The sequence below is a fragment of the Tachypleus tridentatus genome, chromosome 5 (assembly GCF_004210375.1).
Source record: "Tachypleus tridentatus isolate NWPU-2018 chromosome 5, ASM421037v1, whole genome shotgun sequence".
In the NCBI taxonomy this organism is placed as follows: Eukaryota; Metazoa; Arthropoda; class Merostomata; order Xiphosura; family Limulidae; genus Tachypleus; species Tachypleus tridentatus.
Window position 1 is genome coordinate 1359833 of NC_134829.1, and position 60230 is coordinate 1420062.

The 60230-nt window shown below is 29.0% G+C and overlaps 1 protein-coding gene across 1 annotated transcript; it reads right to left on the bottom strand.

Annotated features, from left to right (window-relative positions):
* Window positions 1-38647: 38647 nt before the first annotated feature.
* Window positions 38648-54244, bottom strand: LOC143250395 (glutamate receptor ionotropic, kainate 3-like). Its single transcript, XM_076500847.1, has 3 exons — window positions 52959-54244; window positions 50773-51039; window positions 38648-40451 (listed from the first exon to the last, which is right to left on the bottom strand). Exons 1-3 carry the CDS (start codon window positions 53152-53154, stop codon window positions 40366-40368), a joined length of 549 nt encoding a protein of 182 aa, XP_076356962.1. The 5' UTR covers window positions 53155-54244; the 3' UTR covers window positions 38648-40365.
* Between the last annotated feature and the right edge of the window lie 5986 nt (window positions 54245-60230).

The window sequence follows — 60230 nt, forward strand, 5'->3', positions numbered from 1 at the left end:
TTTATATTCCCAAAACAACCAATAATTTAATATCAAACTTTGTATTCGTAGAAGCAACAAAAAAATAAGAGAAGAAAAAACTTTATATTCGTAAAAACAATTAATAACGTGATGACAAACTTTATATTAATAGAAACAACAAATAATAAAAGAAAAAACTTTATATTCGTAAAAACAATCAATAATATGATAACAAACTTTATATTCCTAAAAACATACAATAATGTGATAACAAACTTTATATTCCTCAAAACAACCAAGAATGTTATATCAAACTTTATATTCCTAACAAAAACCAATAATGTGATATCAAACTTTATATTCCTGAAAACAACTAATAACGTGGTAACAAACTTTACATTTCTAAACACAACCAATAATTTGATAACAAACTTTATATTCCTAAACACAAACATAAATGTAATAACAAACTTTATATTCCTAAACACAAACATAAATGTAATAACAAACTTTATATTCGTAGAAATACCAATAATGTCATAACAATCTTTATATTCCTAAAAACAACCAATAAAGTGATAACAAGCTTTATATTCCTAGAAACAACCAATAATGTGATAACGAAGTTTGTATTCGTAGAAACTACAAATAATAAGAGAAGAAAAACTTTATATTCGTAAAAACAACCAATTATGTGATATCAAACTTTATATTCCTAAAAACAACCAATAATGTGATATCAAACTTTATATTCCTGAAAACAACCAATAATGTGATATCAAACTTTATATTCCTAGAAACAACCAATAATTTAATATCAAACTTTGTATTCGTAGAAACTACAAAATAATAAGAGGAGAGAAACATTATATTCGTAAAAACAAATAATAACGTGATAACGAACATTATATTCATAGAAACAACAAATAATAAGAGAAAACTTTATATTCGTAAAAACAATCAATAAGATGATAACAAACTTTATATTCCTAAAAACATCCAATAATGTGATAACAAACTTTATATTCTTCAAAACAACCAAGAATGTGATATCAAACTTTATATTCCTAAAAACAACCAATAATGTGATGTCAAACTTTATATTCTTAAAAACAACCAGTAATATGATAACAAACTTTATATTCCTAAAAACAATCAATAATGTGATAACAATCTTTATATTACTAAAAACAACCAATAATGTGATAACAAACTTTATATTCCTAAAAACATTCAATAATGTGATAACAAACTTTATATACCTAAAAAAATCAATAATGTGATAACAAACTTTATATTCGTAAAAACAACCATTAATGTGGAAGCACACTTTATATTCTTAAAATCAACCAGTAATGTGATAACAAACTTTATATTGCTAAAACAATCAATAATGTGATAACAAACTTTATATTCCTAAAAAGAACCAGTAATGTGATAACAAAATTTATATTCTTAAAACAACCAATAATGTGATGTCAAACTTTATATTCTTAAAATCAACCAGTAATGTGATAACAAACTTTATATTGCTAAAAACAATCAATAATGTGATAACAAACTTTATATTCTTAAAAACAACCAATAATGTGATATCAAACTTTATATTCCTAAAAACAACCAATGATGTGATAACATACTTTTTATTCCTAAAAACAACCAATAATGTGATGTCAAACTTTATATTCCTAAAAACAACCAGTAATGTGATAACAAACTTTATATTCCTAAAAACAATCAATAATATGATAACAATCTTTATATTACTAAAAACAACCAATAATGTGATAACAAACTTTATATTCGTAGAAACAACAAATAATAAGAGAAGAAAAACTTTATATTCGTAAAAACAATTAATAATGTGATAACAAACTTTATATTCCTAAAAACAACCAGTAATGTGATAACAAACTTTATATTCCTAAAACAACCAATAATGTGATAACAAACTTTATATTCATAGAAAAACAACCAATAATGTAAAATCAAACTTTATATTCCTAAAACAAACAATAATGTGATAACAAATTTTATATTCCTAAAACAACCAATAATGTGATAACAAACTTTATATTCGTAAAAACAACAAATAATGTGATAAAAAACTTTATATTCATAGAAACAACAAATAATAAGAGAAGAAAAACTTTATATTCGTAAAACAATCAATAATATGATAAGAAACTTTATATTCCTAAAACATCCAATAATGTGATAAAAACTTTATATTCCTAAAACAACCAATAATGTGATATCAAACTATGTATTCATAGAAACATCAAATAATAAGAGAAAAAACTTTACATTCGTTAAAATAATCAATAAGATGACAAACAAACTTTAAATTCCTAAAACATCCAATAATGTGATAACAAACTTTATATTTCTAAAACAACCAATAATGTGATATCAAACTTTATATTCCCAAAACAACCAATAATTTAATATCAAACTTTGTATTCGTAGAAGCAACAAAAAATAAGAGAGAAAAACTTTATATTCGTAAAACAATTAATAACGTGATGACAAACTTTATATTAATAGAAACAACAAATAATAAAAGAAAAACTTTATATTCGTAAAACAATCAATAATGTGATAACAAACTTTATATTCCTCAAAACAACCAAGAATGTTATATCAAACTTTATATTCCTAACAAAAACCAATAATGTGATATCAAACTTTATATTCCTAACAAAAACCAATAATGTGATATCAAACTTTATATTCCTGAAAACAACTAATAACGTGGTAACAAACTTTACATTTCTAAACACAACCAATAATTTGATAACAAACTTTATATTCCTAAACACAAACATAAATGTAATAACAAACTTTATATTCCTAAACACAAACATAAATGTAATAACAAACTTTATATTCGTAGAAATATCAATAATGTCATAACAATCTTTATATTCCTAAAAACAACCAATAAAGTGATAACAAGCTTTATATTCCTAGAAACAACCAATAATGTGATAGCGAAGTTTGTATTCGTAGAAACTACAAATAATAAGAGAAGAAAAACTTTATATTCGTAAAAACAACCAATTAATTGATATCAAACTTTATATTCCTAAAAACAACCAATAATGTGATATCAAACTTTATATTCCTGAAAACAACCAATAATGTGATATCAAACTTTATATTCCTAGAAACAACCAATAATTTAATATCAAACTTTGTATTCGTAAAAACTACAAAATAATAAGAGGAGAGAAACATTATATTCGTAAAAACAAATAATAACGTGATAACGAACATTATATTCATAGAAACAACAAATAATAAGAGAAAACTTTATATTCGTAAAAACAATCAATAAGATGATAACAAACTTTATATTCCTAAAAACATCCAATAATGTGATAACAAACTTTATATTCTTCAAAACAACCAAGAATGTGATATCAAACTTTATATTCCTAAAAACAACCAATAATGTGATGTCAAACTTTATATTCTTAAAAACAACCAGTAATATGATAACAAACTTTATATTCCTAAAAACAATCAATAATGTGATAACAATCTTTATATTACTAAAAACAACCAATAATGTGATAACAAACTTTATATTCCTAAAAACATTCAATAATGTAATAACAAACTTTATATACCTAAAAAAATCAATAATGTGATAACAAACTTTATATTCGTAAAAACAACCATTAATGTGGAAGCACACTTTATATTCCTAAAGGCAACCAATAATGTGATAAGAAACTCCATGTTACTAAAAACAACCAATAATGTGATAACGAACTTTATATTCCTAAAAAGAACCAGTAATGTGATAACAAAATTTATATTCTTAAAACAACCAATAATGTGATGTCAAACTTTATATTCTTAAAATCAACCAGTAATGTGATAACAAACTTTATATTGCTAAAAACAATCAATAATGTGATAACATACTTTTTATTCCTAAAAAAACCAGTAATGTGAAAACAAACTTTATATTCTTCAAAACAACCAAAAATGTGATATCAAACTTTATATTCCTAAAAACAACCAATAATGTGATGTCAAACTTTATATTCCTAAAAACAACCAGTAATGTGATAACAAACTTTATATTCCTAAAGACAATCGATAATGTGATAACAAACTTTATATTTGTAAGAACAACCAATAATGTGATATCAAACTTTGTATTCGTAGAAACAACAAATAATAAGAGAAGAAAAACTTTATATTCGTAAAAACAATTAATAATGTGATAACAAACTTTATATTCCTAAAAACAACCAGTAATGTGATAACAAACTTTATATTCCTAAAAACAACCAGTAATGTGATAACAAACTTTATATTCGTAAAAACAACCAATAATGTAAAATCAAACTTTATATTCCTAAAAACAAACAATTATGTGGTATCAAATTTTATATTCCTAAAAACAACCAATCATATGATAACAAACTTTGAATTCGTAGAAACAACAAATAATAAGAGAAGAAAAACTTTGTATTCGTAGAAACAACAAATAATAAGAGAAGAAAAACTTTATATTCGTAAAAACAATTAATAACGTGATGAGAAACTTTATATTGATAGACACAACAAATAATAAGAGAAAAAACTTTATATTCGTAAAAACCATCAATAATATGATAACAAACTTTATATTCCTAAACAAAAACATAAATTTAATAACAAACTTTATATTCGTAGAAACAACCAATAATGTGATAACGAAGTTTGTATTCGTAGAAACTACAAATAATAAGAGAAGAGAAACTTTATATTCGTAAAAACAACAAATAATGTGATATCAAACCATGTATTCATAGAAACATCAAATAATAAGAGAAGAAACACTTTATATTCGTAAAAACAATTAATAACGTGATAACAATCTTTATATTCATAGAAACAACAAATAATAAGAGAAAAAACTTTATATTCGTAAAAACAATCAATAATATGATAAGAAACTTTATATTCCTAAAAACATCCAATAATGTGATAAAAAACTTTATATTCCTAAAAACAATCAATAATGTGATATCAAACTATGTATTCATAGAAACATCAAATAATAAGAGAAAAAACTTTACATTCGTTAAAATAATCAATAAGATGACAAACAAACTTTAAATTCCTAAAAACATCCAATAATGTGATAACCAACTTTATATTTCTGAAAACAACCAATTATGTGATATCAAACTTTATATTCCTGAAAACAACCAATAATGTGATATCAAACTTTACATTCCTGAAAACAACTAATAACGTGGTAACAAACTTTACATTTCTAAACACAACCAATAATTTGATAACAAACTTTATATTCCTAAACACAAACATAAATGTAATAACAAACTTTATATTCCTAAACACAAACATAAATGTAATAACAAACTTTATATTCGTAGAAATACCAATAATGTCATAACAATCTTTATATTCCTAGAAACAACCAATAAAGTGATAACAAGCTTTATATTCCTAGACACAACCAATAATGTGATAACGAAGTTTGTATTCGTAGAAACTACAAATAATAAGAGAAGAAAAACTTTATATTCGTAAAAACAACCAATTATGTGATATCAAACTTTATATTCCTAAAAACAACCAATAATGTGATATCAAACTTTATATTCCTGAAAACAACCAATAATGTGATATCAAACTTTATATTCCTAAAAACAACCAATAATGTAAAATCAAACTTTATATTCCTAAAAACAAACAATTATGTGGTATCAAATTTTATATTCCTCAAAACAACCAATAATATGATAACAAACTTTGAATTCGTAGAAACAACAAATAATAAAAGAAGAAAAACTTTGTATTCGTAGAAACAACAAATAATAAGAGAAGAAATACTTTATATTCGTAAAAACAATTAATAACGTGATGAGAAACTTTATATTGATAGAAACAACAAATAATAAGAGAAAAAACTTTATATTCGTAAAAACCATCAATAATATGATAACAAACTTTATATTCCTAAACAAAAACATAAATTTAATAACAAACTTTATATTCGTAGAAACAACCAATAATGTGATAACGAAGTTTGTATTCGTAGAAACTACAAATAATAAGAGAAGAGAAACTTTATATTCGTAAAAACAACAAATAATGTGATATCAAACCATGTATTCATAGAAACATCAAATAATAAGAGAAGAAACACTTTATATTCGTAAAAACAATTAATAACGTGATAACAATCTTTATATTCATAGAAACAACAAATAATAAGAGAAAAAACTTTATATTCGTAAAAACAATCAATAATATGATAAGAAACTTTATATTCCTAAAACATCCAATAATGTGATAAAAAACTTTATATTCCTAAAAACAACCAATAATGTGATATCAAACTATGTATTCATAGAAACATCAAATAATAAGAGAAAAAACTTTATATTCGTTAAAATAATCAATAAGATGACAAACAAACTTTAAATTCCTAAAAACATCCAATAATGTGATAACCAACTTTATATTTCTAAAACCAACCAATTATGTGATATCAAACTTTATATTCCTAAAAACAACCAATAATGTGATATCAAACTTTATATTCCTGAAAACAACCAATAATGTGATATCAAACTTTATATTCCCAAAAACAACCAATAATTTAATATCAAAATTTGTATTCGTAAACACAAACATAAATGTAATAACAAACTTTATATTCCTAAACACAAACATAAATGTAATAACAAACTTTATATTCGTAGAAATACCAATAATGTCATAACAATCTTTATATTCCTAGAAACAACCAATAAAGTGATAACAAGCTTTATATTCCTAGACACAACCAATAATGTGATAACGAAGTTTGTATTCGTAGAAACTACAAATAATAAGAGAAGAAAAACTTTATATTCGTAAAAACAACCAATTATCTGATATCAAACTTTATATTCCTGAAAACAACCAATAATGTGATATCAAACTTTATATTCCCAAAAACAACCAATAATTTAATATCAAAATTTGTATTCGTAAAAACAATTAATAACGTGATGACAAACTTTATATTAATAGAAACAACAAATAATAAAAGAAAAAACTTTATATTCGTAAAAACAATCAGTAATATGATAACAAACTTTATATTCCTAAAAACATACAATAATGTGATAACAAACTTTATATTCCTCAAAACAACCAATAATGTTATATCAAACTTTATATTCCTAACAAGAACCAATAATGTGATATCAAACTTTATATTCCTGAAAACAATCAATAATGTGATATCAAACTATGTATTCATAGAAACATCAAATAATAAGAGAAAAAACTTTACATTCGTTAAAATAATCAATAAGATGACAAACAAACTTTAAATTCCTAAAAACATCCAATAATGTGATAACCAACTTTATATTTCTAAAAACAACCAATTATGTGATATCAAACTTTATATTCCTCAAAACAACCAAGAATGTGATATCAAACTTTATATTCCTGAAAACAACTAATAACGTGGTAACAAACTTTACATTTCTAAACACAACCAATAATTTGATAACAAACTTTATATTCCTAAACACAAACATAAATGTAATAACAAACTTTATATTCCTAAACACAAACATAAATGTAATAACAAACTTTATATTCGTAGAAATATCAATAATGTCATAACAATCTTTATATTCCTAAAAACAACCAATAAAGTGATAACAAACTTTATATTCCTAGAAACAACCAATAATGTGATAACGAAGTTTGTATTCGTAGAAACTACAAATAATAAGAGAAGAAAAACTTTATATTCGTAAAACAACCAATTATGTGATATCAAACTTTATATTCCTAAAACAACCAATAATGTGATATCAAACTTTATATTCCTGAAAACAACCAATAATGTGATATCAAACTTTATATTCCTAAAACAACCAATAATGTAAAATCAAACTTTATATTCCTAAAACAAACAATTATGTGGTATCAAATTTTATATTCCTCAAAACAACCAATAATATGATAACAAACTTTATATTCGTAGAAACAACAAATAATAAGAGAAGAAAAACTTTATATTCGTAGAAACAACAAATAATAAGAGATAAAAAACTTTATATTCGTAAAAAACAATTAATAATGTGATGACAAACTTTATATTGATAGAAACAACAAATAATAAGAGAAAAAACTTTATATTCGTAAAACCATCAATAATGTGATAACAAACTTTATATTCCTAAAAAAAAACATAAATTTAATAACAAACTTTATATTCGTAGAAACAACCAATAATGTGATAACAAAGTTTGTATTCGTAGAAACTACAAATAATAAGATAAAAAACTTTATATTCGTAAAACAATCAATAATATGATAACAAACTTTATATTCCTAAAAAACATCCAATAATGTGATAAAAAACTTTATATTCCTAAAACAACCAATAATGTGATATCAAACTTTATATTCATAGAAACATCAAATAATAAGAGAAAAACTTTATATTCGTTAAAACAATCAATAAGATGACAAACAAACTTTATATTCCTAAAACATCCAATAATGTGATATCAAACTTTATATTCCTAAAACAACCAATAATGTGATATCAAACTTTGTATTCGTAGAAACAAAAAAATAAGAGAAGAAACAAACTTTATATTCGTAAAACAAACAATAATGTGATAACAAACTTTATATTCATAAAACAACAAATAATAAGAGAAAAACTTTATATTCGTAAAACAATCAATAATATGATAAGAAAAACTTTATATTCGTAAAAACAACAATAATGTGATAACAAACTTTATATTCCTAAAACAACCAATAATGTGATATCAAACTTTATATTCCTAACAAAACCAATAATGTGATATCAAACTTTATATTCCTAAAAAACAACTAATAATGTGATAACAAACTTTATATTTCTAAAACAACCAATAATTTGATAAAAAACTTTATATTCCTAAAACAATTAATAATGTGATAACAAACTTTATATTCCTAGAAACAAACATAAATGAATAAAAACTTTATATTCGTAAAACAATCAATAATGTGATAACAAACTTTATATTCCTAAAACATCCAATAATGTGATAAAAAACTTTATATTCCTAAAACAACCAATAATGTGATATCAAACTATGTATTCATAGAAACATCAAATAATAAGAGAAAAAACTTTACATTCGTTAAAATAATCAATAAGATGACAAACAAACTTTAAATTCCTAAAAACATCCAATAATGTGATAACCAACTTTATATTTCTAAAAACAACCAATAATGTGATATCAAACTTTATATTCCCAAAAACAACCAATAATTTAATATCAAACTTTGTATTCGTAGAAGCAACAAAAAATAAGAGAAGAAAAACTTTATATTCGTAAAAACAATTAATAACGTGATGACAAACTTTATATTAATAGAAACAACAAATAATAAAAGAAAAAACTTTATATTCGTAAAAACAATCAATAATATGATAACAAACTTTATATTCCTAAAACAACAATAATGTGATAACAAACTTTATATTCCTAAAACAACCAATAATGTGATATCAAACTTTATATTCCTAACAAAAACCAATAATGTGATATCAAACTTTATATTCCTGAAAACAACTAATAACGTGGTAACAAACTTTACATTTCTAAACACAACCAATAATTTGATAACAAACTTTATATTCCTAAACACAAACATAAATGTAATAACAAACTTTATATTCCTAAACACAAACATAAATGTAATAACAAACTTTATATTCGTAGAAATATCAATAATGTCATAACAATCTTTATATTCCTAAAAACAACCAATAAAGTGATAACAAGCTTTATATTCCTAGAAACAACCAATAATGTGATAGCGAAGTTTGTATTCGTAGAAACTACAAATAATAAGAGAAGAAAAACTTTATATTCGTAAAAACAACCAATTAATTGATATCAAACTTTATATTCCTAAAAACAACCAATAATGTGATATCAAACTTTATATTCCTGAAAACAACCAATAATGTGATATCAAACTTTATATTCCTAGAAACAACCAATAATTTAATATCAAACTTTGTATTCGTAGAAACTACAAAATAATAAGAAAAGAGAAACATTATATTCGTAAAAACAAATAATAACGTGATAACGAACATTATATTCATAGAAACAACAAATAATAAGAGAAAACTTTATATTCGTAAAAACAATCAATAAGATGATAACAAACTTTATATTCCTAAAAACATCCAATAATGTGATAACAAACTTTATATTCTTCAAAACAACCAAGAATGTGATATCAAACTTTATATTCCTAAAAACAACCAATAATGTGATGTCAAACTTTATATTCTTAAAAACAACCAGTAATATGATAACAAACTTTATATTCCTAAAAACAATCAATAATGTGATAACAATCTTTATATTACTAAAAACAACCAATAATGTGATAACAAACTTTATATTCCTAAAAACATTCAATAATGTAATAACAAACTTTATATACCTAAAAAAATCAATAATGTGATAACAAACTTTATATTCGTAAAAACAACCATTAATGTGGAAGCACACTTTATATTCCTAAAGGCAACCAATAATGTGATAAGAAACTCCATGTTACTAAAACAACCAATAATGTGATAACGAACTTTATATTCCTAAAAAGAACCAGTAATGTGATAACAAAATTTATATTCTTAAAACAACCAATAATGTGATGTCAAACTTTATATTCTTAAAATCAACCAGTAATGTGATAACAAACTTTATATTGCTAAAAACAATCAATAATGTGATAACATACTTTTTATTCCTAAAAAAAACCAGTAATGTGAAAACAAACTTTATATTCTTCAAAACAACCAAAAATGTGATATCAAACTTTATATTCCTAAAAACAACCAATAATGTGATGTCAAACTTTATATTCCTAAAAACAACCAGTAATGTGATAACAAACTTTATATTCCTAAAGACAATCGATAATGTGATAACAAACTTTATATTTGTAAGAACAACCAATAATGTGATATCAAACTTTGTATTCGTAGAAACAACAAATAATAAGAGAAGAAAAACTTTATATTCGTAAAAACAATTAATAATGTGATAACAAACTTTATATTCCTAAAAACAACCAGTAATGTGATAACAAACTTTATATTCCTAAAAACAACCAGTAATGTGATAACAAACTTTATATTCGTAAAAACAACCAATAATGTAAAATCAAACTTTATATTCCTAAAAACAAACAATTATGTGGTATCAAATTTTATATTCCTAAAACAACCAATCATATGATAACAAACTTTGAATTCGTAGAAACAACAAATAATAAGAGAAGAAAAACTTTGTATTCGTAGAAACAACAAATAATAAGAGAAGAAAAACTTTATATTCGTAAAACAATTAATAACGTGATGAGAAACTTTATATTGATAGACACAACAAATAATAAGAGAAAAAACTTTATATTCGTAAAACCATCAATAATATGATAACAAACTTTATATTCCTAAACAAAACATAAATTTAATAACAAACTTTATATTCGTAGAAACAACCAATAATGTGATAACGAAGTTTGTATTCGTAGAAACTACAAATAATAAGAGAAGAGAAACTTTATATTCGTAAAACAACAAATAATGTGATATCAAACCATGTATTCATAGAAACATCAAATAATAAGAGAAGAAACACTTTATATTCGTAAAAACAATTAATAACGTGATAACAATCTTTATATTCATAGAAACAACAAATAATAAGAGAAAAAACTTTATATTCGTAAAAACAATCAATAATATGATAAGAAACTTTATATTCCTAAATAACATCCAATAATGTGATAAAAAACTTTATATTCCTAAAAACAATCAATAATGTGATATCAAACTATGTATTCATAGAAACATCAAATAATAAGAGAAAAAACTTTACATTCGTTAAAATAATCAATAAGATGACAAACAAACTTTAAATTCCTAAAAACATCCAATAATGTGATAACCAACTTTATATTTCTGAAAACAACCAATTATGTGATATCAAACTTTATATTCCTGAAAACAACCAATAATGTGATATCAAACTTTACATTCCTGAAAACAACTAATAACGTGGTAACAAACTTTACATTTCTAAACACAACCAATAATTTGATAACAAACTTTATATTCCTAAACACAAACATAAATGTAATAACAAACTTTATATTCCTAAACACAAACATAAATGTAATAACAAACTTTATATTCGTAGAAATACCAATAATGTCATAACAATCTTTATATTCCTAGAAACAACCAATAAAGTGATAACAAGCTTTATATTCCTAGACACAACCAATAATGTGATAACGAAGTTTGTATTCGTAGAAACTACAAATAATAAGAGAAGAAAAACTTTATATTCGTAAAAACAACCAATTATGTGATATCAAACTTTATATTCCTAAAAACAACCAATAATGTGATATCAAACTTTATATTCCTGAAAACAACCAATAATGTGATATCAAACTTTATATTCCTAAAAACAACCAATAATGTAAAATCAAACTTTATATTCCTAAAAACAAACAATTATGTGGTATCAAATTTTATATTCCTCAAAACAACCAATAATATGATAACAAACTTTGAATTCGTAGAAACAACAAATAATAAAAGAAGAAAAACTTTGTATTCGTAGAAACAACAAATAATAAGAGAAGAAAAACTTTATATTCGTAAAAACAATTAATAACGTGATGAGAAACTTTATATTGATAGAAACAACAAATAATAAGAGAAAAACTTTATATTCGTAAAAACCATCAATAATATGATAACAAACTTTATATTCCTAAACAAAAACATAAATTTAATAACAAACTTTATATTCGTAGAAACAACCAATAATGTGATAACGAAGTTTGTATTCGTAGAAACTACAAATAATAAGAGAAGAGAAACTTTATATTCGTAAAAACAACAAATAATGTGATATCAAACCATGTATTCATAGAAACATCAAATAATAAGAGAAGAAACACTTTATATTCGTAAAACAATTAATAACGTGATAACAATCTTTATATTCATAGAAACAACAAATAATAAGAGAAAAACTTTATATTCGTAAAACAATCAATAATATGATAAGAAACTTTATATTCCTAAAAACATCCAATAATGTGATAAAAAACTTTATATTCCTAAAAACAACCAATAATGTGATATCAAACTATGTATTCATAGAAACATCAAATAATAAGAGAAAAAACTTTACATTCGTTAAAATAATCAATAAGATGACAAACAAACTTTAAATTCCTAAAAACATCCAATAATGTGATAACCAACTTTATATTTCTAAAACCAACCAATTATGTGATATCAAACTTTATATTCCTAAAAACAACCAATAATGTGATATCAAACTTTATATTCCTGAAAACAACCAATAATGTGATATCAAACTTTATATTCCCAAAAACAACCAATAATTTAATATCAAAATTTGTATTCCTAAACACAAACATAAATGTAATAACAAACTTTATATTCCTAAACACAAACATAAATGTAATAACAAACTTTATATTCGTAGAAATACCAATAATGTCATAACAATCTTTATATTCCTAGAAACAACCAATAAAGTGATAACAAGCTTTATATTCCTAGACACAACCAATAATGTGATAACGAAGTTTGTATTCGTAGAAACTACAAATAATAAGAGAAGAAAAACTTTATATTCGTAAAAACAACCAATTATCTGATATCAAACTTTATATTCCTGAAAACAACCAATAATGTGATATCAAACTTTATATTCCCAAAAACAACCAATAATTTAATATCAAAATTTGTATTCGTAAAAACAATTAATAACGTGATGACAAACTTTATATTAATAGAAACAACAAATAATAAAAGAAAAAACTTTATATTCGTAAAAACAATCAGTAATATGATAACAAACTTTATATTCCTAAAACATACAATAATGTGATAACAAACTTTATATTCCTCAAAACAACCAATAATGTTATATCAAACTTTATATTCCTAACAAGAACCAATAATGTGATATCAAACTTTATATTCCTGAAAACAATCAATAATGTGATATCAAACTATGTATTCATAGAAACATCAAATAATAAGAGAAAAAACTTTACATTCGTTAAAATAATCAATAAGATGACAAACAAACTTTAAATTCCTAAAAACATCCAATAATGTGATAACCAACTTTATATTTCTAAAAACAACCAATTATGTGATATCAAACTTTATATTCCTGAAAACAACCAATAATGTGATATCAAACTTTACATTCCTGAAAACAACTAATAACGTGGTAACAAACTTTACATTTCTAAACACAACCAATAATTTGATAACAAACTTTATATTCCTAAACACAAACATAAATGTAATAACAAACTTTATATTCCTAAACACAAACATAAATGTAATAACAAACTTTATATTCGTAGAAATACCAATAATGTCATAACAATCTTTATATTCCTAGAAACAACCAATAAAGTGATAACAAGCTTTATATTCCTAGACACAACCAATAATGTGATAACGAAGTTTGTATTCGTAGAAACTACAAATAATAAGAGAAGAAAAACTTTATATTCGTAAAAACAACCAATTATGTGATATCAAACTTTATATTCCTAAAAACAACCAATAATGTGATATCAAACTTTATATTCCTGAAAACAACCAATAATGTGATATCAAACTTTATATTCCTAAAAACAACCAATAATGTAAAATCAAACTTTATATTCCTAAAAACAAACAATTATGTGGTATCAAATTTTATATTCCTCAAAACAACCAATAATATGATAACAAACTTTGAATTCGTAGAAACAACAAATAATAAGAGAAGAAAAACTTTGTATTCGTAGAAACAACAAATAATAAGAGAAGAAAAACTTTATATTCGTAAAAACAATTAATAACGTGATGAGAAACTTTATATTGATAGAAACAACAAATAATAAGAGAAAAAACTTTATATTCGTAAAAACCATCAATAATATGATAACAAACTTTATATTCCTAAACAAAAACATAAATTTAATAACAAACTTTATATTCGTAGAAACAACCAATAATGTGATAACGAAGTTTGTATTCGTAGAAACTACAAATAATAAGAGAAAAAACTTTATATTCGTAAAAACAATCAATAATATGATAAGAAACTTTATATTCCTAAAAACATCCAATAATGTGATAAAAAACTTTATATTCCTAAAAACAACCAATAATGTGATATCAAACTATGTATTCATAGAAACATCAAATAATAAGAGAAAAAACTTTACATTCGTTAAAATAATCAATAAGATGACAAACAAACTTTAAATTCCTAAAAACATCCAATAATGTGATATCAAACTTTATATTCCCAAAAACAACCAATAATTTAATATCAAAATTTGTATTCGTAGAAACAACAAAAAATAAGAGAAGAAACACTTTATATTCGTAAAAACAATTAATAACGTGATAACAATCTTTATATTCATAGAAACAACAAATAATAAAAGAAAAAACTTTATATTCGTAAAAACAATCAGTAATATGATAACAAACTTTATATTCCTAAAAACATACAATAATGTGATAACAAACTTTATATTCCTAAAAACATTCAATAATGTATAACAAACTTTATATACCTAAAAAAATCAATAATGTGATAACAAACTTTATATTCGTAAAAACAACCATTAATGTGGAAGCACACTTTATATTCCTAAAGGCAACCAATAATGTGATAAGAAACTCCATGTTACTAAAAACAACCAATAATGTGATAACGAACTTTATATTCCTAAAAAGAACCAATAATGTGATAACAAAATTTATATTCTTAAAACAACCAATAATGTGATGTCAAACTTTATATTCTTAAAATCAACCAGTAATGTGATAACAAACTTTATATTGCTAAAAACAATCAATAATGTGATAACATACTTTTTATTCCTAAAAAAAACCAGTAATGTGAAAACAAACTTTATATTCTTCAAAACAACCAAAAATGTGATATCAAACTTTATATTCCTAAAAACAACCAATAATGTGATGTCAAACTTTATATTCCTAAAAACAACCAGTAATGTGATAACAAACTTTATATTCCTAAAGACAATCGATAATGTGATAACAAACTTTATATTTGTAAGAACAACCAATAATGTGATATCAAACTTTGTATTCGTAGAAACAACAAATAATAAGAGAAGAAAAACTTTATATTCGTAAAAACAATTAATAATGTGATAACAAACTTTATATTCCTAAAAACAACCAGTAATGTGATAACAAACTTTATATTCCTAAAAACAACCAGTAATGTGATAACAAACTTTATATTCGTAAAAACAACCAATAATGTAAAATCAAACTTTATATTCCTAAAAACAAACAATTATGTGGTATCAAATTTTATATTCCTAGAAACAACCAATCATATGATAACAAACTTTGAATTCGTAGAAACAACAAATAATAAGAGAAGAAAAACTTTGTATTCGTAGAAACAACAAATAATAAGAGAAGAAAAACTTTATATTCGTAAAAACAATGAATAATATGATAACAAACTTTATATTCCTAAACAAAAACATAAATTTAATAACAAACTTTATATTCGTAGAAACAACCAATAATGTGATAACGAAGTTTGTATTCGTAGAAACTACAAATAATAAGAGAAGAGAAACTTTATATTCGTAAAAACAACAAATAATGTGATATCAAACCATGTATTCATAGAAACATCAAATAATAAGAGAAGAAACACTTTATATTCGTAAAAACAATTAATAACGTGATAACAATCTTTATATTCATAGAAACAACAAATAATAAGAGAAAAAACTTTATATTCGTAAAAACAATCAATAATATGATAAGAAACTTTATATTCCTAAAAACATCCAATAATGTGATAAAAACTTTATATTCCTAAAAACAATCAATAATGTGATATCAAACTATGTATTCATAGAAACATCAAATAATAAGAGAAAAAACTTTACATTCGTTAAAATAATCAATAAGATGACAAACAAACTTTAAATTCCTAAAAACATCCAATAATGTGATAACCAACTTTATATTTCTAAAAACAACCAATTATGTGATATCAAACTTTATATTCCTGAAAACAACCAATAATGTGATATCAAACTTTATATTCCTGAAAACAACTAATAACGTGGTAACAAACTTTACATTTCTAAACACAACCAATAATTTGATAACAAACTTTATATTCCTAAACACAAACATAAATGTAATAACAAACTTTATATTCCTAAACACAAACATAAATGTAATAACAAACTTTATATTCGTAGAAATACCAATAATGTCATAACAATCTTTATATTCCTAGAAACAACCAATAAAGTGATAACAAGCTTTATATTCCTAGACACAACCAATAATGTGATAACGAAGTTTGTATTCGTAGAAACTACAAATAATAAGAGAAGAAAAACTTTATATTCGTAAAAACAACCAATTATGTGATATCAAACTTTATATTCCTAAAAACAACCAATAATGTGATATCAAACTTTATATTCCTGAAAACAACCAATAATGTGATATCAAACTTTATATTCCTAAAAACAACCAATAATGTAAAATCAAACTTTATATTCCTAAAAACAAACAATTATGTGGTATCAAATTTTATATTCCTCAAAACAACCAATAATATGATAACAAACTTTGAATTCGTAGAAACAACAAATAATAAGAGAAGAAAAACTTTGTATTCGTAGAAACAACAAATAATAAGAGAAGAAAAACTTTATATTCGTAAAAACAATTAATAACGTGATGAGAAACTTTATATTGATAGAAACAACAAATAATAAGAGAAAAAACTTTATATTCGTAAAAACCATCAATAATATGATAACAAACTTTATATTCCTAAACAAAAACATAAATTTAATAACAAACTTTATATTCGTAGAAACAACCAATAATGTGATAACGAAGTTTGTATTCGTAGAAACTACAAATAATAAGAGAAGAGAAACTTTATATTCGTAAAAACAACAAATAATGTGATATCAAACCATGTATTCATAGAAACATCAAATAATAAGAGAAGAAACACTTTATATTCGTAAAAACAATTAATAACGTGATAACAATCTTTATATTCATAGAAACAACAAATAATAAGAGAAAAAACTTTATATTCGTAAAAACAATCAATAATATGATAAGAAACTTTATATTCCTAAAAACATCCAATAATGTGATAAAAAACTTTATATTCCTAAAAACAACCAATAATGTGATATCAAACTATGTATTCATAGAAACATCAAATAATAAGAGAAAAAACTTTACATTCGTTAAAATAATCAATAAGATGACAAACAAACTTTAAATTCCTAAAAACATCCAATAATGTGATAACCAACTTTATATTTCTAAAACCAACCAATTATGTGATATCAAACTTTATATTCCTAAAAACAACCAATAATGTGATATCAAACTTTATATTCCTGAAAACAACCAATAATGTGATATCAAACTTTATATTCCCAAAAACAACCAATAATTTAATATCAAAATTTGTATTCGTAGAAACAACAAAAAATAAGAGAAGAAAAACTTTATATTCGTAAAAACAATTAATAACGTGATGACAAACTTTATATTAATAGAAACAACAAATAATAAAAGAAAAAACTTTATATTCGTAAAAACAATCAGTAATATGATAACAAACTTTATATTCCTAAAAACATACAATAATGTGATAACAAACTTTATATTCCTCAAAACAACCAATAATGTTATATCAAACTTTATATTCCTAACAAGAACCAATAATGTGATATCAAACTTTATATTCCTGAAAACAATCAATAATGTGATATCAAACTATGTATTCATAGAAACATCAAATAATAAGAGAAAAAACTTTACATTCGTTAAAATAATCAATAAGATGACAAACAAACTTTAAATTCCTAAAAACATCCAATAATGTGATAACCAACTTTATATTTCTAAAAACAACCAATTATGTGATATCAAACTTTATATTCCTGAAAACAACCAATAATGTGATATCAAACTTTACATTCCTGAAAACAACTAATAACGTGGTAACAAACTTTACATTTCTAAACACAACCAATAATTTGATAACAAACTTTATATTCCTAAACACAAACATAAATGTAATAACAAACTTTATATTCCTAAACACAAACATAAATGTAATAACAAACTTTATATTCGTAGAAATACCAATAATGTCATAACAATCTTTATATTCCTAGAAACAACCAATAAAGTGATAACAAGCTTTATATTCCTAGACACAACCAATAATGTGATAACGAAGTTTGTATTCGTAGAAACTACAAATAATAAGAGAAGAAAAACTTTATATTCGTAAAAACAACCAATTATGTGATATCAAACTTTATATTCCTAAAAACAACCAATAATGTGATATCAAACTTTATATTCCTGAAAACAACCAATAATGTGATATCAAACTTTATATTCCTAAAAACAACCAATAATGTAAAATCAAACTTTATATTCCTAAAAACAAACAATTATGTGGTATCAAATTTTATATTCCTCAAAACAACCAATAATATGATAACAAACTTTGAATTCGTAGAAACAACAAATAATAAGAGAAGAAAAACTTTGTATTCGTAGAAACAACAAATAATAAGAAAGAAAAACTTTATATTCGTAAAAAAACAATTAATAACGTGATGAGAAACTTTATATTGATAGAAACAACAAATAATAAGAGAAAAAACTTTATATTCGTAAAAACCATCAATAATATGATAACAAACTTTATATTCCTAAACAAAAACATAAATTTAATAACAAACTTTATATTCGTAGAAACAACCAATAATGTGATAACGAAGTTTGTATTCGTAGAAACTACAAATAATAAGAGAAAAAACTTTATATTCGTAAAAACAATCAATAATATGATAAGAAACTTTATATTCCTAAAAACATCCAATAATGTGATAAAAAACTTTATATTCCTAAAACAACCAATAATGTGATATCAAACTATGTATTCATAGAAACATCAAATAATAAGAGAAAAAACTTTACATTCGTTAAAATAATCAATAAGATGACAAACAAACTTTAAATTCCTAAAAACATCCAATAATGTGATAACCAACTTTATATTTCTAAAACCAACCAATTATGTGATATCAAACTTTATATTCCTAAAAACAACCAATAATGTGATATCAAACTTTATATTCCTGAAAACAACCAATAATGTGATATCAAACTTTATATTCCCAAAAACAACCAATAATTTAATATCAAAATTTGTATTCGTAGAAACAACAAAAAATAAGAGAAGAAAAACTTTATATTCGTAAAAACAATTAATAACGTGATGACAAACTTTATATTAATAGAAACAACAAATAATAAAAGAAAAAACTTTATATTCGTAAAAACAATCAGTAATATGATAACAAACTTTATATTCCTCAAAACAACCAATAATGTTATATCAAACTTTATATTCCTAACAAGAACCAATAATGTGATATCAAACTTTATATTCCTGAAAACAATCAATAATGTGATATCAAACTATGTATTCATAGAAACATCAAATAATAAGAGAAAAAACTTTACATTCGTTAAAATAATCAATAAGATGACAAACAAACTTTAAATTCCTAAAAACATCCAATAATGTGATAACCAACTTTATATTTCTAAAAACAACCAATTATGTGATATCAAACTTTATATTCCTGAAAACAACCAATAATGTGATATCAAACTTTACATTCCTGAAAACAACTAATAACGTGGTAACAAACTTTACATTTCTAAACACAACCAATAATTTGATAACAAACTTTATATTCCTAAACACAAACATAAATGTAATAACAAACTTTATATTCCTAAACACAAACATAAATGTAATAACAAACTTTATATTCGTAGAAATACCAATAATGTCATAACAATCTTTATATTCCTAGAAACAACCAATAAAGTGATAACAAGCTTTATATTCCTAGACACAACCAATAATGTGATAACGAAGTTTGTATTCGTAGAAACTACAAATAATAAGAGAAGAAAAACTTTATATTCGTAAAAACAACCAATTATGTGATATCAAACTTTATATTCCTAAAAACAACCAATAATGTGATATCAAACTTTATATTCCTGAAAACAACCAATAATGTGATATCAAACTTTATATTCCTAAAAACAACCAATAATGTAAAATCAAACTTTATATTCCTAAAAACAAACAATTATGTGGTATCAACTTTTATATTCCTCAAAACAACCAATAATATGATAACAAACTTTGAATTCGTAGAAACAACAAATAATAAGAGAAGAAAAACTTTGTATTCGTAGAAACAACAAATAATAAGAGAAGAAAAACTTTATATTCGTAAAAACAATTAATAACGTGATGAGAAACTTTATATTGATAGAAACAACAAATAATAAGAGAAAAAACTTTATATTCGTAAAAACCATCAATAATATGATAACAAACTTTATATTCCTAAACAAAAACATAAATTTAATAACAAACTTTATATTCGTAGAAACAACCAATAATGTGATAACGAAGTTTGTATTCGTAGAAACTACAAATAATAAGAGAAAAAACTTTATATTCGTAAAAACAATCAATAATATGATAAGAAACTTTATATTCCTAAAACATCCAATAATGTGATAAAAACTTTATATTCCTAAAAACAACCAATAATGTGATATCAAACTATGTATTCATAGAAACATCAAATAATAAGAGAAAAAACTTTACATTCGTTAAAATAATCAATAAGATGACAAACAAACTTTAAATTCCTAAAAACATCCAATAATGTGATAACCAACTTTATATTTCTAAAACCAACCAATTATGTGATATCAAACTTTATATTCCTAAAAACAACCAATAATGTGATATCAAACTTTATATTCCTGAAAACAACCAATAATGTGATATCAAACTTTATATTCCCAAAAACAACCAATAATTTAATATCAAAATTTGTATTCGTAGAAACAACAAAAAATAATAGAAGAAAAACTTTATATTCGTAAAAACAATTAATAACGTGATGACAAACTTTATATTAATAGAAACAACAAATAATAAAAGAAAAAACTTTATATTCGTAAAAACAATCAGTAATATGATAACAAACTTTATATTCCTAAAAACATACAATAATGTGATAACAAACTTTATATTCCTCAAAACAACCAATAATGTTATATCAAACTTTATATTCCTAACAAGAACCAATAATGTGATATCAAACTTTATATTCCTGAAAACAACTAATAATGTGATAACAAACTTTATATTCGTAGAAACAACAAATAATAAGAGAAGAAAAACTTTATATTCCTAAACACAACCAATAATGAGATAACAAATTTTATATTCGTAAAATCAACCAATAATGTGATAACAAACTTTATATTCGTAAAAACAACTAATAATGTGATATCAAACTTTGTATTCGTAGAAACAACAAATAATAAGAGAAGAAAAACTTTATATACCTAATGACAATCAATAATGTGATAACAAACTTCATGTTCCTAAAAACAACCAATAATGTGATGTCAAACTTTATATTCCTAAAAACAACCAGTAATGTGATAACAAACTTTATATTCCTAAACACAAACATAAATGTAATAACAAACTTTATATTCGTAGAAACAACAAATAATAAGAGAAGAAAAACTTTATATTCGTAAAAACAATCAATAATGTGATATCAAACTTTATATTTTTAAAAACAACCAATAATGTCATAACAATCTTTATATTCCTAAAAAAAACCAATAAAGTGATAACAAGCTCTATATTCCTAAAAACAACCAATAATGTGATAACAAACTTTGTATTCGTAGAAACAACAAATAATAAGAGAAGAAAAACTTTATATTCTTCAAAAGAACCAATAATGTGATATCAAACTTTATATTCCTAAAAACAACCAGTAATGTGATAACAAACTTTATATTCCTAAACACAAACATAAATGTAATAACAAACTTTATATTCGTAGAAACAACAAATAATAAGAGAAGAAAAACTTTATATTCGTAAAAACAATCAATAATGTGATATCAAACTTTATATTTTTAAAAACAACCAATAATGTCATAACAATCTTTATATTCCTAAAAAAAACCAATAAAGTGATAACAAGCTCTATTTTCCTAAAAACAACCAATAATGTGATAACAAACTTTGTATTCGTAGAAACAACAAATAATAAGAGAAGAAAAACTTTATATTCTTCAAAAGAACCAATAATGTGATATCAAACTTTATATTCCCAAAAACAACCAATAATGTGATAACAAACTTTATATTCCTAAAAACAATCGATAATGTGATAACAAACTTTATATTCGTAAATATCAACCAATAATGTGATATCAAACTTTATATTCCTAAAAACAACCAATAATGTGATAACAAATTTTATATTCCTAAAAACAATCAATAATGTTATAACAAACTTTATATTCCTAAAAACAATCAATAATGTGATAACAAACTTTATATTCGTAAAAACAATCAATAATGTGATATTAAACTTTGTATTCCTAATTACAACGAATTATGTGATATCAAACTTTGTATTCCTAATTACAACCAATTATGTGATATCAAACTTTATATTCCTGAAAACAACTAATAATGTGATAACAAACTTTATATTTTTAAAAACAACCAATAATGTCATAACAATCTTTATATTCCTAAAAAAAACCAATAAAGTGATAACAAGCTCTATATTCCTAAAAACAACCAATAATGTGATAACAAACTTTGTATTCGTAGAAACAACAAATAATAAGAGAAGAAAAACTTTATATTCCTAAACACAACCAATAATGCGATAACAAATTTTATATTCGTAAAATCAACCAATAATGTGATAACAAACTTTATATTTGTAAAAACAACTAATAATGTGATATCAAACTTTGTATTCGTAGAAACAACAAATAATAAGAGAAGAAAAACTTTATATACCTAATGACTATCAATAATGTGATAACAAACTTCATGTTCCTAAAATCAACCAATAATGTGAAACAAACCTTATATTCGTAAAAACAACTAATAATGTGATATCAAACTTTGTATTCGTAGAAACAACAAATAATAAGAGAAGAAAAACTTTATATTCGTAAAAACAATTAATAATGTGATAACAAACTTTATATTCCTAAAAACAATCAATAATGTTATAACAAACTTTATATTCCTAAAAACAATCAATAATGTGATAACAAACTTTATATTCGTAAAAACAAACATTAATGTGGTAGCAAACTTTATATTCCTAAAGACAACCAATAATGTGATGTCAAACTTTATATTCCTAAAAACAACCAATAATGTGATATCAAACTTTATATTCCTAAAAACAACCAATAATGTGATAACAAACTTTATATTCCTAAAAACAACCAATAATGTAACAACAAACTATAAAATATCAAACTTGACGAAAAAATGTGAACAGAACCACAAAGTTGTTTTTGTTTTTTATTGTCATTTCTAATTCGTCGATAAAAGAGTTCCTGGATTATTTTCACAGCGGAGATGTAACTACATATTTTAGTGTTTAAATCTGCGAATTTAATAGTGACCCTTAAAGTTTCAATTAGATAAGTTTATCTTTTCCAACGTCTGGTATCGAATTTCTAGTTTTAATTATCCAATTTTATGATAGGATTGTTCAGTTGGTAAAAGATGTTTTCAGTTTGTTAATATTGAATTTTAATTTTTATTATGTTTAAAAATTACATCAATTTATTGTAACTAAATGCGTGGATAAAACTATTATCTTAGAATTATATGAAATTAGCTTTTACGTTTTGAAGTCCAGATAAATATGTGGACATTGTGTTTAATAATAATCAAAACGTTTATCAGATTCCAGCTGTATTTATTTAAAATGTTTTAACACTGACTCATGGAGTACCTATGTTGAGTGACGAGAGACCATAATGATAAAGATAACATACTCAATGTGCCACACAATAGTAGTTACGACAAAGATAACACAGTGTACAACACAACATTACTTATGTTAAAGATAACACAGAGTGTAACACAACATTAGTTATGTTGAAAATAACCCAGAGTGTAACGCAACGATAGTTATATTAAAAATAATATCCTTACAGGTAGATCTGAACAAATGACTATTTTAATTAAATATATTACATTTCAATTGTTTTTCTTAACATTAAATGTTATAAAAGTAACCGTTTTTCCACGATCCTTTACAAAGTTTTAATTATAACAAAAATATAAAAATTTCCTTAATTTACACACGTGTGTACTTTATGAGTTTGTCTAGTAACTGTCACCATACAATAACAGTAGATTTGGAAGTCTCAGCACTCTCTATGCAGTCAATTGAAAATTACGCACAGATAGCACAAACACTATTGTGTAGTTGTGCTTTGCACAGATATCTGAACAAAAACAAACATTATAGAACAGTAATAACGGCACTAGCAGGTCTGCATAGACAACTAAACGTTTTATTTTGTTATTTGTTTTTATACAACACTTGAACACAAGGCTGTTCATCCCGCTAGGACTGTAACAATTATCTGTTTATTCAATCATGAAAATGGCGCAAGTCTTTGTTTTAATACATTCTATACTTTACAAGGGCCTGGAGTGGCCATGTAGTTAAGGCACTCAACTCATAATCTGAGGATCGTGGGTTCGAATCCCCATCACACCAAATTTCCTTGCCTTTTTAGTCGTAGGGGCATTATAATGTGCCCTCAATCCCACTATTCGTTGGTAAAATAGTAGCCCAAGAGTTGGCGGTGGGTGGTGATGACTAGCTACCTTCTCTCTAGTCTTACACAGCTAAATTAGGAACTGCGAATGCAAATAACTACTGTGTAGGTTTGAGCGAAATTCAAAATAAACGAAACCAGTTAACAAAAATCAAAGTACTGAAACTGTTTAAAAAAAAACAAACGTTGAAAATATTTCTTACATAAAGTGGATTGCTATGGTTTGTTTGATTTGAATTTTGGGTTACTCATTTACCAACGAATAGTGGTAAAACGCCCCCACAGCTGAAAGAGCGAGCGTTTTTGATGTGACGGGGATTCGAACCAACGACCTTCAGATTACGAGTCGAGTGCCTTAATTAACCACCTGGCCATGCCTGGCCTCCCACCGTTGAAAATTATGCTCAGGATTCTAGCACTGAAAGTTCTGAAAATTACTAACTAAACCTGGTATTCCCCCGATAAGTAAGAGGTAATTTTGCAGATTTGCAAATCTAAAGTGCGGTGTTTAATTCTCCACAATAGACAAACCGAAGATAGCTCATTCTGTAGCTCTGCACTAGGGAAGTAAGCTACAAGTAAACCACAGGTTCCGTAGAAGTATACTGCAGAATACGTTATTCAATATTCACATGTTATGAAATTTAATGTATTCGTTTCTACCCGTACTATACCGTACATAAACTTGTTTTGTTTTTTTTTGGAATTTCGCACAAAGCTACTCGATTAAAAGGAGGACTAATAGTACATGGAATCATCAGTCTGGTACCACCTTTTTTACGGTATTTGTTACAATTACTTGAATATCATAGATCGGTTAAAAGTAGGACTAATAGTACATGGAGTCATCTGTCTGGTACCACCTTCTTTACGGTATTTGTTACAACTACTTGAATGTCATAGATCGATTTAAAGGAGGACTAATAGTACATGGAATCATCAGTCTGGTACCACCTTCTTTACGGTATTTGTTACAACTACTTGAATGTCATAGATCGGTTAAAAGTAGGACTAATAGTACATGGAATCATCTGTCTGTTACCACCTTCTTTACGGTATTTGTTACAACTACTTGAATGTCATAGATCGATTAAAAGGAGGACTAATTGTACATGGAATCATCTGTCTGGTACCACCTTCTTTACGGAATTTGTTACAATTACTTGAATGTCATAGATCGGTTAAAAGGAGAACTAATAGTACATGGAATCATCTGTCTGGTACCACCTTCTTTACGGTATTTGTTACAACAACTTAAATGTCATAGATCGGTTAAAAGGAGAACTAATAGTATATGGAATCATCTGTCTGGTACCACCTTGTTTACGGTATTTGTTACAATTACTTGAATATCATAAATCGGTTAAAAGGAGAACTAATAGTTTGTTTGTTTGTTTGTTTTTGGAATTTCGCACAAAGCTACTCGAGGGCTATCTGTGCTAGCCGTCCCTAATTTAGCAGTGTAAGACTAGAGGGAAGGCAGCTAGTCATCACCACCCACCGCCAACTCTTGGGCTACTCTTTTACCAACGAATAGTGGGATTGACCGTCACATTATACGCCCCTACGGCTGGGAGGGCGAGCATGTTTAACGCGACGCGGGCGCGAACCCGCGACCCTCGGATTACGAGTCGCATGCCTTACGCGCTTGGTCATGCCAGGCCCTACCGTACGTAAATGTCGTACTATAAATTTTATACGAATAAGCAACTTTATTGTACATCATAACGTAACCAACTCAAAACTGTGTTTTATTTAGGGTAAAATATATCTCTAGAATCTAGATGTCGCTACTGTAAAATAATTACGTCGACTAACTGATTTCAAGATCCAAACTGTGGAATGTGTGGGTTTCTTATAGCAAAGCCACCTTGGGCTATCTGCTGGGCCAACCGAGGGGAATCGAACCCCTGATTTTAGCGTTGTAAATCCGTACCGCTGTACTAGCGGGGGGGCCCAAACTGTGGAAGCGAATTTTCGCGATTCTTAACCCGTTACCTTAAAAGAATAATAAATAAAACAAGTTTGGGGTCGTGTGTGCATTATGCAAGTGACTGTCAATTCCAGCTACTCAAGAATAACCCGAGATTTGAAAGTGACTATTGTTTTACCATCAGGAGGATCAACCGCAGATAGTCTTGTATGATTGTACCGAAAATCAAACAAACGAAATAAGTAGTTTCCATTTTTAACATATATGTGCTGTCATCTAGTGATAACTGATCGAAATACAACATCATTGTCTGTATTGATTGTGTAAATATAATATTAACAAATCATTTTAAACAAAGATTAAATAATGTTCTTTTCTGTACTGCATAAAACCTACTAAATGTAACACATCTCTCTTGGTATTAGAGACACCCAAGTCTACGCGTAAAATTTGTTTTAAACTGGCATCTCTTTACAGTATAAGAGTGTTCTAAAATTCGATTTTTCATCGAAAATTTTCGATTTTCATTTTTCAGTTGAAAAAAGTAAAATATCATTTTATTTTTTATCTCCAGGATAATGAACTTTAAATTGTCCGCGCCATCTGTGTGTATGATTATGAACTTCAACTTTTTACGTGATCTGTTAGGTAAATTAGTGTTACAGAAGGTAGCAGTAAACCTTAGTGCAAAATTCGTATATATTGAAACGGATTCACTATTATGTACATATTTTATTGTTTGTCTTAGTTTATACATATTTAGAAATGCATGTGAGGTGTACTGCGCATGTCCCGCCTGTTCATCGGGAGTAAGATTCAGCAATGAAAGTTGTGTGTATTTATTTAACAGTAGTGATTATTGCCATTGTTGTTGTCCAGTGAACTTTCGAGAAAGTCTCTGAATAAAGGGTTATAAACTTATAAGCCTACATGCAGTAATAGAATACTGTTGGTTAGCTGCAGTGAGTGTGCTATAGGCCTTGGAATTCTGATTAACTGTTATTAATTAGAAACTAGAGATATCTCACGAGTAACGTTTGTATATTCCTAACATCACAAACCGTTGAACTTTAGAAAATCAAATTCAGACGTAAGTATTTCTGCAAGGATATTAAATATCTATCTTCTTCTGTGAAAAGTGAGCTTGTAAACTTCGTTAGGCCTAACTAGAACAGAGCAAGCTAGCTAGCATTACTGTGAATGTATCTGTGTATCAACATAAAATTAATTTCTTCGTCGTGGATCTGTACCATCGATAAAATATTGAGTTTCAGCCCAAATAGAAGATTGAATATTTGTTTGTGAGTTTGTAACATTTTTGTATATAAACCATCATTTGTAATAACCGTTATCATAAATTGTATTGTTGTTTTTATATTAAAATATATTTGTGTTAAGAAAGAAAATTGTGTGTATCAGTCGTGTTGGCAAATATCATAAAGTTGATATATGTCGACAGTTAATGATCATCTGAATTCAAATACCTAATTATTTCAAATCAAAATATGTAACGTACGTTACATAATAAATCGGAGATTCGTCCGAGGTAAAGTGCAATAGGTAACAGTATATATGTATACATATATGTATATAATTAACATAATGTATAACAGTGCTTCTCGTCCAGATTTCAGTGATAGATATATCAATTATTTTATATCCTCAAAATTGATGCAGGGATGTTTGAGATGACCACTAGCCTGTAGAAAGAATGAAGACATCGTAAACAGCAGAATGTATATTTTACACGAATCGTTAATAATCAAATGGTCCCTAAATTGTCTTTGTTCAGGCAACACTAATTAGAAATTTTAAAATAACCTATTACCCTGATATCTTCATATGAACACTATTCTTTCGACATATTCAATTTATGTCATGTTAATAATTAATTTATCATATAATACATTTATCAACAGATTATCAGATACACCCCAGGAGTAAAAAAATTAATTTATCATATAATACAGATATCAACAGATTTCGTAACTTATCAGATACACCCCAGGAGTGATAAAGTCTTCACACAGATCTATAACTGCGAACAGAAAGACAGGTGCTGTCATCTGGAGTTTTAATAATTAAGCAACTACTTCTAATGAATGTGGTCAACATGAAAATGTTCATTCACGTGTGAAATAGTTCCAAATAACCATTAAAATTCATAAGCTCTGTCCGTCTTACCTGGATATTTACTGGAAATAATTTTTAAAGCGTAGTAGTTTTGGTTTGGTTTAATAATTTTTAAATTATTACTTTACGGACAAACCAAAATTGCGTCAAAAACACCAGTTTTAAAGGTGAATTTTCAACAAATTTAATAATTGCCTTAGAAACTGTACTTTGGTTAGGTATAATTCCTGTGTGGTTGTCATATTTTTAAACACTTTAGTTTTTGAGTAAAAAATGAAACAAAATATGCAGGTCCTCGAACTCAAGCTCCTCTCGGTCGATCGGCTGTTTCCGTGACGTTTTACAACTATGACGTAATAGTTGCCAAACACGCTTCGTTGCTCGCCGACCATTGTGTTCCTTTCAGTGCTGGTGTTTTATGTAAATCTTTCGGTACTTTTTTCGGATTACATACTTTGTGAGACTATTTTTTTGTCTTGATATTGCTACTTGATGTTTGTTTTATGATAACATGGTTTACTGCGTTGCTTATGTTTGTAAAAACGGTTTGGAATCGGGCAAAAGCTTCTTTTCGTTTCCGTGCAAGGAGAATGAACCGGCAAGGTGGCGACAGTGGGTGCGGATGGTCAATAGGAAGAACTGGACTCCTTCACACTATGCAAAACATTGTCAAGATCACTTTGAACGCTCATGTTTTGTGTCGGATCCCACTTTTGGATTCCATGGGTTTCAAGCCAGGCAGGTTGAGACTGTAAAAACAATCGGCAGTAGACAGGATCGTCCCCACCATCTTTCCTCGTGTACAGGTTCCACCCCTCTAAAGTCATCCCTTGTCATCACGAAAAGAAGAAAATTAAAGGTATGTGTGCAGTATAAAGCGATAAACAATAACTGGTATAATATAATAACTTAAAAAGTACAAGTTTTTGAAGAATATAACTTGACATACACATTTCACATTCATGAGCGTGTTTTGCATTTGTGGCACCTGAAAGTCAGTGAAACCTTGATTTCCTAGTCTAGACAGTGGACAAATCTATCCCAAATAGAGTATATTCCAAGTTTAAAAGCTGGTAGATCATTCTGTAGATGTTTTTGTATCATTTTTAAATATGGAAAAGTTTGAAGAATTCCGTTTTTCAAATATAGCATTTCAAGATAAATTAACTATTCATACTGCTACATCTAGTTTGATTTTATAGACAGAATTATGGCGTATAATTGAAAGTCATTTTGTTATAGATACCCGGTACAATGATTGTGAAAGGGCCGAGTATTAGTTATCATAGTTGGCAAATTATAAACAAATAAAACCCTGTCTGTGATACTAATAATTTATAAACACTAGACAGGTTTCGATATGCTTAAAATTACACGTGAAATAATACAGACCATATTTGTTGTCATGACTTAGGCTTACCATTCTTCCACTGGAGGTATGACCGACTCGCAACCGGATAGGGCACTATCAGAATCACTCATAGTTCCGCTACTCTCGCTCGTGGAACTGTCCTCATCACTAGAACTTGTCAGATTTGTGTCAAAAGTAACTGTTCTAGGTTCGTTCAGAGTAGGTTTGAATTGATATGGCGCGACACGACACTGTTCAGAACACAAAGTCAAAACAGACTCCGCCTCTGTTTCTCCGTATGCACTGGCCATGTTTATTTACATTCAACGTGCTGGTGTTGGCGATTTGTTTGGCAACTATTATGTCACAGTACTTTTCCTAGTGGCAAAGTAAAAACTAAAACGTTCGGATTGCCACTCGGAAAGGGCTCTTTCTGCATCAAGTTCTATGTTTCATTTATTAGCACATATTTTTTATGAAAAAATGTGAACCTGCAAAATTAATCAATACGAGTAGTTCTTTTGACTGCAAAGTTTTCTTTTTTTTCTGTAAAATTCACCTTTAATAAGTTTTACGGTATCGCAACGTGGCAGAAGCAATACAACACCCACAAATATTGGTGTGTCTGAAAGTATGCTTTGAAGTGAGACAGTGAAAGTTAAACATTAATTTCATTGTTTGAAGAGACGTATCTTCCAGGAATTTAACGGTGATGCTCAGTACTCCGTTTTTAGTTAAAAGAAAAGGCTTAGCGTGGACATAGTAGTTAGTGTAACGGACTCTGAATCTCAAGGTCGATTAGTCCTAGCAATAAAGAGATTACGAGATGGAAGAGATATATAAAATAGACAATATAATAACAGTGGAAAGACTGCAACAGTTTTATCAACATTTTGGGAAACAAACAGAAGTTAATAGGGTTTCAAGTTAGACTTTAATAGAAGAGTTAGATTTGTAGAGAAAATAACAGGTAGGGTGTGGTTTGGATGACCAAATAATTATTAAATAACAAGGGGCATAAAAAGTAAATCATAGGGCATCAAAAGTAAAGTTTGAGCATAGACAACAATGTATGAAAATAAATACAGACGCGTGTGATATTGTTGAAAGACACAATAAGAGATATAGAACTTTAACTTAAGGGTGAATATAGAAACAAGTGAATAGAAGGGTAACAGTTCTGAAAAACTAATCTGAACAGGAGAGAATGTTCAGATAAAGTAGAAACTGTAATAGAGAGAAATGGGAAGAACAGAATACAAGAAAGGAAAAATCTTTATTCATCCAATAGCGATTGATAAAGTTAAAACTACACATGTTCTTGTCACAATGGACGGAGAAAACGTGCGTTCAAGTCGGACCTGTGAAAAATTATTAAATTGTCTACCTGTAGGTGTTAAAGTTTCGTTATTTCTAGGGTTATTAAAATGTCCGCCCGTGGGTCTTATAGTTTCGTTATTTCTAGGGTTTTTAAAGTATCCACCTTTGGGTCTTATAGTTTCATTATTTCTAGGGTTATTAAAGTGTCCACCTGTGAGTCTTATAGTTTCGATATTTCTAGGGTTATTAAACTGTCCACCCGCTGGTCTTATAGTTTCGTTTTTCTAGGGTTTTTAAAGTATCCACCTTTGGGTCTTAAAGTTTCATTATTTCTAGGGTTATTAAAGTGTCCACCTGTGGATCATATAGTGCCGTTATTTCTAGTGTTATTAAAGTGCACACCTGTGGGTATTATAGTTTCGTTATTTCTAGGGTTCTTAAAGTGTCCACCTGTGGGTCTTATAGTGTCGTTATTTCTAAGGTTATTAAAGTGTCCACCTATGGGTCTTATGATATCATTATTTCTAGGGTTATTAAAGTGTCCATCTGTGGGTCATATAGTGCCGTTATTTCTAGTGTTATTAAAGTGCACACCTGTGGGTTTTATAGTGTCGTTATTTCTAGAATTATTAAAGTGTCCACCTGTGGGATTTATAGTGTCGTTATTTCTGGGGTTATTAAAGTGTCCACCTGTGGGTCTTATAGTTTTGTTATTTATTGTGTTATTAAAGTGTCCATCTCTGGGTCTTTTTGTGTCGTTATTTCTAAGGTTATTAAAGTATCCACCTGTTTTTCTTATAGTGTAGTTATTTCTATGGTTTTTACAGTGTACACCTGTGGGTCTCATATATGTGTCGTTATTTCTGGGGTTATTAAAGTGTCCAACTGTGGGTCTTATAGTGTTGTTAATTCTAAGGTTATTAAAGTGTCCATCTGTGGGCCTTATAGTTTCGTTATTTCTAGGGTTATTTTAGTGTCCACATGGGGGTCTTATAGTGTCGTTATTTCTAGGGTTATTAAAGTGTCCACCCGCGGGTCTTATAGTTCCATTATTTCTAAGGTTGTTAAAGTGTCCACCTGTGAGTCTTATAGTTTCGATATTTCTAGGGTTATTAAACTGTCCACCCGCTGGTCTTATAGTTTCGTTTTTCTAGGGTTTTTAAAGTATCCACCTTTGGGTCTTATAGTTTCATTATTTCTAGGGTTATTAAAGTGTCCACCTGTGGATCATATAGTGCCGTTATTTCTAGTGTTATTAAAGTGCACACCTGTGGGTATTATAGTTTCGTTATTTCTAGGGTTCTTAAAGTGTCCACCTGTGGGTCTTATAGTGTCGTTATTTCTAAGGTTATTAAAGTGTCCACCTATGGGTCTTATGATATCATTATTTCTAGGGTTATTAAAGTGTCCATCTGTGGGTCATATAGTGCCGTTATTTCTAGTGTTATTAAAGTGCACACCTGTGGGTTTTATAGTGTCGTTATTTCTAGAATTATTAAAGTGTCCACCTGTGGGATTTATAGTGTCGTTATTTCTGGGGTTATTAAAGTGTCCACCTGTGGGTCTTATAGTTTTGTTATTTATTGTGTTATTAAAGTGTCCATCTCTGGGTCTTTTTGTGTCGTTATTTCTAAGGTTATTAAAGTATCCACCTGTTTTTCTTATAGTGTAGTTATTTCTATGGTTTTTACAGTGTACACCTGTGGGTCACATATATGTGTCGTTATTTCTAGGGTTATTAAAGTGTCCAATTGTGGGTCTTATAGTGTTGTTAATTCTAAGGTTATTAAAGTGTCCATCTGTGGGCCTTATAGTTTCGTTATTTCTAGGGTTACTTTAGTGTCCACATGGGGGTCTTATAGTGTCGTTATTTCTAGGGTTATTAAAGTGTCCACCCGCGGGTCTTATAGTTCCATTATTTCTAAGGTTGTTAAAGTGTCCACCTGTGGGTTTCATAGTGTCGTTATTTCTAGGGTTATTAAAGTGTACACTCATGAGTCTTATGGTGTCGTTATTTCTAGGGTTATTAGAGTGTCCAACTGTGGGTGTTATAGTTTCGTTATTTCCAGGGTTATTAAAGTGTCCCCTTGTTGGTCTTATAATGTAGTTATTTCTAGGGTTATTAAAGGGTCCATTGTGGGTCTTACAGTTTCGTTATTTCTGGGGTTATTAAAGTGTCCTCCTGTGGGTTTTATAGTTTCGTTATTTCCAGTGTCATTAATGTGTCACCCTGTGGGTCTTATAGTGTCGTTATTTCTAGGGTTATTAAAGTGTCCATATGCGGGTCATATAGTTTCATTATTTCTGGGGTTATTAAAGTGTCCTCCTGTGGGTCGTATAGTGTTGTTATTTCTAAGGTTATTAAAGTGTCCATATGCGGGTCATATAGTTTCATTACTTCTGGGGTTATTAAAGTGTCCTCCTGTGGGTCGTATAGTGTTGTTATTTCTAAGGTTATTAAAGTGTCCACCTATGGGCCTTATAGTTTTGTTATTTCTAGGGTTATTATAGTGAACATATGCGGGTCATATAGTTTCATTACTTCTAGGGTTATTAAAGTGTGCACCTGTGGGTCTCATAGTGTCGTTATTTCTAGGGTTATTAAAGTGTTCACCTGTTGGTCTTATAGTTTCATTATATCTAGGGTTATTAAAGTGTCCACTTGTTGGTCTTATACTGTAGTTATTTCTGGAGTTATTAAAGTGTCCTCCTGTGGGTCTTACAGTTTCGTTATTTCTGGGGTTATTAAAGTGTTTTCCTGTGGGTTTCATAGTTTCGTTATTTCCAGTGTTATTAAAGTGTCCACCTAGAGATCTTGTAGTGTCGTTTTTCTGGGGTTATTCAAGTGTCCACCTGTGGGTGTTATATTGTTGTTATATTTAGGTTTATTATTGTGTCCACCTACAGATCTTGTATTTTATTTATTGTCATGTAGGAAGATGGTATCGCACGATTTTCGGCCGTATTGTGAGATATTGATTAGTTCTATTTATGTCTTCGTTTCTGTTGAAATACGAAAGTTCAAATATTATGGTTGTTCAACAGTACGTATGGTTATACAAGAACTAATATAGTCTTTCAACAATAAATATGGTCGTACGACAGCGAATATGGTGTTTCAACAGTGAACACAGTCGCAGGACGGTTAATGTTTTCGTTCACAAGTGTACGTAACATTGTAAATTCTGTAGCGATGTTTATAAAATAGATATATCTTACGTTAATATATATATACTTAATTATCTTACGTTTGTATATATATACTTGATAATATAGAATTAAATGGATTGAACGGTACTGATAAGAAAGTAAAGTCACGTCTATAAGAGACGGTTACAATAATTGTCGTGTAAAGTGGATCATTGTGGTGCTGTACAATAAGAAATCTCGGAGAATTAGGGAAAATTATGAATTTATTTCTGTACAACTACAACACACAACACAAGATTTGTTGTTGAAACACAGTGCACACTCGACAGTAGTTATTATTACATAAAAAATGTACCAGGTTAACACCTACTAAATTTATATTACCAAGAATGTATGGAAATATTGTTGAAATATGTCTGTATATAGTATCTGATTTTGTGTTGAAAATATTATTACGTAACAGCCTCAGACTTAAAGAAGATAATTTAAGCACATGGAGAAACGAACGTGCTGGCCGAGGATCGCATAAATGTAAACTGAGTTTCATTAAAATTGGGAAAACAAAGTAAGAAAGAAAGATGAACGATTCAAAAGTAAAACTTTGATATGACTGTTCGAATGTGAAAAGTCTGCACCCATTCACAAGTTCTTGTTACTTCCACACTGTGGAATAATGACTGGAAATTGTTCATACATTTACAGTGTCTGTCAACTCTTAATTGATTTCAAGAAGAAGAAAAACAAAGACACAGCAACCAGTTTATAAAAATTAAGATAGAGGGTTTGTTGGGCTACTCTTTTACCAACGAATAGTGGGATTGATTCTCACATTATAATGCCCCAACGGCTGAAAAGGCGAGCATGTTTGGTGTGACAGTGATTCGAACCCGCGACCCTCGGATCACGAGTCGAGTACCTTAACAACCTGGCCATGCTGGGCCTTTAAGATAGAGAGCTAGCACGAGTTAAGTTTGAGTGGTGAAAGAAACACAAATCTTATGGATTTTCCAGTTTATAAACAGATGAATAAAAATATATGCAGGATAAATTGTTAGAAAAATGACCATGGATGGCGCTGCAGGTTGACCTCGAAACCCAGGCCACTTTTACTGTATCTCAAGAATAGTTAAAGTCACCCCAAAGGTTCAATAAGCTCTCAGTCCACATCCTAATTATGTTCATGACGTAGCAAACAGCAACTAATCATGTTATGCCTTCACTGAGACGCGTCACGTGATATTGAATATAATTTACATCACAAGCGTTAACTTTAGATACTTACGCTTCCAATGGATGAATTACTGAATAAGCATTTATATCAAAGTGACAGTACCAAACACGATTACATATACCCCACATGATAATGTCTCAGGCTCAACATACAGCGCCATCTATGATGATCTTTCTCATGTGATTATGCGCACCTGTACCAACTGTTAAAACTATATTGGTGTTTCCATCGTGAAACGTGTTTTTTATCAGCAATGAATCATTATTTTCTAGACTCAATGTGTTACTTAGCAATCTTACACCTCTGTTTATAGATTATTAAACGTACTCTTCCTCTTACATAAAGGGGTACAGGTCTGAATTTGATGAATCGATTTCGATTTAGAGCAATAACTTAAACAACAGTGTTCAATACCACATAGTCATGAAGTAAAGGACGGATGAACAATCCTGAAGAACGAATTTTCAGTCTTCTTCAGTTTTATTGTATTTTAAACGAACGTACAATTCAACCTTACATTACAGTATGTATTACTCTTAAACTACTGTTTCAGCTGGAAGCTGCTTGTTTTCTTCAAGTTAGACACAATGTTCTTTTAAACTTTTGAGAGATAAAAGTGGTTTACTTTTGGATAACTAAGTACATCATAATCGAAGCTCCAAGAACAGAAATGAAAGTCCTGCTACCTTAACATATACTGGGCAAACAAACAAACATATTGGACCATATCACAGATGTCAGAGTTGGCTAAGAAGATCGCTGTGTTTTGATAGATAATTATAGAAACCTTTATTCAAACGTAACTCAGATCTTTCACAACTTAAAACGAAAGTTGAGTTTGGGGAATATTTCAAGAAGTATTATCTAATCTTAAAAATGATAAAATTTATGATGAAATTAGGTGTCGTTAGGATGAGCCTTAAACACGTGAATTGTATTGAAAAGTAAAATTTATTCTATAGGTGTCGTTAGGATGAGCCTTAAACACGTGAATTGTATTGAAAAGAAAAAAAAAATTCTATAAGTGTCGTAAGGATGAGCCTTAAACACGTGAATTGTATTGAAAAATAAAATTTATTCTATAAATGTCGTAATGATGCCATTTTATGCTCAGCAAAGATGATAAATTGTGAATAATCTGTCTCTATAACAAACGATAATAAGGTGTGAGGGATATAGATAGGGAATATCGCAGTTATAACTAGATGGTTCAATGTTGCAAAAAGGTGGTGTCAAAGTTGTATGTAGCGAGAAGTGAAGGTGTTATCAAGTAAGGTGGTATCAATGAGGTAACATGATGGTGTGTAGATGTTAGAAGATGGTGTCAAGAAATCATCATTCGTGAACCAAACGGACAACTACAGCACTAACAATTGTATTGTATGTACTAACCCTAAAGAAGCCACAATTTTATTATATGTACTAACCCTAAAGAAGCCACAATTGTATTGTATGTACTAACCCTAAAGAAGCCACAATTGTATTGTATGTACTTACCCTAAAGAAGCCACAAAGGTGAAAAGTTTGTTAAAATAAATAAGTTCTTTTATAATTACCTGGAGTTTGAAGAAAAGTGTTTATTGTATCACATTAACACATTTAATTATTGAAGACTTTGAGGTTCTCTTTTACCAGTATATTGCACTTTTCACAGCACTCTTTCAGTTCAATTGTACACAGTCAGATATCAAGGCGTTCTCATCCGAAATATATTGTAACTCTCACAATATTTTAGTTTAGTGGTGTACAGACAAGTTTCAAGGCATTTTCACCCCAAACATAGAGTCATTGTCACAACACATAAACAGTTTAAAGTAGATTTCAAAACCAAACCGAGACAGCAAGATAACAAACAAATAAGAAATATGAACGCTGTTTTCCATGCAAGAACCGAAAAAATATTTTCAAAATTCTGAATCATTGATGACGTCACGTAACGTTTGTTATTGATGATACACTTAGGTTTCTATCTTATTATAAATTTTAAAATATTAGTGTTAACATTTGTTGGTGGTTTTATTGTTTTACACTCCTTGACCTCTGAGTTCAACTTACTCACACAAAAACAAACCTCAACATTAACCATACAAGGATATCTGTCAACTAGAGCACACCCAAATACACTAAACATTAGCCATATCAGGATATCTGTCAACTAGAGCACACCCAAATACACTCTACGTTAACCATATCAGGATATCTGTCAACTAGAGCACACCCAAATACACTAAACATTAGCCATATCAGGATATCTGTCAACTAGAGCACACCCAAATACACTCTACGTTAATTAACCATAGCAGAATATCTGTCAACTCGACCACACCCAAATACACTAAACATTAGCCATATCAGGATATCTGTCAACTAGAGCACACCCAAATACACTCTACGTTAACCATATCAGAATATCTGTCAACTCGACCACACCCAAATACACTAAACATTAGCCATATCAGGATATCTGTCAACTAGAGCACACCCAAATACACTAAACATTAACCATATCAGAATATCTGTCAACTAGAGCACACCCAAATACACTCTACGTTAACCATATCAAAATATCTGTCAACTCGACCACACCCAAATACACTAAACATTAGCCATATCAGGATATCTGTCTACTAGAGCACACCCAAATACACTAAACATTAGCCATATCAGGATATCTGTCAACTAGAACACACCCAAATACACTCTGCGTTAACCATATCAGAATATCTGTCAACTAGAGCACACCCAAATACACTCTACGTTAACCATATCAGAATATCTGTCAACTCGACCACACTCAAATACACTAAACATTAACCATATCAGGATATCTGTCAACTAGAGCACACCCAAATACACTAACATTAACCATATCAGAATATCTGTCAACTAGAGCACACCCAAATACACTAACATTAACCATATTAGGATATTTGCCCATTCAAGCACAACTAAATGCACTCGACATTAACCCTATCAGGATACCTACTAGCCTGAGCACACCTTACCAATAATGATCTTAAGATATTTACCAACGTGTGAACACCCCGAACACTTTATAAACACACACACACACACATTTGTGTGTACATGTGTCTACATAAGTGACAATCTTATTTTATTGTGAAATATAGTGTTCATTCTCAAAACGTGTCTTAAAACATGAATTCCATGACAGTAAAAATCCCCCTCACAGTTACTGCCCTTTTCAATGATACTTTGAGCATTCGCGAAATAGGGACAAAACTAGCGGGACACTTTATGGGGACTCAGTTTAAGAATATACAGTACTGAAGTTCGGTACTGAGGATATGTGTGGGAAATCACCATTATTTGTGAGCTCAGGTTTTCGAGCGACTGTTTTCGTGGAACTCCGACAAGATAAGGCAAACTTCATTTCCTTTAACATCTCCTTGCAAATAGGTTCCTGTAATGGAAGAAATAACTACAGTGTTATATAAAATGTGGTTTTCAACTTTTCACTAGATTAATACAGTGTTATATAAAATGTGGTTTTCAACTTTTCACTAGATTAATACAGTGTTATATAAAATGTGGTTTTCAACCTTTCATTAGATTAATACAGTGTTATATAAAATGTGGTTTTCAACCTTTCATTAGATTAATACAGTGCTATATAAAATGTGGTTTTCAACTTTTCACTAGATTAATACAGTGTTATATAAAATGTGGTTTTCAACTTTTCACTAGATTAATACAGTGTTATATAAAATGTGGTTTTCAACCTTTCATTAGATTAATACAGTGTTATATAAAATGTGGTTTTTAACCTTTCATTAGATTAATACAGTGTTATATAAAATGTGGTTTTCAACTTTTCACTAGATTAATACAGTGTTATATAAAATGTGGTTTTCAACCTTTCATTAGATTAATACAGTGTTATATAAAATGTGGTTTTCAACTTTTCACTAGATTAATACAGTGTTATATAAAATGTGGTTTTCAAACTTTCACTAGATTAATACAGTGTTATATAAAATGTGGTTTTCAACCGTTCATTAGATTAATACAGTATTATATAAAATGTGGTTTTCAACCTTTCATTAGATTAATACAGTGTTATATAAAATGTGGTTTTCAAACTTTCACTAGATTAATACAGTGTTATATAAAATGTGGTTTTCAACCGTTCATTAGATTAATACAGTGTTATATAAAATGTGGTTTTCAACCGTTCATTAGATTAATACAGTGTTATATAAAATGTGGCTTTCAACCTTTCATTAGATTAATACAGTACTACATAAAATGTGGTTTTCAACCGTTCATTAGATTAATACAGTGTTATATAAAATGTGGTTTTCAACGTTTCATTAGATTAATAAAGTGCTATATAAAATGTGGTTTTCAACGTTTCACTAGATTGCTACAGTGTTATATAAAATGTGGTTTTCAACGTTTCATTAGATACAGTACTATATAAAATGTGGTTTCAACGTTTCACTAGATTACTACAGTGTTATATAAAATGTGGTTTTCAACCTTTCATTAGATTAATACAGTGTTATATAAAATGTGGTTTTCAACCTTTCACTAGATTAATACAGTGCTATATAAAATGTGGTTTTCAACCTTTTATTAGATTAATACATACTATATAGAATGTGGTTTCAACGTTTCACTAGATTACTACAGTGTTATATAAAATGTGGTTTTCAACGTCTCATTAGATTAATACAGTACTATATAAAATGTGGTTTCAACGTTTCACTAGATTACTACAGTGTTATATAAAATGTGGTTTTCAACGTTTCATTAGATTAATACAGTGCTATATAAAATGTGGTTTTCAACGTTTCACTAGATTGCTACAGTGTTATATAAAATGTGGTTTTCAACGTTTCATTAGATACAGTACTATATAAAATGTGGTTTCAACGTTTCACTAGATTACTACAGTGTTATATAAAATGTGGTTTTCAACGTTTCATTAGATTAATACAGTGCTATATAAAATGTGGTTTTCAACCTTTTATTAGATTAATACAGTGTTATATAAAATGTGGTTTTCAACCTTTCACTAGATTAATACAGTGCTATATAAAATGTGGTTTTCAACCTTTTATTAGATTAATACATACTATATAGAATGTGGTTTCAACGTTTCACTAGATTACTACAGTGTTATATAAAATGTGGTTTTCAACGTCTCATTAGATTAATACAGTACTATATAAAATGTGGTTTCAACGTTTCACTAGATTACTACAGTGTTATATAAAATGTGGTTTTCAACGTTTCATTAGATTAATACAGTGCTATATAAAATGTGGTTTTCAACGTTTCACTAGATTGCTACAGTGTTATATAAAATGTGGTTTTCAACGTTTCATTAGATACAGTACTATATAAAATGTGGTTTTCAACGTTTCATTAGATTAATACAGTGTTATATAAAATGTGGTTTTCAACGTTTCATTAGATTAATACAGTGTTATATAAAATGTGGTTTTCAACGTTTCATTAGATTAATACAGTGTTATATAAAATGTGGTTTTCAACGTTTCATTAGATTAATACAGTGTTATATAAAATGTGGTTTTCAACGTCTCATTAGATTAATACAGTACTATATAAAATGTGGTTTCAACGTTTCACTAGATTACTACAGTGTTATATAAAATGTGGTTTTCAACGTTTCATTAGATTAATACAGTGCTATATAAAATGTGGTTTTCAACGTTTCACTAGATTGCTACAGTGTTATATAAAATGTGGTTTTCAACGTTTCATTAGATACAGTACTATATAAAATGTGGTTTCAACGTTTCACTAGATTACTACAGTGTTATATAAAATGTGGTTTTCAACGTTTCATTAGATTAATACAGTGTTATATAAAATGTGGTTTTCAACGTTTCATTAGATTAATACAGTGTTATATAAAATGTGGTTTTCAACGTTTCATTAGATTAATACAGTGTTATATAAAATGTGGTTTTCAACGTTTCATTAGATTAATACAGTGTTATATAAAATGTGGTTTTCAACGTTTCATTAGATTAATACAGTGTTATATAAAATGTGGTTTTCAACTTTTCATTAGATTAATACAGTGTTATAAAAAAAGAAAAAAAGAGAATTTCAAAGTTTTACCAGAGCACCATATCTTTGTTTTGTTTCGAATTTCGTACATAGCTGCTCGAGGTTGCTATATGTTAGGTGTCTCTACTTTAGTGGTAATAGACTAATAGAAAGGCAGTCATTCAATGCTACTTACTGCCAACTTTAGGGTTACTCTATTACTAGAGAATATTGGGATTGACCGTTAAAATATGTCTTCACGTCTGAAAGGACGAGAATGTCCGGTGAAGGGGATTCGAATTCACGACACTCAGTTTGCTATTCGAGCTCCCTAATTCCCAGGCTATGCCAAACTTGGCACTGTATTTTAATTTAAGACACGAATTTCGTTGTTTCGTAATATATATTAGGTTGAGGAATAATTAGTGAGCGTTTTTAAATAATTTCATTCAAGCATTACATGCAAGACTATACAATACTTCAATGCATGAACACATTACACCCAAAACATTTATTACGATACTTTATTTCATGTTATACCTAGGTATATAGTATGCATTGTTTTAAACGAAATTGCAAGAAATTAAATACGAAAAGCAGATGGTGTCGAAAATGCTCGATTTTGTCCACTTGACATTCCATTTAATGAGCTGAAAATGAAAGCAAAAATTAAAGACATATAAAAATCAAACACACCATCTATTAGAGCAAAAAATTATCTACCAAATGACATGAAATATTTTGCGAAAGCGTTTCATTTATGAATATATTTTGTTAACTTGAAAAACGCTCACGAATTATTCCTCAACCGAATACAAGCAGTGGAAAGTAATTCATTATATATACAAAAACTGCTCAATCAGAACAAAACAAATATGAGGCTATTTACTCACCGCGTGATAAAACTAAATTGAAAAAAAGTTTAGTGTTCTTTTATATGCCATATTTCCCTCCTTTAATTGCTCAGCGGGGACTCTGGAAGCTTATATCGAGAAAAAGTGGGTTTCGATACCTGTGAGTATCACATCACATATAGCCAATAAAAAATAAATATGAAAAATTAGTTGAATAAGAAAAAAATTTAAAAATAGGTAAGAAATTCTGTGTTTAAACAGTGCAATAATCTATTATATAAAGTTGAAAGTAACATATAGAATTAAAACTATACAGGTTTCGTTGGAACAATTTCCACCATCTCTGAAACACCAGGAAAATCGCAGAAAATTTTCAGTTTCGTACAGACACAAAAAACAGAATTATAGTTGCATTATTCCGATTGGATAATACTAGTATTGTGTAATGGATTACCTCACACAGTATACGAAACATCAAAATACACGTTTCATATAATGCTATGACGCTATATTTGGTATAGCCTTCTGGTATGAAAACTACATTTAATGCTATGACGCTATATTTGGTATAGCCTTCTGGTATGAAAACTACACATAATGCTATGACGCTATATTTGGTATAGCCTTCTGGTATGAAAACTACATTTAATGCTATGACGCTATATTTGGTATAGCCATCTGGTATGAAAACTACATTTAATGCTATGACGCTACATTCGGTATAGCCTTCTGGTATAAAAACTACAGATAATGCTATGACGCTATATTTGGTATAGCCTTCTGGTATGAAAACTACACATAATGCTATGACGCTATATTTGGTATAGCCTTCTGGTATGAAAACTACACACAATGCTATGACGGTATATTTGGTATAGCCTTTTGGTATGAAAACTACACATAATGCTATGACGCTATATTTGGTATAGCCTTCTGGTATGAAAACTACACATAATGCTATGACGCTATATTTGGTATAGCCTTCTGGTATGAAAACTACATTTAATGCTATGACGCTATATTTGGTATAGCCTTCTGGTATGAAAACTACACATAATGCTATGACGCTATATTTGGTATAGCCTTCTGGTATGAAAACTACACATAATGCTATGACGCTATATTTGGTATAGCCTTCTGGTATGAAAACTACACATAATGCTATGACGCTATATTTGGTACAGCCTTCTGGTATGAAAACTACACATAATGCTATGACGCTACATTCGGTATAGCCTTCTGGTATAAAAACTACACATAATGCTATGACGCTATATTTGGTATAGCCTTCTGGTATGAAAACTACACATAATGCTATGACGCTATATTTGGTATAGCCTTCTGGTATGAAAACTACACACAATGCTATGACGGTATATTTGGTATAGCCTTTTGGTATGAAAACTACACATAATGCTATGACGCTATATTTGGTATAGCCTTCTGGTATGAAAACTACACATAATGCTATGACGCTATATTTGGTATAGCCTTCTGGTATGAAAACTACATTTAATGCTATGACGCTATATTTGGTATAGCCTTCTGGTATGAAAACTACACATAATGCTATGACGCTATATTTGGTATAGCCTTCTGGTATGAAAACTACACATAATGCTATGACGCTATATTTGGTATAGCCTTCTGGTATGAAAACTACACATAATGCTATGACGCTATATTTGGTACAGCCTTCTGGTATGAAAACTACACATAATGCTATGACGCTATATTTGGTATAGCCTTCTGGTATGAAAACTACACATAATGCTATGACGCTATATTTGGTATAGCATTCTGGTATGAAAACTACACATAATGCTATGACGCTATATTTGGTATAGCCTTGTGGTATGAAAACAACACATAATGCTATGACGCTATATTTGGTATAGCCTTCTGGTATGAAAACTACACATAATGCTATGACGCTATATTTGGTATAGCATTCTGGTATGAAAACAAAATTTAATGCTACGACGCTATATTTGGTATAGCCTTCTGGTATGAAAACTACACATAATGCTATGACGCTATATTTGGTATAGCCTTCTGGTATGAAAACAACATTTAATGCTATGACGCTATATTTGGTATAGCCTTCTGGTATGAAAACTACACATAATGCTATGACGCTATATTCGGTATAGCATTCTGGTATGAAAACAATACATAATGCTATGACGCTGCATTTGGTTTAACTTTCTGGTACGAAAACTAAAATTACCTGCGTTACTTTTAGTATTCTCAAGATGGTACAATTTTTTCAACCGAAACGTGTAGAGTTTTAATTCTATATTTTACTTTGAACTTTATGCAATAAATTATTGTGAATTTTTAAAGGTTGAAGTTCTTACGTATTTCACTAATTTTCTGGACAAGATCTGTCATAGAGAATGCTGAAGGAAAAAAAGTTGATAATGTTTCCAAACGTATAAAACAATAGAAATCCAATAACCTGAACAGTTTTGAAAAGTTCAAAAGTCAGTGGTCACTCTTTATTTTTAGAGTGTAGTTTTCTTTGTTGGTTTTGTGTGATGTCGAATTACACTATTCAATCATTTTTTAGTTTTATAGGTTTCGGTAAATTTGTGTAAATCCACAAACAATAGACTGTATATAACACCACTGACAAAAGGTGTTCAGATCTCTGTAATAAGTATTTTTCATCTCAGGTTTCTTAATCTCTTGATGACATAGAAAGGTCGAAACATTGTTCTCTCCTTAACAATACAAATGTAAATACCCATACCACCCGGTCTGAAATATATTTTATTTCATTTAGGTTTCTCGTCATCAAATAAATATTTTTTTTATTCCTAATAGGACGCATATAAAACAATATCTTACTTGTATATTTCTCACTATAGCATGCTTCTTATAGTATGTTTATTTTTATTATTCCAAAAAGGACGGATATAAAACAATAATCTTACTTGTATGTTTCTCACTATAGCATGCCTCTTATGGTATGTTTATTTTTATTATTCCTTATAGGACGGATATAAAACAATAATCTTACTTGTATGTTTCTCACTATAGCATGCCTCTTATGGTATGTTTATTTTTATTATTCCTTATAGGACGGATATAAAACAATATCTTACTTGTATATTTCTCACTATAGCATGCCTCTTATGGTATCTTTATTTTTGTTATTCCTAATAAGACGGATATAAAACAATAATCTTACTTGTATGTTTCTCACTATAGCATGCCTCTTATGGTATGTTTATTTTTATTATTCCTTATAGGACGGATATAAAACAATAATCTTACTTGTATGTTTCTCACTATAGCATGCCTCTTATGGTATGTTTATTTTTATTATTCCTTATAGGACGGATATAAAACAATAATCTTACTTGTATGTTTCTCACTATAGCATGCCTCTTATGGTATGTTTATTTTTATTATTCCTTATAGGTGAAGAATTGATGAAAGTGAAACAGAAAATACATTGAAGAAATACAACTTTCCTAACCTTGAACAAACACAGATAACATACGTGAGGTTAATAACTAAAAACGAGACAAAACCTTCACAAACAAACAGGAAATAGAAACATTACAAGGAAAGTGGTTGTGAAACGGTTCCCTTTCACGAAAATGACTATTGTGTGGAATAAATTTACGTAGGAAGAAAATAAAAACTAGAAGAGTATTCAGCTACATCTGGTGTTCTAAAAATCATTTAGAATAGTCTCAGTTCCAAGCATGTTATTTGGAGAAAAGTAAAAATTAATGACGCCCATGATTTACAACTGTTAACAACAATGAAGTAAAACTGATTCAATCAATGTTTTACAGATGTTAACATGTTTCAGTACAAACAAAGGTGATTAATCTATTAAGTCAGGTCGCATCAAGGTTGAAGTTATAACTAATATTACAGAAGGAAAAACATACTAATAAGCAGTGAGCTAATAAAATACACAATATTCAACTAAGCTAGTAGTAATACCATTCTGACACTAGTGTAGCTATATAACTGGGTTAGTAACAATACCATTCTGACACTATTGTAGCTATATAACCGGGCTAGTAACAATACCATTCTGACACTATTGTAGCTATATAACTGGGTTAGTAACAATACCATTCTGACACTATTGTAGCTATATAACCGGGCTAGTAACAATACCATTCTGACACTATTGTAGCTATATAACTGGGTTAGTAACAATACCATTCTGACACTATTGTAGCTATATAACTGGGTTAGTAACAATACCATTCTGACACTATTGTAGCTATATTACTGGGTTAGTAACAATACCATTCTGACACTATTGTAGCTATATAACTGGGTTAGTAACAATACCATTCTGACACTATTGTAGCTATATAACCGGGCTAGTAACAATACCATTCTGACACTATTGTAGCTATATAACCGGGCTAGTAACAATTCCATTCTGACACTAGTGTAGCTATATAACCGGGCTAGTAACAATACTATTCTGACACTAGTGTAGCTATATAACCGGGCTAGTAACAATACCATTCTGACAATAGTGTAGCTATATAACTGGGCTAATAACAATACCATTCTGACACTAGTGTAGCTATATAACCGGGTTAGTAACAATACCATTTTGACAATAGTGTAGCTATATAACTGGGCTAGTAACAATGCCGTTCTGACATTATTGTAGCTATATAATCGGGCTAATAACAATACTATTCTGACACTAGTGTAGCTATATAACCGGGCTAGTAACAATACCATTCTGACAATAATGTAGCTATATAACTGGGCTAATAACAATGCCGTTCTGACACTATTGTAGCTTCATAACTGGGCTAGTGACAATACCATTCTGACATTTGTATAGCTATATAACCGGGCTAGTAACAATACCATTCTGACACTAGTGTAGCTATATAACTGGTCTAGTGACAATACTATTCTGACACTAATGTAGTTATATAACTGGGCTAGTAACAATGCCGTTCTGACACTAGTGTAGCTATAAAACCGGGCTAGTAACAATACCAATCTGACACTAATGTAGTTATATAACTGGTCTAGTAACAATACCAATCTGACACTAGTGTAGCTATAAAACCGGGCTAGTAACAATACCAATCTGACACTAGTGTAGCTATATAATTGGTCTAGTGACAATACCATTCTGACATTAGTGTAGCAATATAACTGGGCTAGTAACAATACCATTCTGACACCAGTGTAGCTATATAACTGGTCTAGTGACAATACTATTCTGACACTAGTGTAGCAATATAACCGGGCTCGTAACAATACCAATCTGACACTAGGGTAGCTATATAACTGGGCAAGTAACAATACCATTCTGACACTACTGTAGGTATATAACTGGGCTAGTAATAATTCCAATCTGACACTAGTGTAACTAGCTATTTAACTGAGGTAGTAGTAATAACATAATCTCTACTGTAGCATATATTGGTTCTTCATCTGAGCAAGTAATAATATGTTGAGATACAGTGGTTGTTTATTTCACCTAGTAATAACTACGTTGGGATATTACATGGGTTCGTTTTCAAGCTAGTTATGTATACCATGTGAGTGATTCAAGTTGTTTTTAGCGGATGTGGTTTTCGTTTTCGTTATCAATGTAGATTTCAGTTTTATGTTGTGAAATTAACATATGCATTATTACCATTAACCGAAGACGTTCGTGGCCAAAGAAATATAGTAATCACTTTCTACAATCCATAGGTATAAGTTATTTTATAGCATGAGACATAACAGTTTTATCTTGTGTACAATAATAGCATATTTATTTATTTGTTTTTTTTTCTTTTAACAAAACCTGAGGAATAAACCTAGTGGCTCCATCTATTGTTGGTGATTATCGTGTTCTATCGTCTGATTAATAGAATCCTTTGAGATTACAATTGATCTTTTATAAAATCCTCTTGCATAACCTGACGTCTGTAGGCCTATAACGTTAGCTGTCTATAGTTTTCATAGCAGTATTCCATTGTGTAGCTTTGCGATTAAGAACAAATAAAGAAAAAACTTTGAGAAAACGTTGTTATCAAAATTATAAATTATTATTATAAGTTTTTCGTGCCACGCCTTATAAATAACACACATAAAACTGTCGTGAAACGCCTTATAATAACACACATAAAACTGTCGTGAAACGCCTTATAATAACACACATAAAACTGTCGTGAAACGCCTTATAATAACACACATAAAACTGTCGTGAAACACCTTATAATAACACACATAAAACTGTCGTGAAACGCCTTATAATAACACACATAAAACTGTCGTGAAACGTCTTATAATAACAGACATGTCGTGAAACGCCTTATAATAACACACATAAAACTGTCGTGAAACGTCTTATAATAACACACATAAAACTGTCGTGAAACACCTTATAATAACAGACATGTCGTGAAACGCCTTATAGTAACAGACATGTCGTGAAAGGCCTTATAGTAATTTATATACAAATCTATTGTCTAACGTTGAATAACACATACACAAGTTTATCATCTAGTGCAATGAAACAGAACATAAACATGTTTGTCGTCAAATGCCTCACAGTAATACACATAAAACATTGTTGTGCAATGCCTGACAATAATAAACAAACATGTTTGTGTGTTTATAATAGTGTGTTTGTAAATTTTTTGTACAACGCCTTACAATAATATATATATACATGTTTCTCGTATAACGTCATATAATAAATACAAATTAAAGTTGTTTTTGTCGTCAAACGGTTTGGTTTGTTTGAATCGAGCACAAAGCTAAACAAAGGGCTATATGTACTCTGCCCACCACAGATGTTATCCCGCTGTGCCACATTAAAACTACTAAATGTAAAATTCTTACTCTGTCCTCGCTTGCCATTTTTTTGTCTTCCAAAAAATTCAAGGACAGCTACAACAGTTGCGATCGCAAGTCCTCCTAAAAGCACCACAAATACGCCTCCAACATTGGCTAGGCCTAACTCTCGAACAGAACTGGAGCCTTTCTTAGACTCAACACACTGTCCACCTCCTTTCTTTTGTTTCCACCACCTTTCTTTGAGAACATGCAATATACCACTCTCTTGGAGCTTGAGAATACCACTGGATAAAGGCGTTCTATATATAGAACCTGTAAAAGTATTAAAGATGAATACCATTGGATAAAGGGGTTCTATATATAGAACCTGTAGAAAAACATATGACATATGTCTGACATATAAACTATTTATAACAACAGTCGTTATACTACAAACGTTCATTTCATGTTGGCAAATCATAGCTTCAATTATTAACACTTTAATAAGATATAAACGTTAAGCCTAATATTAATATACAATAATATTATTAATATAATATTAATCTCATGTATTAATATACAATTAATGTGGGTTTCAATCACTGATGTAACAAGGTGGTAAGAAAACCTATATCTTATGCATTAATATACAATTAATGTGGTGTTCAATCACTGATGTCACAAAGTGGTAATAAAACCTATATCTTATGTATTAATATACAATTAATGTGACGTTCAATCACTAATGTCACAAGGTGGTGAGAAAACTTATGTCTTATGTATTAAGATATAATTAATGTGGGTTTCAATCACTGATGTCACAAAGTGGTAAGAAAACATATATCTTATGTATTAATATACAATTAATGTGATGTTCAATCACTGATGTCACAAAGTGGTAATAAAACCTATATCGTATGCATTAATATACAATTAATGTGGGTTTCAATCACTGATGTCACAAGGTGGTAAGAAAACCTATATCTTTTGCATTAATATACAATTAATGTGGGTTTCAATCACTGATGTCACAAAGTGGTAATAAAACCTATATCTTATGTATTAATATACAATTAATGTGGGTTTCAATCACTGATGTCACAGAGTGGTAATAAAACCTATATCTTATGTAATAATATACAATTAATGTGGTGTTCAATCACTGATGTCACACAGTGGTAATAAAACCTATATATTATGTATTAATATACAATTAATGTGGGTTTCAATCACTGATGTCACAAGGTGGTAAGAAAACTTATATCTTATGCATTAATATACAATTAATGTGGTGTTCAATCACTGATGTCACAAGGTGGTGAGAAAATGTCTCTTACACCGTAAACTGATGATGTTACTCTAGTCTTCTCTAATAATTGTTGTTTTAATATTTTACATTCATATATGAAACATACAGTTTATGTTTTAAGTTAATAGGCCTGGGAATGATAGTTTGGTTTGCGACATGTTTTTATTTGAACCTTTCTCAAAACTGAAATATTTTAATTTTATTTTTGAATTCAATGTTTTAATCTATTTCACTTCTCATTACGTCTATGAAATAGAAAAAGACTGTTTTCAGAGACTTGTTCTCAACAGTTGTTTACTTGAAATTAACAATGTAATGAATTCTCATGTCGATAAAAACAATACATCCTACTTGCATATCTAAAACTTACATCAATTGTTACGTTATTATTAAAACGTGAAAAACCAGTTATGAAATGAATGACTCAACCTTCGAGTTTATTAAACTCTAAAATTGAAAGTATTTCACCAGTACTATCTAACTGAATTCATTCTATAGCTTCTGACACTACATACAAATATTGTCAACATCGATCTATAATAGTTATATACTGATTTTCAAATCCTTACGTCATTAAAGAACCTTGAATTATCAATATATATATGTGTGTTCATATATATATATATATATATAGGTAGAGTATTTTACACAACAACTGTGAAAGCAAGTTTAATTTCTAAATGTAAATATACTTACATATGACAATAACTATACTCATTATTGTTTTTAAATAATGAAATAATTCATGGTGTTGAACAAACTGTTTGCAGTTTTATTTAGATTACCTTTTATATTTACTATTCTAATAACTCTTGGAATCCATAAGTCCTATCTGTGTCACATTACAGTTTTGTCTTCTCTGATAGAATGGAAACTGATTCAACAAAGATTGCATATTTTTTCTGAAATCCATTTATCCTTTTATTACATAAGTAAATCTTACCCTTTGGAGTTGCTATTCCATATCCCTTGGAATCCAGAAGTCCTCCTATCTGTGTCAGATTACAGTTTCGCTCTACTCTGTACTCAATAGAGGCTGACTCCATCAAGAATGCGTAGTTTCCTAGGAGGACCCGCTCGACCCCTTCAGAGTTTGACTTGGTAAAAACGGTGGGAACCTTGGCCATAGTTTCCCACATCTTCTGGTAGGTTGGAATTTTGGATTCCTGTAAAATGACAGAGTTAACTTTAAAATATCTATTAATAAACTTGATCAGAATGATTTAGCATGTCACTATTTTGATTTATATACCATAGCTGAAGGCAATATTATTACTAAATATTGAATTCTTCGCTTTTATTGGAATGTCTAATGAATCATGTCTGAACAAAAAGGACTGTAACAAATACCGTAAAAAGGTGGTACCAGACAGATGATTCCATGTACTATTAGTTCTCCTTTTAACCGATCTATGACATTCAAGTAATTGTAACAAATACCGTAAAGAAGGTGGTACCAGACAGATGATTCCATGTACTATTAGTTCTCCTTTTAACCGATCTATGACATTCAAGTAATTGTAACAAATTCCGTAAAAAAGGTGGTACCAGACAGATAATTCCATGTACAATTAGTCCTCCTTTTAATCAATCTATGACATTCAAGTAGTTGTAACAAATACCATAAAGAAGGTGGTACCAGACTGATGATTCCACGTACTATTAGTCCTCCTTTTAATCGATCTATGACATTCAAGTAGTTGTAACAAATACCGTAAAGAAGGTGGTACCAGACTGATGATTCCATGTACTATTAGTCCTCCTTTAAATCGATCTATGACATTCAAGTAGTTGTAACAAATACCGTAAAGAAGGTGGTACCAGACAGATGACTCCATGTACTATTAGTCCTACTTTTAACCGATCTATGATATTCAAGTAATTGTAACAAATACCGTAAAGAAGGTGGCACCAGACAGATGACTCCATGTACTATTAGTCCTACTTTTAACCGATCTATGACATTCAAGTAGTTGTAACAAATACCGTAAAGAAGGTGGTAACAGACAGATGATTCCATGTACTATTAGTCCTCATTTAAATCGATCTATGACATTCAAGTAGTTGTAACAAATACCGTAAAGAAGGTGGTACCAGACAGATGACTCCATGTACTATTAGTCCTACTTTTAACCGATCTATGATATTCAAGTAATTGTAACAAATACCGTAAAGAAGGTGGTAACAGACAGATGATTCCATGTACTATTAGTCCTACTTTTAACCGATCTATGATATTCAAGTAATTGTAACAAATACCGTAAAGACGGTGGCACCAGACAGATGACTCCATGTACTATTGGTCCTACTTTTAACCGATCTATGACATTCAAGTAGTTGTAACAAATACCGTAAAGAAGGTGGTACCAGACAGATGATTCCATGTACAATTAGTCCTCCTTTTAATCGATCTATGACATTCAAGTAGTTGTAACAAATACCGTAAAGAAGGTGGTAACAGACAGATGATTCCATGTACTATTAGTTCTCCTTTTAACCGATCTATGATATTCAAGTAATTGTAACAAATTCCGTAAAAAAGGTGGTACCAGACAGATAATTCCATGTACAATTAGTCCTCCTTTTAATCAATCTATGACATTCAAGTAGTTGTAACAAATACCATAAAGAAGGTGGTACCAGACTGATGATTCCACGTACTATTAGTCCTCCTTTTAATCGATCTATGACATTCAAGTAGTTGTAACAAATACCGTAAAGAAGGTGGTACCAGACTGATGATTCCATGTACTATTAGTCCTCCTTTAAATCGATCTATGACATTCAAGTAGTTGTAACAAATACCGTAAAGAAGGTGGTACCAGACAGATGACTCCATGTACTATTAGTCCTACTTTTAACCGATCTATGATATTCAAGTAATTGTAACAAATACCGTAAAGAAGGTGGCACCAGACAGATGACTCCATGTACTATTAGTCCTACTTTTAACCGATCTATGACATTCAAGTAGTTGTAACAAATACCGTAAAGAAGGTGGTAACAGACAGATGATTCCATGTACTATTAGTCCTCATTTAAATCGATCTATGACATTCAAGTAGTTGTAACAAATACCGTAAAGAAGGTGGCACCAGACAGATGACTCCATGTACTATTAGTCCTACTTTTAACCGATCTATGACATTCAAGTAGTTGTAACAAATACCGTAAAGAAGGTGGTAACAGACAGATGATTCCATGTACTATTAGTCCTACTTTTAACCGATCTATGATATTCAAGTAATTGTAACAAATACCGTAAAGACGGTGGCACCAGACAGATGACTCCATGTACTATTGGTCCTACTTTTAACCGATCTATGACATTCAAGTAGTTGTAACAAATACCGTAAAGAAGGTGGTACCAGACAGATGATTCCATGTACAATTAGTCCTCCTTTTAATCGATCTATGACATTCAAGTAGTTGTAACAAATACCGTAAAGAAGGTGGTAACAGACAGATGATTCCATGTACTATTAGTCCTACTTTTAACCGATCTATGATATTCAAGTAATTGTAACAAATACCGTAAAGAAGGTGGTACCAGACAGATGATTCCATGTACTATTAGTCCTACTTTTAACCGATCTATGACATTCAAGTAGTTGTAACAAATACCGTAAACAAGGTGGTACCAGACTGATGATTCCATATACTATTAGTCCTCCTTTAAATCGATCTATGACATTCAAGTAGTTGTAACAAATACCGTAAAGAAGGTGGTACCAGACAGATGACTCCATGTACTATTAGTCCTACTTTTAACCGATCTATGATATTCAAGTAATTGTAACAAATATCGTAAAGAAGGTGGCACCAGACAGATGACTCCATGTACTATTAGTCCTACTTTTAACCGATCTCTGACATTCAAGTAGTTGTAACAAATACCGTAAAGAAGGTGGTAACAGACAGATGATTCCATGTACTATTGGTCCTACTTTTAACCGATCTATGATATTCAAGTAATTGTAACAAATACCGTAAAGAAGGTGGTACCAGACTGATGATTCCATGTACTATTAGTTCTCCTTTTAACCGATGTATGACATTCAAGTAATTGTAAGAAATACCGTAAAGAAGGTGGTACCAGACTGATGATTCCATGTACTATTAGTCCTACTTTTAACCGATCTCTGACATTCAAGTAGTTGTAACAAATACCGTAAAGAAGGTGGTAACAGACAGATGATTCCATGTACTGTTAGTCCTACTTTTAACCGATCTATGATATTCAAGTAATTGTAACAAATACCGTAAAGAAGGTGGCACCAGACAGATGACTCCATGTACTATTAGTCCTACTTTTAACCGATCTATGACATTCAAGTAGTTGTAACAAATACCGTAAAGAAGGTGGTACCAGACTGATGATTCCATATACTATTAGTCCTCCTTTAAATCGATCTATGACATTCAAGTAGTTGTAACAAATACCGTAAAGAAGGTGGTACCAGACAGATGATTCCATGTACTATTAGTCCTACTTTTAACCGATCTATGATATTCAAGTAATTGTGACAAATACCGTAAAGAAGGTGGCACCAGACAGATGATTCCATGTACTATTAGTCCTCATTTTAACCGATCTATGTTTTCAAGTAATTGTAACAAATACCGTAAAGAAGGTGGCACCAGACAGATGACTCCATGTACTATTAGTCCTACTTTTAACCGATCTATGACATTCAAGTAGTTGTAACAAATACCGTAAAGAAGGTGGTACCAGACAGATGATTCCATGTACTATTAGTCCTACTTTTAACCGATCTATGATATTCAAGTAATTGTAACAAATACCGTAAAGAAGGTGGCACCAGACAGATGACTCCATGTACTATTAGTCCTACTTTTAACCGATCTATGACATTCAAGTAGTTTTAACAAATACCGTAAAGAAGGTGGTACCAGACTGATGATTCCATGTACTATTAGTTCTCCTTTTAACCGATGTATGACATTCAAGTAATTGTAAGAAATACCGTAAAGAAGGTGGTACCAGACTGATGATTCCATGTACTATTAGTCCTCCTTTAAATCGATCTATGACATTCAAGTAGTTGTAACAAATACCGTAAAGAAGGTGGTACCAGACAGATGACTCCATGTACTATTAGTCCTACTTTTACCCAATCTATGACATGCAAGTAGTTGTAACAAGATTGTTATTGAAGATTCGGTTAATAAACGTGCAGTTACTTTCCTAGTGTCCCAAAGCTTAATTTTGACAGAGTAGTAATAGCTCGAGGTAAAATAGTTAACACACAGCACTTGAGTTTCTGGTCTCATTTTGAAAATGTTACAACTTTTGAAGATGATCCTGCGTGCTAACTAATTAAATATGCATTCCTGTTAAGTACCACTTACTAAAGGTAAGTGAGCTACCTCTTCTTTACCTTATATAGTCATTTTTGTAGATTTTACAATTAAGTACCTTCATCAACATATTTCTTACATTAATAACATATTTTAATTAAATCAATCAGTGGCGCCACCACAGTTGACCTTCTAAACACTGTACTATTAAGTTCGAAAGTACTCGGGTACTGGTCCCGTTTTGAAAATATATCTTTATAGCTCTTCATTTATCCAAAGTATGAAACTTTAATAACACTAAAGGTAACATAACGAGAGTAATAATACCAATGTAGCATTGTTGAAAAATTAACAACGTTCCAACATACCATTATTTGAATAATAATATTTTACCAATGTAGCATTGTTGAAAAATTAACAACGTTCCAACATACCATTATTTGAATAATAATATTTTACCAATGTAGCATTGTTGAAAAATTAACAACGTTCCAACATACCATTTTTGGAATAATAATATTTTACCAATGTAGTATTGTTGGAAAAATGATACTGTTCTGACATAACATTAATTGAATAGTAATACTTTACCAATGAAGAATTATGGGACAAGTAATAATGTTCTAACATACCACTATAGGAATTATGAAATTTTACTAATATAGTATTGTTGGAAAATTAATACTGTTCTAACATACCATTATTTTAATGATTCTATTTTTTCAGTATAGTATTGTTGGAAAATTGATACTATTCTAACGTGTCATTATTTGAATAATAATATTTTACAAATGTGGTATTGTTGGAGAATTAATACTGTTCTAACATAATATTATTTGACTAATAATGTTTTACCAATGCAATATTGTTAGAAAAGTAATACTGTACTAAGATATCTTTATTTGAATAATATTATTTTTCCAATATAGTATTGTTATGCAATTAATAACGTTCTAGCATAACATTATTTAAATGATAGCATTTTATCGATATAGTATTGTTGAAAAAGGTAACCTGTTCTATCATACCACTATTTGAATACTAATATTTTACCAATATGGTGTTGTAGGAAAATTAAGAATATTCTAATGTGCAATTATTCGAGTAATATTTTACCAATATAGCATTGTTGGAAAATTAATGCTGTTGTATCCCTGTGATGAAAACAGCACAGACAGCCCATGACACAACGCTGTGTTTAATAAACATATTTTTCATACATACACATATTATATGTATATTACGTTTACTTCTATTAATATTTACTCTATACGTCTCAAAGAACATACTATTTGCAATAACACTTTGGTTGTCTCGGAACACATCCTATATTAGAATCATATTTGGTGCCATAATAGCCCTGGGTTGTCTACACAACCAAGATTTGCTAAAACACGTCAGAGATATGATTATGTAATAATATTGCCGCGATTCTGGGTGGCATCAAATTCTGTGTTTCTATCACCTCTAAGAATCCAGGGGGCGCCAGGTGTGAAACTGTATTTATACTTCCTGTTACAAGTAAGGTACTCACCTCTAAAAACAGGATACCTGCCGGTCGTTTGAAAATAGACCGATGTTTCTGATGTTCTAGAAGGATGGACAATCAGCAGATATCTCCGAAAACTACAAACCCATAAGTCTGTCTAACAAGCAATCTGGGAAAACGAAAACTACAAACCCATAAGTCTGTCTAACAAGCAATCTGGGAAAACGAAAACTACAAACCCATATGTCTGTCTAACAAGCAATCTGGGAAAACGAAAACTACAAACCCATATGTCTGTCTAACAAGCAATCTGGGAAAACGAAAACTACAAACCCATATGTCTGTCTAACAAGCAATCTGGGAAAACGAAAACTACAAACCCATATGTCTGTCTAACAAGCAATCTGGGAAAACGAAAACTACAAACCCATAAGTCTGTCTAACAAGCAATCTGGGAAAACGAAAACTACAAACCCATATGTCTGTCTAACAAGCAATCTGGGAAAAGAAAGCTACAAACCCATATGTCTGTCTAACAAGCAATCTGGGAAAACTACTTAAAAATAATAAATAATAGTTTTATAAACTACATTAAATTAAATCAATGTATGAAACAGCTTCCGAAGAGGAAGACAAACCACGAATCATTTCATAAGATAAACAGAAGAAATTATAAACTTATCTAATAGACAAACAATGTACAGTCACGTGCTTCTTAGATGTTGAAAATTCGTTCTATAAAGTTCGGCACAATGGACTCTTTCTGATACAAGCTGTCCAACTTGGAAGATAGGAGCATCAGAGTGTACGTTGAGGGCACCTATTGTGAGAAGGACACTCCTGGAGGAATATATAGTCCTACATTGTTTACAATGTATGTCAGCGACATACATCTGAACGTTTTACTCACAGTTTCCAGACTATATCGCGACCTAGCAAAGTGCCCCTAACCCAACCAGAAACAAAACATTAAGTCAGTACTAAACTAAATATACCCTAATATGTGGGGAATTAATGTGTGCAAAACGTAACTTAATACAACAGTTATATCTAAATGGAGCTCTCTTACAGTTAGTAACATCAGTAAAATGATTAGGGTTTACACTTAACTCAACATTAATTAAACTGGATATCACACATTAATTAAACTGGATGTCACACATTAATTAAACTAGATATCACACATTAATTAAACTGGATACCACACATTAATAAAACTGGATACCACACATTAATAAAACTGGATACCACACATTAATAAAATAAAAACCAGAATTTGGAAAAGATTGAGTTATCTTAGGAGCCTGACTGGTAACAAACAAAGAGATTCCACAGAACACACATAAGGCCAGCCGTAGAATATATCTGTATAACATGCATAAATATGTCAAAAACACACATCAA

What these genes read in the sequence shown, in the direction of transcription:
- LOC143250395 (XM_076500847.1), bottom strand. Translation starts at nt 53,154, where the DNA reads ATGTGGGAAACTATGGCCAAGGTTCCCACCGTTTTTACCAAGTCAAAC. An exon ending in TGGAATAGCAACTCCAAAGG is followed by an intron (nt 51,040 to 52,958) that starts GTAAGATTTACT and finishes ATACTTTTACAG; the next exon opens with GTTCTATATATAGAACGCCT. An exon ending in AAATGGCAAGCGAGGACAGA is followed by an intron (nt 40,452 to 50,772) that starts GTAAGAATTTTA and finishes CTTCCATTACAG; the next exon opens with GAACCTATTTGCAAGGAGAT.